We start from the raw sequence: 72089 nt of genomic DNA on the forward strand, positions 1-72089 counted from the left end.
TAACCTGGACGTTTATTGACACAATCTGCCACTAGGACTTGGAATGCAGCAGTGCATGGTACCTTGACTGGATGAACCTTGCAGTTTGTAACTGCTTCTGGCCAAATGTCTCATATTCTGACTCTTTGTGCTGTATTTTTACAATCGTACTAAAACTGTACTCATAGGGGTATAGATTTTAGTGCAAACGAAATTTTCCCTTGGAATCAACTAGCATCTAAACAACAATCATTTGTCCAAAATGAGCATCATTCACACAAGCATATATCAACAGGAGAGGAACCCAACACAATTATAGACTTACAATAAATCATATATAAACATCAAAAAGATTTTATTTTTTTCCCATCAATGTAAACATTCATTAGTGACAAAAATTGCTAAAAACACAAGTTCATAAAAAATATATATGCAATGAATCAAATCAAAACAAGAGACAACAACACCTGATATTTTTTTTAATCATCCTAAAAACATGAATTCGAGTGAATCTATTACAATAGAGTCATGACCACATAGGAAATTCCAGACTCAATAGTTCCTCGAATTTAAAACAAAAAGGGCGTTGACACGTTTCGGTGTGCTGCCAAATAATGCACCACCTTCATCAGGACTTTCCAGGGTAAGTGTCTCTTTTCAGAACTAGCATAAAACATATATATCTGTATCAAAACAAAATATATATATATATCAACCATCAATTTATTTGTGTCTCAATTTAATATTCCTACATACATGTTCTAACAAAAATCCGTTCTAACAATAAAACCATATATGTGGGAAGAGTACATTTTCATCAAACGATAAACCCACCCCACTTAAAAGGTCTCATAATTATTGTCGGGTTCTCTAAAGTTGACTCAAATTCTCTCATACTATTCAATAGACCGCAACTCACACCTTGAAAGGAGAGATTAAATTAAATTATTCTTCTCTCATGTCCCACGTGTCCTGACGACTAAATGGGTTGGTGGCATACTCGCCATTTTGTGATTTTAAGATCCACTCCAATATTACCTCCATCAATAAGTAGAGCATATGTCCATCATCTTATATAACTCATACTTTGTAGAGATGAACACGATAAAGAAGGTGTAGAAAAATCTTCCTAATGTCCACTTAAATTCTTAGAGAATGGGGGTGCTGTGTTCTATAAAAAAGAAAATGCAGGAGTATATATAAAACAACCACCCATTTAGATAAGGAATACTCACTACCTTAAATTAGATGCAGGAATAACAATATGATCCTACCTGATTTCATCTAAAAGCACGTGACATTTTGGATACACAAGTGCTAGAAGGAAAAAACTTTGTGTTCAACAGCATCTAAAATGTATAACTCGCCCCTGTGAGGGATATATAAAGGAAGAGAAGACCTATCATCGTCACCTTCCTGAAATTTATAATCACAGCGTAATGCATGATAACAGCGATAGTCGTAAAGGGCATGCGAGTACCTTAATCGAGGAGAAAACAAAAGTGCGCTTTCCAAATAAGGACTTCGTGAGAACGCGATCCCATCGATTGCATCAAACCTCTGCATACGGGATATATAAAAAAAAATTATGTATATATATATTCACTGAAAAAACCATAGGTTTCACACATGTTATAGTTAGCTGGACATTTTACTGATAACAAACCAATGAAATTCCCCCGTTATAGTTACTGTAGGCAACTATAACTCACGCGACCGCAATCCTCTGCTGATGCTAATACTGTATTTAGACACTTATTTGCCCATGTCTTCTTCCATTAAATTTTAGCTATACATATATTACAAATATTTTTTTTTCATAAAGACACATATGTCATCAGCAGAGGATTACGGTCGCGTGAGTTATAGTTGCCTACAGTAACTATAACGGGGGAATTTCATTGGTTTTTTATCAGTAAAATGTCCAGCTAACTATAACATGTGTGAAACCTATGGTTTTTTCAGTGAATTTGCAAGGTTTTTTAAATGCTAATTCCTAACTATAACGTGTGTGAAACCTATGGTTTTTTCAGTGAATTTGTACGTTTTTTTAAATGCTAAGTTACTGTACGCCATTTGTGGCGTGCGCGCCCACTCAACGCAGTTCGTTCCGTGCACGCACGGTGCGCTTCACGCACCGTGCGCGCACAGTGAGCACGCAGTGCGCTTCGCGCACCGCGTGCCCACGTCACGCTAGATGGGCCATGAACGCACGATGCGCTTCGCGCACTGTGCGCACATGGAGGACATATGATGAGCATCGTTGTGACAGGTAAAATATATGTTTGGTTTAGCTCTATTAAGCAATGCAGAAAAGGTGCCCTTCGGGCACCTTTTGCACACGGGGTGGGGAGAATGTGGATATTGTTTTTTTTTTTTTATTATTTATTACTGTACGCGTACCGTAAGCGTAATCGGCGAAATTTTCGAACAAATTAAAATTGCCTTTTTTAACTTGGGGGATCGTTGGGGACTCCCTCGACATGGCTAGGTGCTTGGGAGCTGTGTAAACAGCCCCTTTACATGTTTTTCCCCTTTGTTTTTCAACCCCCTGTCAGAGTGCGAGAGAGAAAATGGCGGCCGCCGCTTCCTGGTTTTGACCGATTCTAATGTTTACTAAGATCTAAGGGCCAATCAGAATCGCGCTCGCGCACGTCACCGTACGCGTACGGTAAGCGCACCGTAAGCTGCCACAGATATATATATTGATTTAAAGGCTATTTTCTCAGAATCTACTGAACAGATTTACACCAAACCTACAAAAGGCACTTCCTTGACCTGAGGACTACCTCTCTGCCACATTTCAAGTAATTCTGTTCAGCCGTTCGGGCTGTAGCTGTGTCTAAAGGACCTATGGAAAAATGCATGGGAAAAACGCGTTTTGGGACCCCCCTTTTATCTCAGCCCCCGCTTGACGAATCCCCCCGAGACTTTCAGGGTAGGAGCGGAGCGGAGCGCCCCACCTATTTTGAAAAATTCGCGAGGATTCGTCAACCGGCGCCAAAGTTATTCAAAATAGAATGTTGCGGATTTCCTATGGAAACGTGGTCCTAACTATAACTACCTACTGGCGACCGCCAGTAGGTAATATATATATATATATTCACTGAAAAAACCATAGGTTTCACACATGTTATAGTTAGCTGGACATTTTACTGATAAAAAACCAATGAAATTCCCCCGTTATAGTTACTGTAGGCAACTATAACTCACGCGACCGCAATCCTCTGCTGATGCTAATACTGTATTTAGACACTTATTTGCCCATATCTTCTTCCATTAAATTTTAGCTATACATATATTACAAATATTTTTTTTTCATAAAGACACATATGTCATCAGCAGAGGATTACGGTTGCGTGAGTTATAGTTGCCTACAGTAACTATAACGGGGGAATTTCATTGGTTTTTTATCAGTAAAATGTCCAGCTAACTATAACATGTGTGAAACCTATGGTTTTTTCAGTGAATTAGCAAGGTTTTTTAAATGCTATTTCCTAACTATAACGTGTGTGAAACCTATGGTTTTTTCAGTGAATTTGTACGGTTTTTTAAATGCTAAGTTACTTTACGCCATTTGTGGCGTGCGCGCCCACTTAATGCAGTTCGTTCCGTGCACGGTTTTTATCAACTTTAATAAGCCCTGTACATTTGGTGGCCTTCGGCCACCAAAAGCACAGGGGGTGAGGTCAATGTGGATAGTGTTTTTTTTATTTCGATTTTATAATTTCATGTTGCCAAAATTACGTTTTTTTTCTCTATTAATAAGCCCTGCACATTTGGTGGCCTGCGGCCACCAAAAGCACAGGGGGTGGGGTAAGTGTGGATAGTGTTTTTTTTATTTTTATTTTTTTACCGTAAGCGTACGGTAAGCTTACGGTAAGCGTACGGTAAGCGTACGGTAAGCGTACCCTGCGAAATTGCCGAAAAAAAAATAAAACCGTTTTTGCTCTTGGGGGATGTTTGGGGACTCCCTCAACATGACTATGTGGGAGGGAGTTGTCAAAACAGCCCCGTAACATGTTTTTGGCCATCATGTTTGATAAACAACACTCAGTGCGAGAGACAAAATGGCGGACGCCGCTTCCTGGTTTCGGCCGATTCGAATGTTTACTAAGATCTAAGAGCCAATCAGAATCGCGCTCGCGCACGCCACCGTAAGCTTACGGTAAGCGTACGGTAAGCGTACGGTAAGCGTACCGTAAGCGGGCTCAGATATATATATTGATTTAAAGGCTATTTTCTCAGAATCTACTGAACAGATTTACACCAAACCTACAAAAGGCACTTCCTTGACCTAGGGACTACCTCTCTGCCAAATTTCTAGTAATTCTGTTCAGCCGTTCGGGCTGTAGCTCGTTCTAAAGGTCCTATGGAAAAATGCATGGGAAAAACGCGTTTTGGGACCCCCCTTTTATCTCAGCCCCCGCTTGACGAATCCCCCCGAGACTTTCAGGGTAGGAGCGGAGCGTAGCGCCCCACCTATTTTGAGAAATTCGCGAGGATTCGTCGACCGGCGCCAAAGTTATTCAAAATAGAATGTTGAGGTTTTCCTATGGAAACGTGGTCCTAACTATAACTACCTACTGGCGACCGCCAGTAGGTAATATATATATATAAATATATTGTAAGAGTTCAAGGACTCGCTCCAAATTATGCTATAATGTACAGGTTTTCGCAAAATAATACTTGCGATCTAATAATATACTCAGTCGCATACCTGTCAGTGCTTGTGGCAGGTACAGGCAACAATCCTTTCTTTAAGATATACGTTGTCCGGACAGTTAAAAACACCACGGTTCCCAGTTACGGAAAACCTGAGAAATATAAGCAAAACAACCGGAGGAAATTGTACATGGATTATAGGTCCATACGTATACATTGAGGAGACTAAACTGCCATCGGCCCCATGACGGGACCGTGACAATAAAAGACAGCAGTATGGTATCCTAAATAATCGTTTAATACTGTCTAATATAAAGAAAAGAGCGTATGAGCCACGTCAAGTACAGGCTTACCTCAAAAAGGTGTGTGTCTAATCAGATATCCAGCGAAGGTCCTCAATAAGCAAAGTTCTAGATCATCTCATGTTGATGCTTAAATATTAGCCCAGTCAAGGGACAACAAATAGCACCTGTGACGCACGCTAACTCGGCGTCTGATGTCATCAAAATGTGCTACATTGATAGACCAATGTGCTTATACTATGGTCATCGGTTCCCACAGACATAGAAGAAATTTCTTGGGGAAACCTACATACCTACATGATCGAAAAAACGAGTTAGCATGTTACTTTATGTTTTTATTTTTATTTATTGATTTTTGTAAACCCCCAAATTAAATAAGACTCAATAATGAGCGTATTTAGAATGTTCTATTATTAAATGATTATCGGTTGCCACCGAGCCCTTTCAGAGAGCTGCGTTATGGGACATGTAGTCCCTCTGGCTATCGAGTGGGCAGGTCAAGCAATGGCAGCGCGGCCTGCCGGCCGGTACAACATCCGCGTTGCCATGGCGAGGCCAACACCCACCTATATTGTGATAGAGGACCGCTAAACTATTACAGCTAGTATCAACCACTATCCCAGATGGATATAGTATCAACCTATCAAGTGCTCCCAGTCTTCTTTCAAATTTGAACCATTCCTGACTGTATCCAAAATGGATATATACCACTGTTCGCGGAATTTACGCTTGATAGTGATCTCACCACCTCTTCTGCTCCCTGTTATTCTCTCAATGATACAACATTTAAAATCAGTGCACACATGATCTACGTTGATAGCATGATCCACTAGTGGGGCATTCTCCTTATGATTCCTTATTGCTAACTTATGTTCGGACAGGCGTGTTCTCAATTCCCATCCTGTCTCACCTACATAGCCCATATTGCAGGGGCAAATAAGAAGGTAAACTATATTTTTGATCTTACAATTATTCAAATTTTAGCCCATATTATCTTATTATTATAAACTACTGATTTCCCTTCTATGCACTGGTCACAAATAGCGCAACTACCGCATTTGTGATTGCCTATTCTCTCGTGCCCCCAATCGTGTGTTGTCTCATTTCACCTGTCTCTCTATATGTGTGTACTAATTCCTTCCGGAGATTGTTACTGCGTTTAAACGCAAAAATCGGGCGATCTAAAACGGTCTGCTCCTTGTCATTTAGAATAGCCCAATTAGAGTTAATGATGTTTGTTATCTTGTTACTAATGCTGGACTACTGACTTACAAATATTATCTTATTAGTCATCTACTTCTTTTGTTTCTGCATATTGGGATTAATAAACATGCTTTCCGATTGTAATATCTCTCAAGTTTAAAAGAATGATTTATTAATTTCTTTGGGTAGCCCCTATCTTTCAGTTTTAATTTCAAATTCTCCGAATGTTTGTAAAAGTCTGTTAAAGAGGAACAGTTCCTTCGAAGATGAAGGAACTGACCAAAAGGTATATTGTCTTTTTGGGCTTTTGGGTGGTAGCTAGTATAGTGCAATAAGGTGTTTTTATCCGACGGTTTCGTAAAAATTTCCACTTCCAACTAGCCACCTACGTTCTTGATGTTCAGATCCAAAAAGCTAATCGAACTCCTACTGAAATGGGCTGTGAACTTTAAATTAACAATGCACACTAACCCCAGGTTCGCTGGGGAAGGGAACTAGAGGCTTGTTAGGGTAATAGGAGACGGCCTGCCTCCAACACAACTTGATATACACAAATGGGGCCGCTCCTATCAGAATGACCTAAAAAACAACTGAGTAGTGTTATGTGACTGTGGACATCTCACAAAAAATTACGGACTGGCCTCACACACCACCTGGTGTCATGCTTCATCATCGGTCAGTCCTCGCCCTCTAAAACCTTGGTTTGATAGAGGGCGGGCATACACCTGACGACAGGGATGCACTTCTAACTAAGTGGGACCCAAAGTGAATAAGTGAAATTAAAAGCCATTATAGTAACCTCATTCTCTATTTAATGGTTAAGGAAACTATAAGGTTTATAAAAACAAGTGTACGGCGCAATTGGGAAAAATTATTATCCCCTCGCCGTGTAGTCATTGGTCTGAAAGTGGGTCGACATGTTTCTGCCTAATGTCAACAGAGGTACTCGGCATTCATCAGGACCTTAGTTTAATACCAAGAAACGGGCTCCACTCTTACCAAAATAATGGTTAAATGGAATCAGCGGTGGAGAGACCATGGTCACTCTCTGCTGTATGTATATGGCTCAGAAAAGTACCCTACAGCCTAAACTCCATATACTCCATGGGAGGGGGAGTAAAGGAGAACCCCTGTAGTCAAACTTTCATCAAGGTGCGTTCTCCGCGGGATCACCTAGCTGTGTACCGCACTCCTCCCTGGTGCAGCAGAGAGTGACCATGGTCTCTCCACCGCTGAATCCATTTAACCATTATTTTGGTAAGAGTGGAGCCCGTTTCTTGGTATTAAACTAAGGTCCTGATGAATGCTGAGTACCTCTGTTGACATTAGGCAGAAACTTGTCGACCCACTTTCAGACCAATGACTACACGGCGAGGGGATAATAATTTTTCCCAATTGCGCCGTACACTTGTTTTTATAAACCTTATAGTTTCCTTAACCATTAAATAGAGAATGAGGTTACTATAATGGCTTTTAATTTCACTTATTCACTTTGGGTCCCACTTAGTTAGAAGTGCATCCGTGTCGTCAGGTGTATGCCCGCCCTCTATCAAACCAAGTTTTTAGAGGGCGAGGACTGGCCGATGATGAAGCATGACACCAGGTGGTGTGTGAGGCCAGTCCGTAATTTTTAGTGAGATGTCCACAGTCACATAACACTACTCAGTTGTTTTTTAGGTCATTCTGATAGGAGCGGCCCCATTTGTGTATATCAACTTTAAATTAACATCTCCCAAATTGAGCCAGATTAAAAATTCATTTAAAAGCTCCTCTGGGCCTTCCCAAATAAACAAAATGTCATCAATGAACCTATGCCAGTTGGTGACATTCTCGAAGAAGGAGGCAGCTTCTTTAAAAATATGTTTTTCCTCAAACTGGCCGACATATGAGCAGGCCAGACTTGGGGCACAGGTGGGCCCCATGCTGGTCCCCTTCCTCTGGATATATAGGCCATCCTCAAACAGGAACATATTGTCCTTGAGCACCAATCTTGTGCATTCAATAATGAAGTCTACATTGGCTCCTCTATTCACTCCAACATCCCACAGGATGTGCCCAACAATGGCTATGGTATCATCCTGGGGGATGTTGGTGTAGAGGGCTTCAATATCAAGGGTGACCAGTATTTGGATTCAGTCATTGAAAATAAGCCCCTCTATGATGCTGATCATGTGGACAGAGTCCTTAATGTAAGACCACTGGTGTTGCACTACAGGCTTTAAAAATCTATCCACATATTTGCTGAGTGGTTCAAGGGGTGATCTAATGCAACTAACAATAGGTCTAAGAGGAGGGTTACCCTGACTCTTATGTATTTTTGGTAGGCCATATATGGCCGGTATCTTAGCATCATTCAGGGTTAAAAATGTATATTTACTCTCTGTAATAAATTCATTATCCTTGACTGACACTAGTAAATCAGTAATGTTATCTTTTAATGCTGTCCAACATCGCATGGGGACCCTGGAGTAATGCTCTTCTACCCTAAGAAGGTCCAGAATTCTATGTTCATGGTCCAGAGTATTAAAAATGACAACTCCACCCCCCTTATCTGCTGGTTTAATTGTAATTTTTACATCATCTCTAAGAGATGTGATGGCTTCTCTATGTGGTTTACCTATAGGGGTATACCCATTGTTTGTATCTGAGTGCAACACACCAACATGGTAGGGAACATTGCTTCTTGTTCCAATTGTATCTTTGCCTAGTGGGGCAAGTGTTGCTGCATTGATACGAGGTAGGTGCCCTTCCAGTGGCCCAGTTGAGTATTTAGCCTTTATTTGTGTGATATAAGATGTCCCAATGGATATAATATGTGTCTGTAGAAATTGAGGTAGCATATGTAGACTGTCGTCAATCACTCAATCAGTCATTTGTAAAGCGCACTACATACCCGCGAGTGTCTCAAGGCACTGGGGGGGCGCTACTGAATGAACAGCCAGGTCTTGAGTGTCCTCCTGAAGGTCAGCAGGTCCTGGGTCTGTCGTAGGCTCAGTGGGAGGGTGTTCCATGTCTTGGCGGCGAGGTGGGAGAAGGATCTCCCGACGGTGGTTGTTCTTCGGATGCGCGGGACGGTGGCTGGTGAGAGGTCGGTGGATCGTAGCTGGCGGTTGGGGATGTAGAAGGAGATTCGTCTGTTGAGGTAGGCTGGGCCGGTCTTGTGGAGTGCCTTTTGTGCGTGGATGAGGAGCTTGAAGGATATCCTCTTGTTGACGGGGAGCCAGTGCAGGTTTCTCAGGTGGGGTGATGTGGCCGTGGCGTGGTACGTCGAGGATCAGTCCTGCTGAGGCGTTTTGGATGCATTGCAGTCGTTTGATGAGCTTGGTCGGGGCTCCCGCCTAGAGGGCGTTTCCGTAGTCGAGTCTGCTGCTGACGAGGGCCTGGGTGACTGTCTTTCTTGTATCTGTCGGGATCCATCTTTAGATCTTGCGGAGCATGCGGAGGGTGTTGAAGCAGGAGGAGGAGACGGCGTTGACTTGCTTGGTCATTGAGAGCGTTGAGTCGAGGATGATTCCCAGGTTGCGTGCGTGGTCGGTGGGTGTTGGGGCTGCCCCCAGTGCCGTCGGCCACCAGGAGTCATCCCAGGCTGAAGGGCTGGAGCCGAGGATGAGGACCTCTGTCTTGTCCGAGTTCAGCTTCAGACGGCTGATCTTCATCCAGTCGGCGATGGCCTTCATTCCTTCGTGGAGGTTGGCTTTGGCGGTTGTGGGGTCCTTGGTGAGGGAGAGGATAAGTTGGGTGTCATCGGCATAGGAGATTATGTTGAGGTCGTGCTGTCGGGCGACATGTGCGAGCGGGGCCATGTAAATGTTGAACAGTGTCGGGCTGAGGGAGAATCCCTGGGGTACGCTGCAGATGATCTCGGAGGCTTCGGATCAGAATGGGGGGAGGCGGACTCACCGTTGTCCAGCAGGGTCCTGATGTCATTGGTGGTGGCGATGAGGGCGGTTTCGGTGCTGTGGTTGCTGCGGAACACTGACTGGGAAGGGTCCAGGATTCTGTTTTCTTTAAGGGGTTGGATTGTGTTCTCATGCACATATTATGTGCCTCACTTCACAGTCATCAGACGAAGAGTAAACTCCACTATCTTCCACACGTATGAGGCTGTACAAATGGCTAGCTGTATGACAAACACACACACAGTCGTTGCACACTATTTACTTTAGCACACCATTTTGATTATGGTTGGATGTCTGACAGTCATCACTCTGCAACAGAACACATTATCATAACCTGTCTAAACTGTTCTAAACTGCTATCTTTATTAGGTTTCTGTCTTCCCAATGTACAAGCATTTGGCACAGGTTGTTGACATGCACACATTTTTTTATTTACAAGATGTAGTCCAGCGCTGTTTTTTACACATTGCTGCATTCCTTTGTTGAATGCCAATTACTAGCATGTGTGATGTGAGGGTTTTGATATGTACAGTAACTATAAAGAAAGATTGCTTACACATTGGTAGTGTTTATATATTATTTGTGTTTTTAATACACATTTTTTCATTTAGACCATATATTTGTCATTCCTTGATGTGGCTCATGTATCTGCAAAGAAATGCTGCACAATTCGGTCTCTCTGCCGTGTCCCAGAAAGTGAAGGCACATGTTGCTCTTGGTCCTCATCTTCCTCATCATCATCTCCTGGGTCTTCATGGCCCTCAATTCCCTTGTGCCATGGGGCACAGGTCCACACACATATGTTATGCAAAATGCAGCACACTATCATGACTTTACATACCATAGGGGGAGAGTACAACAAACTCTCCCTGGACATGTCGAGACAGTGAAAGCGTGAATTAAGGATTCCAAAAGTCCGCTCCACTGTGGACCTGGTCCTGCTACAAGCCTGGTTGTACTTCCGCTGGGCATCCGTCTGGGGATGTGCATGTGGGGTCATGACCCATGGCTGCAGACCATATTCTTGGTCAACTGAAAAGACAGGAGGGGAAGAATCAGTCAATGGTCATGATAGTTGATGTGCCCACATTCATGTACATTCTGTTGTGTTCTGAATGACTCATACAAACAGTATGGTATGTGTCCTGATATTGTTTGGCAAACATGCACTTTCATTTTTGGTATGACTGACACTGTACTACACATACAAGTATACTGGCCTGTGTGATACACTTCCCATATCTAATACTTGGGATTACCAATGCCATGAATTTGGTGAATCTTTTCTAGTATGGACAGTCAGTTGTCTATTAAGGCAACACTTCTCTCACACTCCTGAAGTAAAACATGTCAGACTTTACCAAATGTAGGCAGGGAAGATTGGTGTTCTCACAATCATTCACACATATTTAATTGTGACAGTAGTAGTCACGGTTGTTCTTTGGCTACTGCCATGGAGAGATTAGTGAGTGCATGTCATTGTGGGATGATATTTTACACATGGCAGTGAACTGTGTCCACTGTGCTGACAGTACACACGGGGGGAGATATGTGGGTTTCTTGCATTGCAGAGTGCAACTGGTCAACTCTCAGAACTGCCCTTCCTCACTGATTGAGGACAGTGTAAGACATATATTTCAACATGATGCAGTGTCCTGAGTTTGCAGCCTGCAATGACAGACAATGGGCAGCATTGCAACAAGACAGGCACATTATATGTATGGTGGATGTGTGGCTGCATGTCCTGTGAGGTGTAAATGTGCATCAGGTTCTACCTTGCTGCATAGTCAGTACCCTTGGAGGACTGATGGAGTACGTTTGTGTGGCACAAAATGGAGCGCACATTGTATGGCAGGGGAGTATATATGATTACTATTGTAATTTTCCATTGCAAAAATGACCTTGTGAGGGCAAAATGTTTGAAACATTTTTCATTTTCACAGGTATTGGGTACATGATATTCCTCATGAACAGAGGAGTTACCTGTGGACATTCAAAGGAAAGATTTCCCTTTTGTGTTGTTAACTGCTCCTATAGTGAGATTATATATATGCTACAGTGAACCAAAGAAAAAGGAAATAAATTTTTGATGTATAAATTTTAGATTTAGCAACACGTAATCTGAATGTATATTCTTATTATTTTATTATTTGTACCTTTATCAAAATTTAAGCCGTATGATATCTGTTTAAAAACACTTTACATTACAAATCATTGTATAATTTTTTATAAACACACATTTGAAGATATCTTCTACAGTGATTCTTTAAGCAATTGTTGACATTAATCAAATGAATTTTTCATAAAGCTCAAAACATATCATCATATTAAAAACATAATTCTATTAAAACAAATTCATTGTGTCCTCTTGTCGACGTATTTCGATGTATCTTGTAATTAAAGACACCTTCTTCAGGACTCACAACATAAAAACAAAATGCTCTTTAAATCAGACCAATAGACATAAATTGTATGGCTTCATTTTCTTAAATTTTTAAAAGACCAAAGGAGTATAGATTTACTTCATCCCATGAAAGGCCAATATTTTCCTTAGATTTTCTAGGTCGTTGTCTTTATTTGGTTAAAAGCAGATATTAAGAAATGACGGTGGGTACAGATTTCCTTCACCCCGAGAAACTTTGATATTTTCAAATGATTAAAAAAAAAAAAGCCGCAGCCTTATTGATTAGATCCGGTGCGATATCCCACTTTGGAAGGTACTACTGCCTTTATTCAAATGGGTCAGAAGTAGACTCCGTGTTGGATGCATAGCGTCTCTGCTAGCGGGATTCTGGTTGATACATGGACATACAGACAACAAGATATGGAGGCCCTCCATTCAAAACGGTATTGTGACACAGCATTTTACATAGTGTTGCATTGCTAAGGATCTTTCCACCATTTAGAAACACACAGAGGGCCTAATTTACTGGCTGTTGCCACAGGCCATCACAGGGAGTCACTTAGTTGTGGTGCCTTGCACCAAAAGAAAAGGGCAAGAATGTGCCATATTAATTACATACTGTGTATTGGATTTCCTTCTGCAAGTGCAAGATCCCAGATTGGTGACTAGCGCCAACACTTGTACCCTTGCACCATGGTTCAGGTGTATCTCCGTTGTGGACTCAATTGCTTTTATGCAGTAAGGGACACCTTCCTACCCAAAAACAAACAATGAAGCCTTCTTCCCTCTTTGTATGTGTATTGCAGAATGCAGCACACATAGAAGGAGTTAATGAGCATAAATGAAGTTATTTCTCCGTCGTTACACATCGATTTGGGAGGCACACATGTTTGACATATTTCCAGTTTCCCAGGTCCTATTAATTAAGGGAATGGGTCAAAAACGTTGGTGTGGCATTGAGAAACCCACCATAAGACTTATGAAACAACATCTTTGATGTGGAGTAAGGCAACACAGCACTTTGCACTTCCTTGCCATAGTCAATATCTATGAGGCAATGCAAGGGCACACAGGGTGACTATGCGTTGCCTCATAGATATGATTGAGAGAACTGCTCCACCAGAGCATCATGTAAATGTATGCTACAGCAGCACAGGCCTCTTGTACATGATGCTCACAGTGGCCTAACAGGTCTGAACATGTGTGACTTGGAGGGCTGTATTGCACCTGTGTTCCATGTAGTATGGTGTAAGTATGAGGCCCACACCTGCTACGTATGCACATGTCTTACTATCCCAACACAAAATTTGACTATATTATCTGACTAATTTATTGTCATGAGGTCCGTCATTTGCTTGAGCTGTATTTAGAAACCAGTAGGCCATTCCCATATGTCCCATTCTGCAAGAGCTCTTTTATGATGGAATATCTGAAGATGTATGCATCATGAGGACTTCCTCACATTGATAAACATCCCCAGATGGTCCACTATTCCCTGCATGTCGATGGCCTGTGTGCTTCCTATTGCGGTACAGGTGGGATTTAGTTGCAGGAGGCACAGGTTGCACATGTATGTAGTCCATTGCCCCCAACACATGAAGGAATCCATCAATGACATGGAATCCTTGCTTGTTTTCAAGTTGTTTCTGCTGTGTGCTGGGGAACAAGAGGTACTGGGGTGTGAGGCTTGTGATGGCATCTAGTACAGAGGGTAGGAATGCCGAGAAGGATGGTTGGGATATTCCAGTCACTCTGGCTGAGGTGGGTTGGAATGATCCAGATGCCAGCATGTGTAGTACTCCAATCAGCTTGGCCTGCAGAGGGATGTTGCTGCACCTCTGGAATGTTTTCTGCAGCTTTGGTGCAATCTGGTACAGGAGCAGGGCAATGGACTCCCTCCTGAGCCTGTAATGAGTGATGACCTCCTCCTACCAGAGGTCAATGAGGGGAATCCTGTGATAGTTTGTTCTCTCCCTTCTCCTGCGCTGCCTCTGTGGTGATGGTGGAGGTGGTGGTGGTGGGGGTCGTTGTTGTCTTCGTCCTGCTCCAAGCTGCAGTATGAGTAGCTGAGCTTATCAAAGTGTTCTGGGTATGTTCTGCTTATGTACCAATGCCGATGCATCATTTTAACACCGGGTTTGCCAATGCGCAGGGATTTCGATGCATTTTTGACTCGGCGCATCATTTGCCCACGTTGCGTCACTTTCCCAAATACTTGTAATTATAGATGTGGCAGTTCTGCGTTGGATCTTATGGGGGTACTCCTACCTTGCATATGATTAATATAACCTGATGCAGCCAGTTGTGGTGCACGAAAAAAATGTTGCAGGACTGAGAAAAGTGGCTTATTGGGCCTAATGTGTCACTTAGCAAATATAAAGCAGATAGTGCGCTGCAACTGCGGCTAAAATGTGATGCATCGGCAGCACAAGCATCTTGGTAATATGCCCCATAATGTCCAAGTGGTCTTACATCATGCACAAACCTTGTGCAGTCTTTGCATTTTCGGATTTTTAGCCTCCACTTACAATATTTGAAAAAACTACAAACCTTGTACGTCACCCTGTAGGACAGGCCTGGCTGAAGGTTCACACAAAACAATTAGCCGCTTTGCAGCTATATCAAGGTTTAAAAAATGAAGTTTCAGTTTGTGATTGTTGCCGTTTATTATTGAAGGTAATCAAAGGTTAAGCAGTACATTAGTGAAAGGGAGGAGTTTTCATTTCATGTACAGAAGTTAGAATTCTAATGCTAATGGGCAAACCTTCAAACTGATTTAAAACAATGGGGCTGCTAAAAACCTTTACTGCCAACCACGATAAGAGCCAGCATGGCACGTTGGCCCTATGTCTTAACACCAGCTGTAACAACCACCCCTCCATTGGTTTCACAGTCAATCAGCAGCAGAAGCACCTGAACATGTCTGAAATTGCAATATGAATACAAAGCATCAATGTTGCTACCTCTGTTCCTTTGCAGAGTCTAGGCGTTAGAGAACCTTAGCTGAAATCACTGAAATATTGCTGGTGCTCAAGCCCCAGTCTCCCACAAAAGTTGGCACCCATGCTTTGGTGGTAGTTGTGAGTTGCAAAGCCTATTAAGAAAAGAAGAAGGATCTTTGAAAGGGAAAGGTTTCGCACATACTAAACATTGTGAATAGAGCATGTTTAGGGCAAGACCAAACCAGGTGTAGGGTGATTGTAAGAGATACATTAAAGTTAAGTTCATCTGCAGCCTTGAGTTTCATTGGGAATGGAATGCCCACTCCAGGATATACAGCTATATAACCCTGCTCAGATAGCCCTAATTGCAAACGAAACTGGTACCCTGACTTTTTGATGCCTCTGCTAATACACATTGTGTGTGCTACTGTCTAGGCCTGTTCATGATAATGTCAAAGTCATGAGTCTGTTCTCTGAACTAGATGGGTCTCACCAAGCCAGGGTTGTACTGGCCAATTGGGCAATCTGGCAGTATCAGAAGTGCTGGTCCAAAAGATCTGTGTCTAGGATAGTTTTTTGGCTATTTGTCAGCATGTTCTATGTTCTGGTGGGCCAGTTTTTACTGTTGATTTTTCAGATATTACCAACATCATTGGCTGCAGAAATCACTAAGGCATACATTCTATCATACCTTGCAAAACAATATACAGCTTGTCTTTGCAAGTTCAGAACTGCCTTGATTTCCAAAGGTGGGTCACTTTTTTTTAGCTATCTCATTCACTAATAGGAGCCACTTTTATTTTGGTACCTGAGCCTGTGTTCTTTCCCATTCTTACCCTGCACTTAGTGTGCCCTCAGAACTGACATGTCCTGGGTTGATAACCTAAAGAGGTTTTGGCATCGTGAATAGTTTTCTGTGTCAGAAAGTACTGTCTTCGACTGACCCTGAAAATTGTACCGTTCTACTTTGTTGTTAAGTCTTCAGACATTTCGTATGACATTCCATGTGCTTGCTGACTGTGTGTATGAAGGGTGATTATGTAGAAAATTCATTGTGACCATTCTCTGTGTATGGTGAGTGTTAGAAATGGGAGTCTCTTGTTGGCAGAGGTAGGTACCTTTGTCCAAGTAGGGACCCTTCTTCCTGGTCAGGGTAAGGGAGATACACTTCTAAAATAACCCCTGCACCCCTGCTCACCCCTTTGGGAGCTTGGCACGAGCAGACAGGCTTATCTCAGAGGCAGTGTGTAAAGCATTTGTGAACACATACAGTAATACAGTGAAAACACTACAAATGGACGCCACACCATTTTAGAAAAATAAGTCATCTTTATCTAAACCAATCAAGACCAAAATGACAAAAATTCATAATACAGTAATAAAAATATGATTTTCAAATGGTAGAAATAGTTCAGTTCAAAGCAAATTTCAGATGCAACAATGTTCACACAAAGCACCTTGGATGCGTCACGCACAAAACAAAAAAGGCATATATAGTTGTATGTATAATTGTATATGTTAACTTTGTATTTTTTGTTGTAAAGAATTTATATAAATTATATAATGTCAAAAATATATTTTTATAGGTTTATGGAAATATATTTTAGGTTTATTTGTAATCTATTTGTAATTTATCTGGTAGTAATATAGGTTAGGCAAAATTAGGTATGAAGTTTCAAACGTTTTACTTTTTCTATACTTTTGCTTACTCTGGAGTAGGAATACTTGTGTTTACCCCTTCAAAATCCAACACTTTACCATATTGTTGTTTATGAAGGAGTTGGAATAGCAAACCTGACCAATTTATAGTCCAACACTTTGCCTACTGTTGCTCAGGTTGGAGTAGGAATAGTAACTATGAGGTAAAACACAAAGGGGGATATTCTCAAGAACGTGTGATAACCATCGCAAAAGTTACTTAACGCAACCTTCAACATCGCAGTCCATCGCGGAAAACTTACGCCGTGTTAACCAAGTATTCACAAAATGGCGGTACCATGCGATAGTCACCACATAATTCGTCAAATGGCCGCGTTAAAACCAACGCCATGCCGCAAAAATGCAAAACACGAACGCAAAAAAAGCTGCGATGAGGCCAAGCGCGATACAAAAAGCAGCAAAAAACAGCGGCAGGCCTGCAAATCCCACGCGTCTGGCGGGAAAATGCACTATAAAGGCAGAACAAGAAAAACACACCAGAAACAATCCAAAGTGCGCAGCAGCATGGATGCACCCTGACCGAGCGCAGAGGTCAACGTGAACCCCACAAGCCCCACAGACCACCAGCAAGGTACAAGGGGGTCGGGGATGGCCAGGGAGAAGAGGTAGAGGAAGACGGGGTGCAGTCTGCAGAAAAATAAGACCGGCGTCACGGAGATAACAGAACACTACCATCAACTGACCCACAATCAGACTACCTTGAATGCAGCCGGAGTGTCGAGGAGGCCAATGGAGGAGGCCAAGAGGCGCTGGCATGATGTGAAAACCTAAACCAGGCACAAAGACGCCGCCAACAGGAAGGCAGCAATGGTGACAGGAGGTGGGAGTCCTGCGCCACAGGAGAAGCTGGAGGAAATGGAGGCCAGTCATCAGGGTGGAGACGGTGCAAGGAGGTGGGAGTACGGACACAGCTCGAGAGGACCTGACACAACAACAACAGGGTGAGTAAAGAGCAGGGACTGGGGGACGGGCACAATGGCACACATGCACAGGTAAGTATAGCACACTGCACACCCACAATGACCCAGCATCATGTCCCTCATCCCCGTGGCACACTGCAGCACACACACATAGCAATCACAGCACATCCCATGACAATGTAGCACAAAGTGCAACACCAACACTGCAGAACAGGGGACACAACTGGGTCCGCTCATGAACAGAAACAAGCCAATAACATCTAACACAGCAGGGAACTGTGAGATGCATATGTACAAGTACAACCTCACATCCGTCATGTAGTCCAAATGTCCACTCTCCCCCTCAAATTGCCAGCACCGCCCAAACAATCACAATGTACATTGTCACACAGTCTGCATGTCAACAAGAACAATGCGCCAACATACATGTCAACACAATGTCAACATGCATCTTCCCTTCACATTGCAGAGGGAAAATAAACACCTCCAGCAGGTCCGACCAGACAACCCATCACAGATGCCGGAGACGACCTCCACACCTTCGACACCGACGCCCTACAACAGCTCATGGACCTCTCAGGCAACCCACCCCCGGGAGCAGGGCAGTCAAGTTACATAGAGGAGACCCCAGTCCCTGTACAGACCACACAGCAGGAAGCACCTGCCACCATGGCTGGCTCCCAACACTTCACCGAGGCACACATCGCATTCCAATGCCAGGTGTCAGAATGCCAAAAGGAGGTGTCTGAACATGTGCGGGTGGGCTCAGAGCTCATGGAAGCCAAACTACATCACATACGGGGTGTTTAAATCCCATCACAGACCACCTACACCCCACAAAGGAGACCCACACTACGACAGAGACACATGTAGATGTACATTCCCAGTACAGAACCACACCCAGGGGCACGCACATATCAGTTACACAGCCACGGTGACTCTGCGTACGAGGGCCCAGTCAGTCCACTCCCCTTACAAATTGAGTGGGTGACAACAAAGCTACATGTCGATGCTCTTACCCGCTGCCTGTGGTGACATATCTGCATCCGCTGTACAAAGCACAATATACTGTCGTAGGGCCCAGGGCCCTCATGCATACAAGACCACAGGGACACATGCATATTTCATGTTGAACTGGCTACAGGCACGTGCGCCCGGCCCCTTTATTGGCAGGGCCACATGTACAGTGACGCCTGTGCTGGATGTGTGTGGGGTGAGTATAAAAAAAAAAAAAAAAAAGAATATCACAGAAGCAACTGCTGATGCCTATATCCCCGGTGTCGGTTCAATAGGTATCTTGGGTCAATTGTGAATTGGCCCGGATCGACCTGTATAACAGATGTTCTCGTTAGACATAACCATGGCAAAAGATGGGATATCCAAAGATATTGGAAGAGACGCCTCACTCACTGAATAGTGACATGCTTCATCATTGGCGTCTTTCCACACCCAGGTAAGGTGGTACTACCTGGGCGGACTCAACCAAAAGATGAAATGGGAGTTCTTATATACATTTTTATCTGGTTATGCAGGGAACCAGTTCAGTTATGAATACTAAAAATACCTCCAGGTATACCCCTGTTCCGAAACTTTATTCTTGGGGTACCTGGGGTACAAGATAAAAATGATATTATAATGGGGTTATTTTGAAATTATTGTTTCAAATGTACCCGCTTCATATGCCAACATGTTTCGGCCCGCGCATCGAGCCCACACGGGTCTGGGGCCTTCTTCAGGGCTGTCTATTGTAGTAGATGGTTTCCCTGACTCAAGTTTGAACATGTGCTGCATGCAAACCCAGACATGCAATGAGGCCTATTGCACTCACCTACGAATTAGAATCCAGTAGATTGTCTGGAAAAAGAAAATTAATAATCATGTCAAAATCGTGTTGGAACTCAATTTGGAACTCACACCCATCGTGAGTATAAGCCAGCGATTGGTCCTTGCAACAACTTGAATGGTGGACACCAGTGCAATGGAAACAGAAAACACATGCATAACAGAGTCAACCGCTGAGCAACATGGAGGGGGCGGGAGCAAGTACAGAGGTCACCCAACATACAAACAGAAGTGTCCGTGAGTTGCAGTGCAATGAGGTTGGGGTACTAGAGATGAGCGCGCTCATGTGAAGAAAATGTCTAGGATTGTGTCCCTTCGGGTCATTCCTGCTGCAGCTGCAGTGGGATGTGTTAGACTTGCATCAACTTCCTCATCAACGTCCCAGGTCTCCCACACTGCCTGAGGTGACATTGCTGTGCAACCTCTCCACAGCACAAAACTCAATCAGTAACGGTCCATGGGTTGCAGTGCACTGAGTCAGTGGCACCTGGAGTGCTGAGCAGGGGATCAGGCAGATGATGGCATCCACGACAGGTCTGAGCAACTCCGTTAGTCTGCCAGTACCACTGTTTCGGACTTTGAAGAGTTCAGATTTACTATTCTATTTACTATTTTCACTCCAACCTGAGCAACAGTAGGTAAAGTACCACTGTTTCGACTCTGGCAGATGGTGGTTTGAGTTGGCCCTGGCGATGGTGGCGTGTGCCTCCTGGGGTGATACGACTTCCGGGCCGGTCAGAACTCGAGTTGATGTGTGAGCCCTGGTGGTCCGCAGTTGAGGCTGGAGGCAGCGGACAGCGCCGGGCCACATGCACATGGCGTCGATGACCTCAAGAGCACCGTCACAGAGGTCATCCAATATTCATTCAGACAGGGTCCCTGACTTGAGCTGCACAGAGTTAGTGGCCCCGGATGCACATCAAAGTGTTTAAAAAAGGCAATAGAGAAGACGGATGCTGTTACAGGCACATTTCTTTGTAGACTCAGTGGTCAAAGTGGTTTGCCAGGTTGTCTTGCATAGTGTTACGAAATGGGCGGAAGCAATTAACTTTGTATCTGTAGTACAATATGGGATTAGAACTGCATTAGGCACCCATGAACAATGTCTTAAACTCTACCTATTAACCAGCAAATATACGTTGGCTAAACGGCTATACGGGGCAACTGTTTTTTATCATTTAAGGACCTCAGTCAGAGACATTTTAAGGGATGGGCAAAGTGGGCTGTGGCCCAGGGCACCAGCCTTTCATGCCCCCTCCCCCCCCATAGATAGGCTCTATTGTCCAGTCAGTCTTGTGCTGATGACCTTGAATGATACTTAAATATAGCTTGTTTTAAATATCATTTTGCTTTGCATTAATTTAAATTTAATACGAGTGATGTGTGGGAGCCAATTATAGACATTGTGCAGACAAATGTTTGTTTTTCAACTCCATGCAACAATCATAGAAAAGTTCCTTTTAGATCTAAACAGGACATCACATATGAGAAATGGCAGTGGGTGGCAGTGATTATTTGCAATAGTAGGTGAGCAGCTGCTATTAGAATATTGAAAACACACATCACTAGTCCTGAACATTAGAGGAAAACACATTTAGAATGTGGAGCAGTGTGGCTGTGCGGTGTCGGTGACCTGGTCAAAGAGGACATGAAAAAGCTGAAACTGAATCATAAATTTAAAGTTCTTCCGAACAGGGGCCCACAAAATACGTTTGGCCCGGCGCCCACAAAATCCATAAGATGTACCTGACCTCAGTAGCACCTACGACTGAATTAACAGGTTAATGCTTTGAGGTAGTTTATCCAACATGGGTTTGGGTCAGATTTTAATTGATTTTCAATGCAAATTACATAGTGGGGTTACGCTGTCAGCATGATGTGGAGAAGGGGGGAATGTGCTATTTAATTTGAGTTAGAGCATAGGGTCCCCCAGAGCTGTGTTCTTGCACGAATTTTGTTTTATTGTACATAAATCTTAATTCTTTCTTAATTTTGCAATCCAACAATATGCTAATGGTGCACTCAAAACCAGTTCCAGTTGTAATGGGTGCAGATGATGATGTTTTAATGTGGAGAATGCCCGGCGGTGTTAATGCCCTATTTGACAGTACGGTATTATTTATGGACCGTCTAAACCTTTGGAAACCAATTTTATCAAGACATGTTATATATTATATGTAGAGTTAATAGCAAGCCCAGACCTATCTTTGTTTAGGGTCAAAATATTGCAAAGGTAGTCGATTTTTCTGATTTAGGAACCACCTTTTATTCTTCCAGCTCATGATCGAATTTCCTATTAATTAGGTGCCTGAGATTTAACCAAGTAATCGCCACACTTTGTACTTTGCCCAGAGGATCAGGAAGAAACAATTTGTGCCCCTTATAGTAGTCTACAATCAAAAATGTCTCCTAGCCATAACATATTTGGGGATACCTTAGGTGACACAGCCTCGAGACAGAAGAAAATTGTTTTTATAGATGACTATTGGGGCTACCACCTAATTGTGTCCATTGCTTCTTACATGAAGAATTAGGACTGAGTTATGTGGAGGACTGTTTGAAATTAGCCTTGATGCTATCATGGACGTTCATTTGATCCAATGCCCATACCTCCTTAAATCGCCACACAATAGAGGACTGCAACCATGGACTAAAAATACCCTGGCTAGAGTATAGAAAATTGGTGACTGATGCATGGAAAGGCCAGACTTATTTGCCAGCACCCAACAGATAACATGGAGAAAAATAGCATGGGTAAAGGAGAAGCTTAGTGTCCCCGCACCTGTTAGACCTATCAGTTTTAGGGTGAACATTCCCCAAACATTTTGCATTCGCCTCCAATTTCTGATCTCGTTCTTGCTGGCCTTAGCATTCTGCACACTTTACCACTGCTAACCAGTGCTAAAGTGCATGTGCTCACTCCTTATAAGATGGTAACATTGGCTTATCCCCCACTGGCATATTTTATTTACGTACAAGTCCCTACTAAAGTGGTACTACATGTGGCTAGGGCCTGTAAATTAAATGCTACTAGTGTGTCTGCAGACTGAGTGTATCATCCACTTAGGTAGCCCTTTAAACATATCTTAGGCCTAACATTGCAGCCTGTTCAAGTGCAGTTTGAAACTGTCATTTCAACCTGACAAAATAAACACAACACTCAATCAATCAATCATTATTCTTTCTTTGCTCATCTAATGACCATAAAAGAAGAAAAAAAAATATTAAAATACCCAGTTCATAAACAAATGGCATAAATTAAAAAATTAATTTACAGAACAGTTGCAGACCTTAAGCGTATGTCATGCTGTTAGCACTGATTGTAAAAATTCCATTGCAGCCCTACATTGCCTAAAATTAGCCTGCTTTAAAAAAGGCCGTATTAACATTTTCCTTAACAAAGAATAATACTTGCAGAAAAGGATAAGGTGCAACGTGCTTTGTGGTGAACAACCATAACAGGGACAGGGAGGTAAATTCGCAGTCTACACGTCCTGCTTGTGTAAAGGAACAAGAAAATGTGTGTGTTGAGTCTCAGCCTAGTTAGCAGAAACCTGTGATGTGTGTTATTAACCCAGGTTTGATAGGGCTCAGTACCGAGGGATGTACTTATATGGGAGTTACAATTGGGGGTCACTAGTGGGCAGAAGTATGCACCCTGTTCAAGTGGGGACCCTTCCTTCTAGTCAGGCTAAGGGAGTTAAACACTCAAGATAACCCCTGCTCACCCCCTTGGTAGCTTGGTATGAGCAGCCATGCCTATCTCAGAGGCAATGTGTAAAGCATTTGTATATAAAACACACAGTAACATGGTAAAAAAAAGTATAAATGGACACCACACCAGTTTAGAAAAATAACCAATCTTTATCTAAACCAAACAAGACCAAAACGACAAAAATCCAACATGCAAAAGCAAAGATATCACTTTTTAAAGGTTTATGCAAGTTTGTCCATTGAACTCTATGGATGCGTCAATTTTAGCACTAATTACCTTTGATGCAGCAATATTTGAGATGAAAAACATCGGAAAACACCAGTGAAGCGTTGATGATTCTTGAGTCCCAGGGGAATGGATGCGTCAGTTTTGCTGCATGCAAAAGGGTTGTGGTGATTCCTTACTGCGAGGAGAAGCGTTGAATTCTGAACATGCAGCCTAGGCTCCTTACGGCATTGCTGGAAACAGTGCACAGGTGTGATGCGTTTAAAATGCAGGCACGCTGGTTCGATGTGGAGGCAACACAGGTACTGTGTCAATTTTCACAGCCACAAACAGGTGATGCATCGATTCCTTCAGCCGCACAGCAGGGCCTGCGTCAAAATCGGAGCGGGGGACCCAGATGTCGGAACACGGTGCTCCGGACTTGGGCTGAAGTGATCTTGGAGCTGTCTGAACAGGGGCTGTGTCGATTCTTCGGCCACACCGTGGCAATACATTATTTTTTTAACTGCATGGCAGACTTGCGGCGGGAAATAAGGGCACTGAAGGGCAATGCAAGTATTTTCAGTCACTGACGCAGCAAATCCACCTCCAAAGGTCAAGAACTGGAATCAGCACCACTTGGCAGATTGTAGCTTAACTATCTCATTTATGTACCCTAACCCAACTTTGGTATGACATATAAAGTTACTAGTGGATTTGGGTACAGTTAGCATTCTCTTTTGGAAACCATTTTCCACCCTCTCCAGCCTAGGTTGGTCACAGATGGCCCATACACCAAGCTTGATTCAACACTCTACTGGGAGGAGGATTAGTTGAATGAAATAACCGTATGTGACTATGTTATAATTCAAACCACAGTGGAACTTGTTTCATATATGAGCCTTGTCATAAACCCATGTGAGAGATTGTGTTTTACAAGATTTGGTCACAGCACTATCCGTGGCTCCTACGTTTTTCTTTGATACTATTTAAGTGAGCTGCTATTTAATATGCCTATGTCATGAAACCACCCCAAACACTTTTGCACTTTGCATTTTTCTGTATGTTCTCTAAACATGTTAACAGAGAATTCTTAATTCCTGTTCTTATGAGTAACTGGTTCTTTAAATGTGAACTTGCACTCTACTTTTTAAGATATTGAGTACCCCACTTATATGTAAAGCTGTTACCGTTACAGTAATGTGGACAGATGTAACCGTTTTTAAACTATGTTTTTATGATTATTTTGGCAATCGAATATAGATATTATGCCTGTCTGTCTGTCTACTCTATATTTAGTAGGCTTTGAATGTTCCTTAGCAGTATCCTCAAGGCACTTGTACAAAGAATCCTATAATAAAGTGTGGTTTCTGGGGAAATTGCTGTTTAAAATTAATGGAATATACTCCAGGCAGTCAAACAAATAGAGAAATGGCACTGGTACTCACTATTGATTGTAGGACAAAAAATGTCCATCTCTCTTAGTAATCCGCACTATTTGCACATCAACACTTGCTCCACCACACTGCACAGTAAAGACTCTCTGAGTTCTGTACCGGCAGAAGCAGCTGAAGCAAGCACAAACGATTCTCCAAATGCTGCCAATCAGAGGCATAACGCGAAATGATGTCGCGCCGCCACAGAATGTAATTAGGAGCCCCTGTGCAGGGCTGGACTGGGAACCCAAAGCAGGCCAGGCAAGTTTTATGGGGCAGCCCCCTGGTGGCTGCTTTTGTTACTGGTAGCCGATGTTGCAGCACTGCTCCAAAACTGACCCCCACCATTGCAAAACAGGCTCTCATCCTTCCACCCTCCCTGTGGAAACAGTCGATGACTGCTACAGCCAGTTCAGCCTCGCCCCTGAATTATTTATATCTCACAAATACTTACTGGCTTTGGGCTAAATGGGGGCCCCCTGAAACACTTCGTGCTTCCTGAAGTGTTGGGGAAATCCCTGTCACAAGAGGGGCTTCAGGGGCCTGTGGCATGCTATGGAAAACAACCATTACAACGCAGTCATTACAATGCACTACCTTTACAACACAACTGTCTTAACATCGCATGCCATTACAATGCATGTCACTACAATGCATGCCTTTACAACGCATACCATTGCAACACATGCCATTACAACGCATTATAAGGTAAGTAATGGGGATTTTTTAGTTTTAGGGTGGGTATGGGTTTTGGGATAAATGGGGATAGTATTTTTACCCCTACACTATCCAACATTTACCCTACTGTTGCACTCACTGGAGTGAGAATAGTAAGTTTGACCCCTTACACTATCCAACACTTACCCTGCTGTTGCACTAACTGGAGTGGGAATAGTACTTTTTACCCCTACACTATCAAACACTTACCCCACTGTTGCTTGAAAAGTATTATGCGCTGTAATGGTATGCATTGTAATGGCATGCATTGTAATGGCGTGGGTTGTAATGACAGTTTCTATAAATGCTTTGTAATGGCATTAGTTGTAAAATCGTGCGTTGTAATGGTAGTTGCGATGTAAAAACCGCATTGTAAAGGCATGTGTTGTATTTGTTTGCGTTGTAACATCATATATTCTATGCTACTGCTGCCGATCCTTATTCCAGTGTCTTGTTGTGGTTGTCTTGTAGTTTTGTTATTGACCAACCCTTTGATGGAAACTGAACAAAGCAAATATAAATAATGACTTTCTGTTATTGTTCGACTTTGACCTTACATTTGATACTGCCTTAATATTGATCTTCTTTTTTGCAACCCTTCAAATTGTGATGTTTCGGTAAATATGTGGAACCAAACTCGCAAGCCTGATTTCCTAAAGTTGACTTCTCATGCTCTAAGGCTTCCTGATTCCCTATCATTTTAGTTGTCTTGCATTTTATTCTCATCCTCCTTAATGCTCACAGTAAAAGCCCAGAGGATCGCCAAGTACAGACTCAGCATTGTAAACTTGAATCGCTGGTTGGGCTCGAGGCGTACATTGGGTGTGAGGGCTCAACAGCTCGTTTTACTTTATTGTGCTGCCTAGGATAGCTCCAGATGGACCTCTTGGATGCAGCAATGTTTTTTCTAAACTTGTTGAAGAAGACAAAGAAAGAGAAACGCAAGGCCAGGTCTGGGAATAAATTAAAAAACAAATTAAAAAAAGAGATGCATGAAAAGGTCCAGCAGCAGATTAGGCTGAAGTGAATTTTCTCCTCTCATTGAGAATACCAGCCTGACTCAGCAGCCACTTTGCCTCTCCGTCTCTCGTCCGTATTCTTCCACACCAACGTGGCACATTGTCCTGTAGGACCACATCAAGCAAAGGAAAAATGTCCTAAGTTTCAGTCACAGAGATCTATGATAATACAGCAGTTCAGGCGCCAAGGTGTCACAGAATCTTATCCTATTGGAGTTCTCTTCATTTTACCCAGACTGATCCATTAGCGGGGGGTTCCAGTGCCATTCATTCCCGATAACCTGCACACACAAGCATTCCTAACTCTGCGGCTTGCCTACGTTTTCTAATAACAACGTCCACCTTGTCAGAGACTAAGGGGCATATTAACAAGGGCTTTATCTCCACTTTTTTGGCTTTAAAAGCCAAAGAAGCGGAGATAAAAATATCGCCCTATCAACAACAGGGTGCTAACATGCAAAATCGCATGTTAGCACCCTTTTTCACTACGCCTCCCTTTGCACCTCTAATGAGATGCAAAGTGGGCGTTCCAGAGCAAAATATTATCAAGCTTCACGCTAACCCTGTTAGAGACAAAAAAAGCAGCGCTAACCACGGTTAACGCTGCTTTTTTATGTCTGCTAATTTTCAGACTTAGCCATGTAATCCAATGGGAGGTGGATTACATGGCTAAGTCGACCATGGGCTATCAACAAGGATATCCCTATCCTTGTAGTTTTATCGCTGCATTACCAGCGATAACCTCCCAAAATGCCGCTATCGCTGGATTTTTTATCGCCTAGGCGGTTAGAGTTGTTAATAACGCGATAACCAGGCGATATAATCCAGCGATAGCGGGCGTTAAAAAAATTAACGCTAAGCGCCCTTAGCGTTAATTTTCCCTGTTCCTTGGTAATATGCCCCTAAGTTTACTGCAGCACCAATTGGCCTGGTTACTTGGAATGTGAGAGAACTATCGTCGTTATTTACTCTCATCTTCTGTTGTGAGGAATCACCTACAGTGTTAAATGGTTCATTATTTTGAAACATTTTTATAGTTATTTATTTTATTTTTTTGTAGAATGCTATTTGAAAACCTACTGAAAACACAGCGAGCCAACCATATACTGACTGTGGTGACCGGATAAACAAACATTTGAATATTGTTTCCAACATAAATTTACAATGTCCCCATGGAGGTTTATCACTCCAAAGGAAATCTCTTAAAACTCTTTTTAGATTGACTGCAAACAGATTAGCTGTCTGAAAAGACCTTTTGTTGGAACATGCCACACCACACTTGATATATAGAAAGGGCCTTTGGGTAACTCCTATTTAACCATTGCCTCATTTAGGTACTCTCCCTACAGGGACTAACTGCCCAGTGTGTCATTTTGTGAATTAGCCCACAGCATTTTTCAGATGTTTACTGTTTTTAGCCTGCTTTGGACTGTTGATGGTAACAGAAGTGAATCATTCTCTTATAACAGAAAAACACAATTGAAGTGACCACCAGCGAGTGCTCATCTCAGAGTGTGGCGCCAAGCCAGCACAACGGAGCCTCATGGTTTGCAAGCCGCGTGTCTCTTATTAATCGCAATATGGCAACAACATCCAGCTAACTCAGAAGTGACATGATTAAGGGCTAGTGACAGGTTTATTAGTGTGTATTTAGCCATGTGCACTTGGGACTGCCTGAACAAAATGGAGTGCTTGTCTTCTGTGAGCACGCAAGAGGGCAGTTCCTTCAGAAACCCCTTCGCTTCCAGGAGCACTTTTGCCCATTCCTACAGCTTATTTTACATATGAGCACAATGAAAGAAGATGAGGGAGTGGCAAACTATTTCTCAAACCTAATTCTGCTTCTAGTTTTTCTGTAGTTTGGTAAAGTATGAATCATCTAGTACATATTCCGCAAGCACATTAAGACAGTGTTAGAAATGAGATTCCTGGTTGAGCTGCAGTATTCCCCCAGGCAAGGCAGGAATTACCACTCTAGTCTGGGTGAGCTAGATACACACTAAAAGAAAACCTGTGCTCAGCCTCTCTAGCTTGGCACAGAGCAGCCAGGCTTATCTAAAGAGGCAAAGTGTAAAGTATTTGTGCAATATACACAAAGTAACACAATGAATACACCACAAAAATACTCCACACAGGTGTAGGAAAATAGATTATTATAGTCTGAACAAAACAATACCAAAACGACAAAAATCCAATGTATAGAAGTTGAGATATTGAATGTTAAAGGAATATATTCAGTAAAGCACTTAAAATCAAGTAGCGCTATAAAGGTTCCTTTAGGTCACCCTGGACTGGGCAAAGTCAAAGTTCAGGCTGACCAAGATGGAGCGCCACCTGGCTACAGGACCCATGCAGTGGTGGTGATACGCTGTCTGATGCATGGATTTCTGGAGGCATAGCTCTGGTTCTGAGGTGATGTGTCGATTTTACTGCCGCAATCCATGTTGCAAGTATCTGGGACACTTCCAGTGAGCCAGGCACAGGCGCTGGAGTAGAGACTTTGAGATGCCTAAGTCTCAAGAAACAGGAGGCAAACCAAAAAGCCCTTGGAGATCATTTGGATGGAAGGTAGGGTTCAGCTCTCCTTCAGCAGAGTCAGAGAGCAGCAGACATCCGGGCAACAAAAACAAAACCAGGTCTTCCAGATCCGCAGTCCAGTTGAGTCTTTTAAGCAGCACAGTAGTTCTTCTGGCAGAGCTTCAGTTACAAGATTTTAGGGGTGAAGGACCCACTTCTTATACCCCAAAGTGTCTTTGATGTGGGGGGTGACTTCAAAGGAGCTCTCTGAAGTGCACATGTATCCCTTTCAACCCAGTCCTGTCTGCCAGGCTATCTGTTGGGGGGTAATCAGTCCTTTGTGTGGGGACAGGGCACTGCCTATTCAAGTGAAGTGTTAGCCTCTCCATTCTATCTTGTCCAGTCAAGGCCATCAGAATGCAAATGTATGTAGATGGGCACTCAGGCACACCTATCCTCACAGTGTTGGGGCTGTCTAAAGGGAAAGCACAGATTGTAGGTGTCACACAGCCCAGACGTGTACAGGAGACAGGCTGCAACGCACACAGAGTTATAAGCACAAATAAATGGCCACTTTCTAAAATTGGCATTTCTACAATAGTAATGCTAAATCTAACTTACAGGTTAAAGTTGATTAAGGAATTTAAGGTTAAAAGTATATTAAAAGGAATTCCCAATGCTAACCTATGAGAGGATTAGGCCACATTGTAGTGAAAAAGTGAAATAGCTGTTTGTCACTACCAGAACATGCAAAACATCCCAGTACATATCCTACCTTTCATTTACACAGCAAACATGTGACATGTTTATTAGAAGGAGAGTTTCAAGCTTGACAAGTAGTTTTGAATTCCAAATCAAAGTGGCCGTAAACTGCACACACAGGCCCTGCAGTGGCAGGTCTAAGACAGGTTTAAAAGTCTACTTCTGTGGGTGGCACAATCAGTGCTGCTGGCCCAATAGTAGCATTTAGTTTACAGGCCCTGGGTATATGGTATACCACTTTACAGGGGACTTACAGGTAAATCAAATATGCCAAACAGGTGTAAACCAATTATTCCATGTTTAGAGAAGAGAGCACATGCACTTTAGCACTGGTCAGCAGTGATAAAGTGTCTAGCGTCCTAAAGCCAACAAAAGGGCCAGAAAAAGAGGTGGAGGAAGGCACAAAGTTTGGGATGACCCTCCAGAGAGGGCCATTTTCCAAAAGAATGCCTATGTGCTTTATCTGTGCCTGTTTTTGCTGGTAGACATGTTCTACACCTGTCACGCACTGTCATCTGTTACTTATGAAGTTGTGTCCCTTGGTGGCCCGGCCTGACGGACCATCCCCATCTGCACAATACCTGTTCTGTCCATGAAGGGGACGGGGGGCCACACCTGTGTCCAGCACCAGCTTACACCTTGGTCCATCACAGGCATGCATCTCAGCCGCCTGCAGGAACTTGATGACTATTGATTTTTCTTTTAACCCAGATGTGGCTTTCTTTTGCCTTTCAGTCCTGTATTGAATCCCAGCACACTCAATAAATATAGGTTCAAGTTTGATGATGGCACATCTATAGAGGTTGGATTATTTTCATACTTGTCCTCTTTGGTACTTCATTTTCCCCAATAGTGAAGACATTAGCTAGTACCCCACGAGGGAACTTACTAAGTTAAACACAAGGCTTTAAATGGGATGAAAAAAGTGTGGTGGCCTTGAAAGGGGTGGGGCCTATATAATTAAGCATGTGGCTTTAACATATAGACTAAAATTCCTATAGAGTGCCACCTGACCCACACGTTTCCATAGAATCACAACCGCACCTGGCATACCATTGCTCTTTGTGCATTGCAGAGAGGCCAAGGAATGGATGACCACGTATTCTGTACCCCTTTTGCCCCACTGACAGGCACTGAGAGAAACTCACACTGCCGTCTGCCACCACTCAAATGTGCTCCGTTATAAATTATGCACTAGACAAGAGTAATATGCTGCCTTGAAAAAAAAACGTAACACAACATCCTGGAAAAAGCTACTACTCATAGGGAATGCAACATCAAATAAAGCATGTGAAATATAAACTGGAAAGACATGGATCAATGAGCGCAACGACTTTTACACTTATTGTTCAGAAATCGAACAGCATTTTTGCATGAACACTTAAAGGACATGAATACAGGGCCTGAAAGTGAGCGTTTTCAATGTACGTTTCTAAATACGACAGGCTGTGATACCCGGCCCACTGAAAGCCCTGGTTCTTCATTGAAACAAAGTATTGATCGGCAGATCAGAAGGTCAAAGTTAAGGCTTATTCTGCCTCCTCTCCTTCCCGAGTCCCGAAAATGTAGTACTATATTTTCTATGCAGTTCTGTATAAAAAAGTTATAATTGTAATATACAGATGGTTAAGCACTGGAGCCGGATCTTTCCCATCTGAGGATGCTTCGTGACTCTATGATATTACTCTGCTACTGCTTGTGTGCACCTGTCACCATTCGAGGATATGTCAGTTCCCCTTACTACTTGAAGTTCCCGTTTCAAAGCTGCTTTTCACTTGTGGTTCCTAGAAATTCTCCACAGGTGGTGCTTCTCCTGTGGACTTGAAGAGCCTGTGTACTAGTGTTTTTTTTTCTTCTACCTTTGAAATGCCTGCCGGCAGATTATGTTTTGGTGTGGCTTCTATAGGAGTGGTTGCTTCCCCAAACCGCGGTCTTTAAAGTGGTGCTAACGCCCGCTGCTGGCAGCCCTTGCCTGGCTATGGCAGGGCGGGGGTCGCCATCTGTCTCCAGAGATCACTGTAATATGTATAGGATAAGTCAAAGCCTAATGTCTGGAAAAATGAATGCGACACACTATAGCGTGCATGAACACATCTAATTGGTTCTCCCCTTCTTGCAAACATTAGCCACTCACCAGTGCAATACATTTGCAACCAAACCAGGTACACTGGCTGATTAAGCCCCTGAAGGAAGTTAACAGTGAGACTGGGCACTGAATGATTGAACATTCTCTCACCTATGATAAGTGACTGGCTGCATTACAACTTTTAATGGCCCCCAGGCAGGGCGAAGCTTTGGGGGGGGTTTGTTTGGGGTGTTACACCCCCCCCCCCAATAAATGTAGTTTCTGTTAAATAGTTGGGTGCAGGTGCTTTCAGTTGGATACGGCGAGGTGTCTGTCGGATTTCACCAGGATTTTTTACATTCACACAGACAATCTGTTTCCAAATTTTTTGACAATGTTTTTTTTTACGAAATATTGTGTTTCTTTAACTTAGCCCCCCTCACATGCATCTTGTTTGTCCTATAATGTGTTTTAACATTATATGCCAAAGTGATTGTTGGAAAATCTGAAGTTCACCCCCCCCCCCCCTCGATCTTTCTGACCAAGCAACGCACCTGCTCCCAGGGGCAGTCAGACAGCCAACATCGCTCCAACACACCTCACAGAACTAACCTCACACTACCCACTGCACTCTTTACGTAAAATAAACAAGAATGGCAAAGCCAGTAGGTCTTGCCTGTAACTGGAAACGCCTGTCTGACTGATGTAAGGACACCTCTCAACTAATTAGCACAAGTACTATTTGATGATAGTTTTATCCATGACATTGTTCTGGCGTTTGACGATCTAACTATGGGGCATATTAACAAGCCAGGCGATAAAATTATCGCTGCTTTAGCGGCAGAAAACTGCCGCTAAAACGGCGATAATGGGCTTGATAATATGCTCTATGGAATTCCAATTGAAGCCCATGTTAAATGTGAAGGACGTCTACCATGGGCTTCAATTGGAATTCCATAGAGCATATTATCAAGCCCATTATCGCCGTTTTAGCGGCAGTTTTCTGCCGCTAAAGCGGCGATAATTTTATCGCCTGGCTTGTTCATATGCCCCCTGGTCTGTGCGCAGCAACTTCTGTTTTCAAGATGTTCATTCTCTCGTTTCTTCTTCTCTAACAAATCTCTGCCTATTAGAAATTCTAAAGTGTCTGAGAGTGACCTTTAACTGAAAGAATGCTGCTCTTCCCAGCTCGCCCCTAAATTACAATTTGGCTCAAGATGTCAAGTGATGGGACAATCTGGGCATGCATGAATTTCCGACTACTGATGCAAATATAAACAAACACTGAGAACTATTGAGTGATGGTGCAAATCTAAACATGTACTAAGAGTCCCTGAGTATTGAGGTTAATCTGAAAACGCTCTGAGGTTAGTGAGTGATGGTGCAAATCTAAATATGCGCAAATATTTACTGAGCGATAAGAAGAATCCGAATATGTTCTACAATTACCGAGTGATGGGGCAAATCTTAGCATGTATTAAAGATTAACAAATTGTCTTTTAGGTAATGCTGTCAATCCGAACCATGAATGGTACTTTCGCAGACAGAGGTATTGCCTTTGACAAAGCTGGTGGAAAGGTACATTTAGTTCCTTCTCGATAATGTGAAGATGCAATCAATCAATCAGTAATTGTTAAGCGCATCTACATACCCATGAAGGTCTGAAGGCGCTGGGTGTATGCAGGTCCGATTGGGTATTATGGTTCGTTCGAAGTGCCAGGTATTGAGATCCTTCCTGAATTGGGTCAGCGACGGGGATAGCCAGAGGTGGAGAGGCAGGGTGTTCAAGGTTTTGGCAGCGAGGTAGAAAAATAATCTTTCTCTGGTCCTGGTCTTGCGGATCTGAGGGACGATGGCAAGGGCCAGTTGTGCTGATCGGAGGTGTCTGGTGGGTACGTGGAATGAGAGGCGATGATTCAGGTATGATGGTCTGGCATCGTGGAGGGTTATGTTCTCATAATTCAAATTGTTCCGAAATATAGGAGACTCAGGGGCAGAACATCTGCGGTACTAGTAATATAGGCCTGAAGACTCTGCAGTTGGAACTAAGGCAAACCATGCATCATTCGGAATCTTTTTTTTTAAACTGATGATATATCTATTTCTGATTGAAGAATCTAATTCTCCAAGAAGCACCTTTATGTTATGATATTGTAGAAGGCATGGGGGTGCTTTCCTAGAAATGTACAGTAATATACAATTTCACTGCCCCATTTGGTCTTAATTTCAGGACTCAGTCAAGGAAATACGTTAACAATATCTTTCATAGGGTTGTGCACTAAAAGTCCTTTAATGCATACCAGAAGGTAAATTCAGGCTGCATCATCATGCACACCTGCCTACTCTAACAGTGCTGGAAGGAAATAGAGATGTTATGAACAAGAGGAACGTTCCTCAGTGTCTTACTGAGTCACAAAATATTATGCTGTGGTGGTGAGAACTGCAAGTGTACTCACAAACATATTGCATGCATTGTTGCATACGTTTTTAAATTGACTTTTACGAAATAAATGTATTTTTGTTCTAAAATTACTTCAATATTTTTGCACAGTCAGAATTATGTTTAAGGAAACGGCTTAACTGAGCAATGTTTATGGGCAGAGAACAGCAGTAAAATTGTCCAGAAAGTGCAATATGCTTGTATTGAGACATGCATGTTGGAAAAAAAATCATTGACGAAATTCATGGAAAAAGTGTTCACTATTGTGACCAATGTGGTCTCGGAATTTATGTCCTTTTTGTTAAAATGAGACAACAGCATATTTGCCAAGTCCAGTGCTAAATTTCAGCCAGTGGTTTCCGGTACTCAGCACCAGCACTTAATTCTCAATACTGGCAATAATGACAGTCACCACATGGTGGCACTGTCTGTCTAATTTTTAAATTAGAACATCAACAGTGTTTAATAATTCAGAATACATTAAAAATGTATACTATTTGTCACCGACGCTGTTCTTATAGCTCTTGGTAACCTGGAATAGTCTGAATTGTGACACAATGGTTAGAAGGGGTGTTAGTACTGTCATTGGCAGCGCGGACAGGGGCAATAGGTGGTGCAAGCTGCAATGGCCTCCTGAGAAAGGCCCCGGCACTTACATTTTTTACAAATTAAGCACTGTCAAAGCCAAGCTGGCCTTCAGGTCGAGTTACACAGCAACTCCAAACTAATACCAACTTCAAAATGAAGACTGAATAAGGATGAGAAGCAAGTAAGTACATCGGGTCACACAAGAACTAAATTAAGCCAGATTCTCATGATGTCCGCAAAATACTCATTTAAATTAAGGTGTTACAAATACCGTTATTTTACTTTTGAAATGTGGCAGAAATCAGGAACTGCGTGCTCTGCGTGTACACCAGTCAACTGAGAGAAACGTTCAAAACGTGCGACTGACTACCCTGTCCCTTCTGGTACCCAAATGAACCAGCAGCCGGCTGTAATGCTCCCTTAATGTTTGAAAACAGTGCTGCCCTTTGAGAACATACATTCTATTAAGGCATGCCACCTTTTATTGAGCCAGTACAAATATTAGACAGATAGTGCAAACATATGCGGTCCCCAGAAAGGCCTGCTTCCTGATTTGCACAGAGCAGCCGTGTGCTGTCCCCTGACACAGGCCATGTTTTCTCAACAGAGGGAATGTTTTGTGGTGAGGAGCGCAATAGATGCAGAAGCAGGGGGAGTTCATCGGACATCTGGTGCAAGCAAAGCCTCTGTTTGTTTGTCAGGGTGAATAAATATTAGTCAGTTCAACGGGGGGACTCAATGTTAGTCTAGATGGCAACAGTGTGAGGGCTAAGGGCACTCTCAAGACTGACAGAGAGTCTCCCGCACATCAGTAGGAAATCTAAACGGCGGCTGCGGGTGTAAATTCTGAACAGCTATCATTATGTTCTTTGATTATGAGCTATGTGATTGGATTCTAATCATAAAAACAGACATTATCAGGAAAGAAGTGGAGGGGTAGAGCTGTGCGTGTGGCTCTCGGTACTGGCACAGAACAAGTTGCTGCAGCTCAGGACTGATTCAGAGCTGTGCGTGTCCGAAGAGGGGAACAGCAAGGGGTGCTTTAAATCGGGGTTCAGATACTCTAGCAACCAGCACTCTCCTTTGTGGGCCTCTGAGTTGGTTATGTTCATTTGAGGAGGTGTTTAAATGAATTGCATTAAGTACGTAGGGGCAGATTTATGAGCCCCTTGCGCCACTTTTGCGTCACTTTTAACATGGGAAAAGTGACGCAAAAGTGGCGCAAGGGGCTCATAAATCTGCCCCGTAGATTGTAAATGTAATTCTTTTTTGAATGTCACTTTTTAACTTATCAACATAGGAAACCTCATAAAAACCAGTCCTGTAGGTAGGTGCGGTGGGAGGGGAATGGGAGTCGACAGACAATGGAATAGGGAAAATGTAATAAATCATTAAAAAATAAATAAATAAATAAATCATATTCCGTGTCTGTCAACATCTCTGCTCCCGCCCCACCCTTCTCCCACCCCGCACCACTGCGCTTACCTGCAGGAGCCGCGACTGATCAAAACACTGATTCATGATAGATTATTTTTTTATCTTATCAATGCATTTCGAATAATTTTGCTTCTACATTTGGATCTACCCTTGTTTGTCCTTAAATTTTATTTGAGGCACAATACAGACATCTGTGCTATATCCATTAAATTATACTTTGAAACCCTGTGTTTAGTTAGAGTAATTCCAAACCTACATTGGACTCATAAACCTTTCGACGTCACCTGTTAAGATTCAATAAGATAGGTCACACCATCTTTAAACGTCTACTAATTGGTAATAGTGAATAAAGGGAATATATTTCACCAGGGGTTTCTGAATGTTAGAGACTAAACACTACAGGAAGAGGAAATCAAGAAAACAAGTCTTCTCAGCTTAAACGCTAGGATCTGGAATAGCATCTTCATCATCAAAACAACACCATTCATCCTGCAATTTAAGAATAACTGTAAACTCACCTTTTTCAAGAACACTACCTCAGAAGAGATAACATCACACCCACACCACTAGCTCTACCACCTCCTTCTCTTCCTGTCCTCCCGTCTTGTAGTTCTTACCAAACCATTCGGCCTGCGCATTGTTTGGACAACATAAACTATGGGCTTGCTGTCAAGACTGATTCCGGACACCCCCGCAGGATATGTTGGCCTATAGACTAGCTATCTCACAGGGCCACTGTAAGCCCCCCTAATCTACCAGGGAGAAAATAGTTTCTGGCAACCACTGAACATGACAACCCTGGCCCTTCAGAGATCGTGGAAACAGTACAGAGCCTTTCTCTCAGTCACTCGTGCTTACTTATTCTCAGAGAAATATACAGAGAATACACAGTGAAACATTTCCAATAATATTTATAGAACCAAAGTTATTCTTGCACAAAATACATGTGCTGCAATGATTGGTAGACAGAAGCAGCGTAAATAGTAGATATAGTTCTTTCATGGTGCTAAGCAATGTACATATGCAGGCATATAAACAAGGCAGTAATCTAGCGTACTCCGACTATGCGAACCCTACTCTAAATTAACCTAGAATGTGTGTAGGTGTAGAGCCAAGATTCCCCCAAGGGACAATCCAACCCCATTACCTAATGGGATGGAGTGAAGGACCCCGCCTTTGTCACAAACTGGACACCCCTCACGAGAATTCAGACCGCTGCATGGTGACGTTTCAGCATGCAAGGACCCTCGGTGTCAGTGGAAGTACCTCTTCTACTAATCTATCCATTCGGCATGCTCATCCCTTACAATAGAAAGCAGCCTTGCGATGTACGTATAGATTAGTGATGTTATGGATATGCAGATGGCCCCGTCGCCCTATGGATGAAGATAGTGATGGCATTTATACGTAGATCGAAACAAGACCATGTACATGATGTTCCGGGCATTGTGATAATGTTGTGTGAAGCTAAATGTAAAAACAAGCTTAGTTTCAGAGAAACTAATCTACCATTGTCATGTTTGCAAATGTGTGCAAAAGGTTACAGCTGGAAATGTTATTTGTGAGGACAATGTAAGCAATAAGCTACTTCACTACATGGGCCTAACCCGGGAATATAACATTCCTCATCATATCCCTACTGGGACATAAACCATGGAGTGTGCATTGTTGCTAGCCAGCTAGGTCTGCCTTTTAGAAATACTAAAACATGCATCCAAACATACATCAATAATGAGAGCAAATCTTGAGTAGTCTATTATGTCATTCATAACCCTGAGGTGAAAAACATTCTCATTAATCACTGTTCATCATCTACAATTTTATGTTATATATGGTGCATCCCAATCATCTGCTCCTGCCTACTTTTAACCTGTGTACAGAGGTAGCGGAGTCATGATGGAGCTGTATACAACATGGCCTAACCTGCACCATTTCCCTACCTGTATAATGTCTAGTATCCTTCCATCCACCCCATCACAATTTGGCCGTTATGCCCCTCCCAATAACGCCTAGTATTCTGCGTCCGTCCTACCCCGCCTCAATTTTATTTCCCAGCCGTCTCTATTTACCACTTCATCCCCACCCAAATATACAATAAACACCGTTGAGCTGTCACTCACCCACCCCACCCTTTCTTCAATCAATCCTCTGCCTGAGCATATAAAAAATACCTGATCTTCTGGCACTAACCCCCATCATCTTCTTTACATTACCTCCACCTTCCTGCCCACAGTTGAGGTCTCTGCTTTCCATCAGAGCAGAAAACCAGCAGCACACTTAAAGGCTGCCTGACAGCTGTGTCCACATGGCCATATATAATAAATTAGAACACTGGAAAGTTGAGCGCTCCTTTGGAGTCAATGGAGTGGCTCGCTCCAGGCTTATAAAGGCTGTTGTAAGCCTTCTGCTCCAACATTCCATTGTTTGTCTTTCTGCTTTTCCCTTTTTTAATTTAGAACATTCTACCCTTAGTGGGTGGACAGTTATAATAACCTTATAGCCCTTCTGCCTCATGCTATATCGGTTGTTCATTGCCCTCACCCTTGTAATAGGCCCTCCCCTGCAGCTCAGGCCTATATCTCAGATTCAGGGCTTTAACAACTGGTATAGCCCTGTGCAGAGCGGTATAAGGCTATAATATACATCTTCCTCTATATGACTGCTATTCAAAGGTTCTGAAGTTCCAAATAGGTCTGTGTGGGTTTGCAATTTTCAGTTCCTCGTGCTAGCAGAAAGCACTCTTCGGTGTCATATCCATGTCAGCGTTTTCTTTGTACTGAGGTGCTTTCTTTGCACAACTGAACCTGGAAGCAATTAAATAATTTTTACCTACTTTGGACCAGATCTTTTCTTTCTTTCCTTCTTTGACTTTCACCTTTGAACGACTGTGTTGTTAAATCCTCCAATGGGAATATTTGATTACCAATTTATTCCACAGTTCTTTATATATAATATTTCCATATTTCTTTATTTATCCCCGGTAGAGCCAGTCATTATATCGTACAGCAGATCCACCATCCTTAAAAAATCATTCCCATTTTTCTACATGTAATTGGACTCATGCTCTATTAAACAGCTCCAGATATGGAGAACATTCCTGCACTTTATTTAGAGTCCTCTGGGATATGTTGCAAGTTCATTCTGCAGAACACATCTCTTTTGTATTTTTCAGCTCCCCTCACTAGGACTGCTTCCTGTTTTAGTACTTGGAAACACATTTGAGTGATTGTATAATGCAGTTCCATCTAGTCTCGTGCTATGGGTATGGCGTTTTTTTAATATTGATTTCTGAATTGTGCATTTGCCAGCATTACTTTGCTTTGCACATTAGCTGACTCATTGTTAGCGAACCACATGGACCTAATCTCGAATAGATGTCATTGTGGGAGTTGAAAGAAAACAGAGCTCTTGTCTTTGATTTTCTGTCTCAGTATGGGTACATCACTATTTAACTCCTTATTACATTATCACAATTGCAAATAAAGAAAAAACCCTTTTTAGGTCTCGCTTACGCAGCGCCCATGCGTTGCATAGGAGGGGACCTTTTGGAATCAATCAGCATTTTGACCAAAAACGTGCACGTTTTGCATTGCTTTCTATTGCAACCCGTGCACGTTTGGCGTTTCCTTTGGGGAGTGAGCAGTGGTGCCATCTGTCAGCAATTATCACACCTTGCTGCTCGCACCCGCAAGGGAAACACCCTCCCCCTGCCCGCACTCCGCTGTCCGTGCCTTTCCGCCCCCCATCTCACCCGCCATTGCTAATGCTTGTTAGGGTTTGTGATCGCACCACAGCATCTAGTTTTGAGAATCTGGTCATCCTAATTTTGCAAATAGAGCTATATTATTTGGAAAGCACATTGGAACTTGAGTTTCATCCTTCCACGCAGTATTAATGTGTTTCAGTGACTCAGTCAGGCATCAAAACAGGCCAGGTTCTAGCGGGTGGGCCGGGTGGCACAGGCCCATCCAAACATGAGCCTGGGCCACCCAAACATGAACCTTGGCCCTCGCGCCTCCTCCCCCTCGTGTGTGTCAGCCGGCTGAGACAGCTTCCCGGGTACACACACAGCCGCACCGAGTACTTCACAGGTCCTTAAAAGACCATTTACGTGCTAATGAGGCTTTGTTGTTTTTCTCACCCCTTCTTAGAGCCCCTGCATATTGCTGGAAGAATCAGCCCCACTCCGAAATTTTTGGTAGCCGCCCCCCACCCCCGAAATTTGTCTCTTGTTGCGCCCGGGGAGGGGAAGGGAGGATTATTTGCCATTTTTGTCCTTCGTCAGCCAGGATCCATTCCTATCTTCCACTTAAAACTCCGAAGCTCTCCAGTGAGAGGAAGTCGTGCATGTGCAATGCCCGGTCTCCCAACGATTTCTGTCAGGCTTTGCTGAAGTGAGGTATTCTGCCATTTTAGATTTAATGCCATATTGATGTTATCGGGCAGAGTTTACTCTGCTGTTTAAAATGCGGGAGGCAGTTATTTACCCACATTCGGTAAGGAAATTTTCCTCAAGGTGGGAGGTGGCGTATTTTCAGAAGATGCTTAAGATCTTCACGAAGATTTTCTTTAACTTAAGAACCGTGGTGTGTGCCCACTCTGCTATAGCAAATGCTCAGCTCTTAATGATGTTAAACAGACGCTTTATTTAATTACAGCCAATCACTCGGTGAAAAGTGGTATAGTCTGTGATCTGCGTGTGGAAACCAACACTGAATGTGTTCTCCTTGTGTAATGTACCTGGTGCTCAGGCAAAGTACTCCAATAATATGGCAACATTAAACGTGAAATGTGGCAGACAGCGCCTTATAAATCAGATAACTCAAGATTCCAGGCACCTGTCCTTTGGATCGAGTCGCACCAGCTGCGCTGTGTATTTATGCCACAATTGAGAGCTCTGGAGCGGAGACCGAGGCCACTGCACTTTTCTCATAGTGCCTGCAGTCAGTCAAAAATGTGTTCAAAATACATGGCCATCCATTCTTGGCCTCTCGGCAGGGAGCACATAGTGGTCACATACTTCTGTTGTAATTGTGATTCTGTTGAAATGGGTGTGATGGGACCCATTTGATGGTGCTACACAGCCTTCAAAATAATAAGGCTAAAGTAGAGTAAAAGAAAATGCAGTGCTCGCTTGCTACTTAAGTCATCCCTAATTTTACGCCTTACCACTTTTAAATGTCACTAGCCGCCACTGGCAGCGACATTAAGAAGGCCAACAGAAACTGGCCACAGAAATTTAAAACGTTCCTCTGAACGTTATTTTTCTTCTTCTAGGAGTTGAGTGATTGGGCCTGGGCTCTTTCTCACAGCCCCTTCCCCCCAATCACGTATCTCGTTTAAGAAAGGTGGGCTGTGCCCCCATCCACTCGTGCAGCTAGAATAGGGGCATGGCGAAAGGGACAAATCCTTTCTTTGACACGAATGCAAGACAACACTAAAAATGTCCAGATAACTCTGGTGATTAATTATCCTGCTGGAGAGCAATCCTTTGTCTGTTGGTAGTTTTGAAATGCAGATAAACTGTAGTTTATGTGGACAGCTCAGTGGGTTACTGCCTTGCTTACAGAGATTTTTTTGTTACTTGCAGTTCAAAAGTTACAATCCTAACAGGACAGTGACCTATGAACTGTCATAAAAGAGCCGCATACAAACCTGAAATGTATATTTAGAACTTATTTTTTTGTGTACTTAATATTTCCCCAGTCTTTCACTATTCTAATGCTGCTATAAAGAGTTTGTTAGGGCAGACATACTTTTTAATCAGTAAAGCCCCCCCCACCGTTACTGGGGTATGCTTTAAATCCTGTGTTTGTGCTTCTCCAGACCAAACTCTCTTAAAACATGCCCACCAGTATGGATGACATGTGATTCCTACTCCTGGTAATCCTCATTGGCTTATGTGACAATCCCTATAGGCTGATTTACATACTTCAATGATTCATTGTCTCGGCATAATGTGGGCACGATGTAAAGTACTGTAATATCCTACACTATGAGTAGCGCTATACAACCAATGAAGTGCATATGAGAGAGGGGCTACGGAGATATGAGGGACACTGGTGGAGGGTGGTAGTGAGGGAGTCTGAGTAGGAGGTCATGACAGGTAGAGGCTATGGAGAGATGAGGGGCACTGGTGGAGGGTGGTAGTGAGGGAGTCTGAGGAGTAGGTCATGAGTTGGAGGGGCAATAGAGAGATGATGGGCACTGGTGGAGGGTGGCAATGACAGAATCCAAGGAGGTGGTCATGGGGTGTAGGGAGGCTACAGAGAAATATGGGGCACTGGTGGAGGGTGGTAATGAGGAAGTCTGAGGAGGAGGTCATGAGGGTTAGAGGCTACATAAACATATGGGGCACTATTGGAGGGTGGCAGTGAGGACATCCGAGGAGGAGGGCATGAGGGGGAGGGGCTATGGAGAGATGAAGGGCACTGATAGAGGGTGGTAGTAAAGGTATCTACAGAGAAAGAGGTCAGTGGTGGGGCGCCAATAAAGACTTGTGCACCAACGCTAAAGCCGGTCATGTTATGGCCTTTCTGTTTTTGTTTATTTAATTAGCAGTCGGGTCATTAGGACTACTATGGAATATATTTTAAAGTGTGTGCTAATTTTCTTTACTGTTATATTCAATGATTTAAGTTTGAGGGTAATTTTCCTAATGTTTTTTATCGGAAAAAATGAAAATGGAGTCGGATGGTGGCTGATATGGGGCTGGGGCCCAAGGTCAGCTGTGAGCTAGGGTGCACGGGAGATAGATGGTAGAAAATGGATAATCAGACCGGGACGGGAGTGTGCTGCAGAGTACGGGGTCTCTGCAGGTAGTAATGAAGAGAGACTCTCTCTGAAGACTGGCAATGGTGGAAGATGAGTTGTGTTACTTGCATTATACTCCCACCTCAGAAACCACCTCTTCCCATCAAAGGGACCTTACATGGGATACATTTCAAAAAGAAAAATGAAACGTTTGTTTCATTGTTTAAGAGCAGGCAGTGGTCTGTGGGACCACTGCCTGCTCTTAAAAAATATTTTTGCATCCATTCACAAAGAGGAAGGCATCCCCTGGCGACTTCTTCCTCTTTCCGAGTGGGTTACTGCCTACTTGAAGTAGGTGGCAAACTGCGAGTGTTTTGCAACTGCAATTGTGGTTGCAAAACCATGATACATACAAAAGCGGATCACTATTAGGGAGAAACACCCTTGGAACGCCCCTTCCTAATATAGTCTTGCACAATAGCGTTTCTACATGCCAACACCCTCTTTTGCAGTTGCAAACGGGCCAATTGCCCGTTCACGACTGCAAAAAATGGTTGTATATCTGGCCCTTAGTAAGCTAAAAGGCAGGTCTGTTGTTATGTGCGCCTTACTTGTGGCTTAGATTCTTAGTGCAGATGAAGCACTATTATAGTAGACTAAATCAAACAGAAAATATGTTTTTTAAATAAACTCTGTGTTGGGTGATAGGACCCCGTATGGTGTTGGTGCTCTCTCTTAGTGGTATTATCCTAATTCGTAAATAGTTGCTATGGTGCTCAAGGGAGGGGTAAATGACCCACACCCCCGATATGTGACCCCTAGGGATCTACCTTACAAGTGAGAACAAGTCCGAGCATTCATACATCAAATGATGTATGAGTGCTCGGGCATGTTCTCACAGAAAATGTGTTTTGTACAGTGCACATCTAGAACACATGTATTTGAAGGTGCCCTTTAAGTGATGATGAATAAAGGAGTCTTAGGGAAATAAAGGTTTGGCTAGGATCACACAATTTGATCAAGCATGGAAGCCAGGATTGATCCCAGGATTTCTAGTTTCATATTGTGCAATTCAGCAACTAGATGGGCGTCTCATTCTCCTGCATTGCATTACATATTAATGCTTTATCTTTCATAATTTGACTGTTTTTGCACACAAGAAAGGAGCTCACGGAAACCTATGTATGGATGAGTTTATAAGGGAGTTTCCAAAGAATAATAGAAGGTTACCTCTATGACTGGACTGCTAGTTTTGAAATGGTCGGTGTGAAAACTGCTGGCAGTGCTCAAAAATACTCCTTCTCTTTTTTCAAATGCGTCACTGTTTTTCAAGAATTTGTATCTTTGAAAGTACATCGCAAAAGAATGACAAGAAAGTAAAATGTATCAAGTTAAATTTGTGCAGAGAAATAAGTGTTGGACAAATTGCAACAAGTAAATAGCCAGCCTTTCTAATACAATGGTGTTGAAGGCTTTCGTGTGGTAATAGGGACTTTCTTATTCTTGAACTATTATAATATGCTTGGAATTCAAGTACCTGTATTGAAGCCTGGCCTGCTGGAATTCGAGGGTTTGCCATTAGGTCCAGACATTGCTCTTACTTTCAAATAGCTCTCCACATGCTCTGTATACACTCAGAAGCAATCCGTTGTATCATGGTGACTGTTTGCAAGTAGATATGATGTAATCTAGGGCTTGTAGGCTACCTCCAGAAGCAACAAATTGGGCCCGCAGTGCAGGGGCGGCTCCTACACTAGGATGGAGGAGCGTCGCCCCACTGCTTCTCGCAGTGCGAGAAGCAATAACATAAAATGGTGATAACTTTCAGTTATTACCATTTTATGTTTGGTTACGGGTGGGCGGGGCTGCTCTGCGAGAAGGGCAGGGGAGGAGTGGTTTGCCCACTCCTGAATGCGTAAAGACTGTTTGGTCGGCCCTCTGGGGTCGTCCAAACCAGTCATGCACACTCTGTCCTCCATGCTGATTAATTACAATTAATATTATTAAATTAAACCCCAGCTCGACACCCCCCTAGCCCCCCCAACCCACCCCCCCGCCAGTCATACCGGCCGTAACTGCTGCAGTGGCCCATCTGAAAGGACCCTTGGCCCACCCAAATAAAAATTCCTAGAGCCTGGCCTGCATCAAAATAGCGAATTAATTGGTTGTATGCATTCTGTACGTCGAACTTTACATTGCGTCACGGTATCTGATTGGCTGTTAATCTAAGGGCGTTTGCGATTGGTGCCCTTGATACATATAGCATACATATATACATGCATAGTAGTTATGTAGCGCGCTACTGCATGTGATTGCCGCCCACCTCCATGGAAACAAAAAAACAGATTGGTGGGTTAATGTTTTCATGCTGCGTGCGGGCGACAGTCAGAACGTTGTGACGTCTGGCAATGCTCGGTGCCAAACGGGCTGCTTTTCACATGTTTTTGCGGAGTGGCGTTCAAGGATTTCACCAGTCCCTATCGCATTCAGTCGCCCACCAGAGTCCAGGCGGCACCTCAGCCATGGAATTCCAATCTATGAGAAAGGCTTACTTAGGAGCAGGGCAGATGAGTCTGTCCACTACTGTGGCGTATAAGCATTTTTTTTGCATTAGTCTACAGGCTTAGGCTAGAAAGACTACGTGCAAGGTAAGAAATAAAATTACGCATGTCTTTCATGCCTTCTTTTATAACTTATTTCATATAGTGCTTCATAATGTATTTTGGTTGTTTCTTAGCGCTGTAACTAGCCGATGAATCCAACTCTTTACCATTCGCCCATTCGTTCATTAATTCACTGATACTCGAATGCGTTTTCCCAGATGACTCGATGTCATTGAGGATGCAACCGGCCTTTAGGTTTTGATTTAGCAACCAGGTGCATTCTCTGAATTACAGCCTGGTTCACTATAATTGTTTTAATTGCAATAAAACATCTGAAAGCAATAATTTGTGAAAGAAAAACAACAGGACTGGATATTACGTCCTTGGGTGCATAAGAGTTGTGTGTAACCTTATCATCCTCTGATTCTGGACAAATCCCTTAATATCCCCTTGTTTAATGTAACTAGGGCACATGTAAATCCCGCCAATACGCTCTTTAAAATGGCAACACATAAGATTGTTCTAGTCTTAGTTCTTTCTCCCTTAAATTTCTTTAGTCCTTTCCCTATGGTTCTAGTTTTGTCGTAGTTTTTACTTCTCCTTCTGTCGGTACGTCTCTCCCGTTTGTTTGCTATTTTTTAAGACATTTTTTCACTGATTAAACGGGCATTCTCTTTTTATCAGCAAGGTGGCTCAGTTATTTACGCAGTGTGGACTGGCACAGTGGCACCTGGTTGTGAACTGTAGGTCACAAGTTCGAATCTTGGTAGGACCACTGTAGGACAGTAGGAGTGGGTCACAATAACTAAAATTAGGGCAGCAATCACATTATGGCAGGTTGTTTGTGCGTGTGACATTTATAAAAGTAGAGCAACTCTGCACAGTGGTGCCTATAACATCTGACTGCAGTGCACTGGTTGTTCATATGACATAACAGAGAGAAGTGAGCGATGGCACCTATAACACGTCTAATTGCAGTTCACTGGTGGCACATGTAAGATCTCAATGTGCAGTACGTTGGTGCTGAGTATGGTGTTACGCTACAAAACATTGTTTTTAAAGTGCTGAGCTGATTAAGGGAACTTCCTTTCCAGCGGCGCTATGTGACTCGCTAAGCAATAAGCATTCTGTGCAAAGTGCTACAAAAAAGACACACAACACAGTTCTTTGTTTTATTAAGGTGGGAAGGGCATATCCTTACTAAGTGCAATAATGTTTACCTTCATTATTTATAGGTGTCTCTGTACTATGGAAGGCAGCCATTAACAGCACACCACATCATTAAACTCCACTACATACCACTCCACAACACAAAATATAGGTCTCGCCTTATAAGTGTTTAGCCATGCAACGGTTGATGTTGTTGCACCAAGGATATTGAGCTACATAACTAAATACTTATAAGGTCCCAAAAGTGAGACCTATTGGCTATGCCAATGCTCGTTGTTTTTATCAGAGTACCTTTTGTTTCACTTTCTTTTTTCTGTACTGCTTTGTTTGGTTTGTCTTTTATGTTTTTACCTCTTTCTTGAACAAACAACTGTTTTATTGTATTCAACACCATTAACTCCCAATGTTTTGCTATAGTCTTCTTGAATTATATACACCTGTTGAAAATATATATATATATGTTATCTTCTTCTTGCGAGACTGTCTTTGGTGCTAGTAGAGCATTGCTTTTTTGTGCTGCCTTGAATTGGGTTAATATGTATTTGCAGTTTGAATTATAAATGCAGTCATCACTAACAGAGGAAGTGCAGATTGCAGTGAAAGAACAGCGTGCGGCTCTCAGTACTGGAAAAGAACAAGTTTGACAAGGCAGGATTAAGGTTTATGGGAAGAGCTGTGTGTGGTCAGAGTCACCCACTAAGGGATGCTGCAGATCAGGGATCTGACTCTTGATATGAGTGCACTCACCCTCAGCCATTCGTCTCTCTGGGATTGTTGTGCTCATTGGACGAGGAGGCAGATGCAGAGGGAATGCCTTCAAGGGGTGAGTCGGTTCACCAAGAGGTTACCCACGGCCATCCAAGGCCTGATGCAAGATATCGGTGTTTCTTTCCCAATGAATCACAGTCCTCCGTAAGCCCAGGACATAAAGGTATAGTGGTTAGAAATGTTTTTTAGATTATTCTCCTTCCTTCTGGATAAAACACTTTTAAATGTGTTCATCGTAAGAAGTATTCATTGGATCTTGGTGGTTGGGAATCGCTTCAGTGAGTTGCATGGTCATCCCAACATCTTGCTGGTTGGTGTGAGATCTGTTTATTGTCCATCAAGAGGTTTCATATGGGTTCATGTGGCCATACCTCTGGTGGCTATTTTGAATGATTGGGCTGATGGATCACGGACTGTGCTTTCTTATGAGATGGCCATGTCAGCAAGTTGAGAAGGGTGGCTTGTGATGGCTAAGGTAGGAGAGAAATCTGAGTCCGGTCAGAGCGTCTGGGTAAGAGGTTATTTTTTAGTAGTGTGAGATTTATCTATGGAAAATAATGTTTTTATTAAACTTAAAAAAGCAATGAAGAAGTTATAAAAGGCAACAAGTAGACGCTTTGGAGTAGCTTGAAAGTAAACTCGTTGAGTTTGTCAACATGGGGATGGAAATCCATGCCCAATTGGAGAATCAACCTGAAATAAAAACAGATAGTATGTTTTCTTTCCTAGCATAGCAGAAGTCGGCAACCTGTGGAAAATGTTGATGATGAGAGGTTTTGGTCAGCTGGAGAACGAAGAGTTGGTCAGATTTTGGAGTCCCCGAGTTGTGGGTACGCGGTTCCTTGGCAGAGAAAACATTTAGATTCAGATGAGAAATTATCTTAGAGATGCAGTTTATATATGATTGTTACATGACATCTGGATCTCATCAATCGGAGGCGAAAGAGAGTGCAGAGCAAAATAAAGGGCAAGAGTGGTTTGGGTTGAGACAAGGAACTGAAGAAAATAAATAATCATTTTTATTTTGTTATGAATACGTGGTTATGTTCAATTAATCTGCCCATTTGACTCGGAGGAAGCTATAGCCCTTGAAAATAAAAGCAAATATGAACAGGAAACTTGGGCTGTAGAAACCCCCCATATGCTAGGGTATAAATCATTTAGCCTGAATGCAACCCCTTCAGTAAGAGGTAGAGCATCAGGGGGACTGGTCACATGGGTGAAAGCAAAATTGGATATAGTTGTTACCCGATTGACCATTCCCTCTCCAGACATATTAGGCTTAAAGATTGTGACGAGGGGAAATGCAACTATGTATTTAATAAATATATATAACAGACCGTACCCAGCAAATAAGGAATCCAAGGTGGTAGAACTCCTGGACTCCTTTTTAGATTCATTGGGCACGTCTGCCCACGTAGTAATTGGCGGGGATTTTAATTGTAAGTTCGAACCTGTTTTGGGGTTGGAAACTTTATTTGACGAACAAGATGTTGCCAATGGAATTTTGCCTTTAGATTCTATGGGGCCAGTTAAAAATACTGTAGCTGCCATTCAGATTCTTCAGTTTACTGTGGCTCATGATCTGAGGGCTTGTAATGGTCGTTTTAGATCTGACAGACCTTCGGCCCCTACTTTTTCGAAAGGCAATTGTAGATCACATATAGATTTTGTTTTGGTCTCAATGTATCTATGATACTTAATTATTGATTTCAAGATAGACCTTAGATCAGAGAGTGACCATTTCCCTCTTCAACTATAGCTATCTCCTCACCCCTTCTCATCCAGATTAGCTGGAGAAACATTATTAAGTGCTATTGATGAGGAGCCGCAGATAGCGAATAATAGGCGTGCCCTGAAATGGCCATCTATTCTGGGAAAAGAAAAATCACTACAAGATATTTATACTACATTCTCTGATACTATTGAAGCTTCGCAGAAGCCAATAATGGACTCTAAGGAAGTCCTAGTTCTCCACACCAATTTAGTAGATGCGCTATCTCCCTTTTTAAGTAAATTGTATAATAAGGGTGCAAAGTCAAAAGGGAACCACCATGAACAAACGAACCCATGGTATAATAAAGAGTGTCGGATAGCAAAGTCCAGGTTGATACAGGCAGTAAAATCTGAAAATCAACAGGACATAAAAAATGGTAGACAGGTATATAATAAAACCATGATAAAAGCAAAAAGTGATTGGGACAGTATACTCTGGGATGATCTCCTAAGTGCGGCAAAACTAAGAGACCAGAGTACATTCTGGAATTTAATTGTAAAGGGAAATAAAAAAGGTAGATCACCAAAGGACATCTTTTTAGACGAGAAAACTTGGTGTGATCACTTTTCTAAGCTCTATTCTAGTGATGAGGAGGGATTAATCCCAGGGTATCCGGAGATTACCCCAGAACCGAGTATTGTTCCCTTACGATTTAGTCTAGATGAAACAATTCTGGCACTACAGGCAGTCAAAAATGCAAAAGCGCCTGGTCTTGATAAAATTCCTGGAGACCTTCTAAAGCATGATGAAGAAGTGTGGGGGCCGTACATTAATTTTCTATGCAACTCAATAGTGGTAGGAACTCCAATCGCCGATTCTTGGAAAGGGGCGGAAATCATAACAGTTTTTAAAAAAGGTGATCGTTACGATCCAAGTAATTATCGCCCAATAAGTTTAATTGATATTTTACAAAAAAAAAATTCCAGACATATTTTAAATAGACTATTAGATTGGATCGAGGACACGAAGGTTTTAACTAAATTTCAAGCAGGGTTTAGACCTAAAATGAGTACGGTTGACCAGGTATTTAGGTTTATGTGTATCTGTTGGAAATACATAAACATAAGGAGGGGTAGCCTGTACGTAGCATTCGTTGATTTGAGAGCCGCCTTCGACCTTGTTCCCCGCAAATTGCTGTGGAACACACTTAAGAATACGGCGGTTCCGGGCGAGCTTCTCAAGGAACTTATCAAACTACACACAGGGAACTTTGCGCAAATAAGATGGGGAAAGGGTGGAGAAATTTCAAGGCCCATACCCGTGGAACGTGGCGTGCGGCAAGGGTGTGTGTTAGCACCCACATTATTTTCGCTGTATGTAAATGACATTCCCAGTTATCTAAGTAATTGTGACCATGACTCCCCAAAGCTAGGTGGTGAGGCGATTACGTCTTTATTGTTCGCTGATGACACCATTCTTATTTCACAGACCCCGAGGGGGTTGCAAAAATTGATGGATTCATTCCAAAAATATTGTGTGGAGAAGGGTCTTGAAATAAATCCAACAAAAACTAAATATATGTCCATAAAACCCCAAAAGTCATTCAGGAAAAATCTGTTCCTAGAAAAGCAAAAATTGGAACATGTGGACAGTTTCAATTACTTAGGACTGATGCTGGATAACAATCTTACATGGAAAGGCCCGTTAGAAAAGAGTAATTTGACCCTTAAGCAGAACTCACTGCCCATATTAAAAGTGCACGGTGCAAGCCACTCCAAAGCAATTTCGCCGGCAATTGAGGTCTTTAAAGCTAAGGCCCAATCGGCGGCCCTATATGGAGCCGAGCTCTGGGGATGCAGCTGTAAAAACAACTTTGATAAGGTTGAAAATCATTTTATACGTAGGCTGCTTAAAATTCCGATTAGAACCCCATTAGTGCCTGTGTTCCTTGACATTAATTTAAAGAGGACAGCTAATCATGCCATACTAAGACCCTTGTTGTATTGGGTCAGGTTATGGACCACCCCGGAGTTGGGAGATTATAAGAGTGGGTTGATTGAAATACTCCGATTTGATGGATATATGAAAATACCGTGGCTAAAACACATTTTCAAGTGGTAAGAGAGGTTAGGACTCTCACATTTGTGGGATGCTCCTCATAACATGACTTGCTCCGCCAAAAAACTTGTAAAGGACTCATTTTGGTCTTATGTCAATTTTGATGTACTAAATAGTTCTTCAATTGGCCCAATGACCCAGAAATTCCTGAACATAAAAGATACCCCTTCCTTTGAGCAATTCATGGATGAAATAGGTCCACCTTTAGCAAAAACACTGTACTTGCAATTTAGATATGGGATCCTACAGATCTCTGCAACCACATGTAGATGGAGGGAGGCAAACGGCACTGATCTATGCACTCTTTGCGCCCTGGGGGCAAAGGAAGATGATGTTCATCTACTCTTCTTTTGCCCGGCATATACGAAACCGAGAGCCTGCTGGATCAGACCTCTATGTAAAAATATGGGGGTTAGATCCTATAAAGAGGCAGAGCGCATAATCAAGTCTAATACCTCGCAACTTGTGGTATTTGGTACAAGCAGATTTTTATTTAATGTATACCGTATTAGGAAACGGGCTGGTTACAAACTGTGAATGTTAGATTGTATACTGTTGCCCAGTCTTACCCTGTATAGAATGTTGGTGCCATTGATCCTCTTAATTTTAAGTAATACTTTTATTTGTCTGGATTTTAGCTAATTTAATAATTGTATTTATGATCTTAAATGCGATAAAAACTTGTATATGATTATATTTAATGTTTTTTTTCGCCCCGTAACACGGAATGTATTTAACTGCTGGATTATGGCTATGTATGAAAAGGAAAAAGATGTGATTGTGTTTTATTTCTGTATTCTGCTTTTAAGGCTAAATAGCCGAAATAAAGTTAAACGAACGAACGAATGAAAGATAATTAAAGGATCAGCTGCTGTATTATTTGCGGGAATATATGTGTGACCTTTTGTTAATAAAATATTTGTTATCCTTGAGTGGTTCCAAGTTTGCTGAATACTGGATTCAGAATAGGGAACCAAAGGATATAAGAAACTTGGTTTGATGTTCTCCAGTCCTGCCACCTCAGCCTTTCTATTGTGAGTGCTCTCAGGTGTATGTTGTTTGTTCCAGTGGTAGTGACTACCCCTGCGGATGGGATGAGAATGGTTCAGGCTCTGAGCTCTCGGGGAGGCTAGTGAGAAAGTTGAGCAACTTCTGCATTCTGAGTGCAGTCTGAGTGCTAGGATCACAGCAGATCTTGATGGCGGACCCAGGAGTGGACGGTCTGCAGATAGAGTCGAAGGACAGTAGACCTGAGGGCGTTCCCTGATGGGCTAGAATGATCATGCCTAGTTACTGCCTGGTCCCAGTGTGCTGCGACACTTGAAGGACCTGATTGGCTGGAGGAGCATACTCAGTTAAGGTCCTGCTCTTCCTTTGTGCCACATAAGATTGGATATGCATCAGGCGCTGCTTGAAATCTTCACTTTTCACAAAATGCTTGCATTAGTTGCCCATAACACAGATGTGTTTCGATGGATACACTCTTAGTCTTCTTTCCCTGTAGAATTTTATTTTGTGGTTATTGTTACAGGTTACCTCCATTACCTGAGTGTAATGGCCTCCAAGTGTGGTTTGATTTGCCTTAGGCTGGCAGATGCTCTGGAGTTACAGTACATCTGTCCTAAGCTGGATATGAAACGATTCTAAGGTACATTCATGGTTTTGTGATTCACCCTTCTGTTCAGTACAACAGAGAACAAAGTGGTAGAAGGAATTCTTGGAATAATCTCGGCTCCTGGCAGTCACTCAGAGCTACTTTTCAGTCAGCTGGCATACTCCTGTTAAGTTCACAACTTGGGCCACTGATGGGTTTGTGACAAGCACTGTGTGATTGAAACTGTGGGAGATGTTAGAACTGTGTTCGCAAGTTTTTAGAAATACAAAAGGTAAATTATACAGGCCCTTACAGAGTAGGTTTGTTTTTTCTCTATGGGGATTGACAGATTGAGCACTTGGGTCGTGTCAGTTTGTTGGCTATAACAGCTAGAATTTTCTCCTGGCACTGTGCCTCATTTCGACCAGCAAGCTGTGCTTTGGCGGACATTTTTGTTAGTTTTCCAGCCCTTACAATTGGACCATCAGAGGAGATGGGTATAAAATGAGCCCGGGAGCGGGTAAGCATATAACGTTTGATTGCATCACTTTCCTTAATCTCTTTTCTCCACTTCATAAAATTAATGCTGAGATTATGAATACCTTAGTTAACAATGAAATCCTTTAGACACCCTGTTCCCTCTTTCACTGTTCTCAGCTTCGACTCCAAAATCTCTTTACGGTGTCCTTGCACGCTCAGCCGTGAGTAATGACCAAGTTAGAGTTTTTATAAATGTTTTTTAAATTGGACTTGATTGCTATTGCTGAGACATGGTTCACCGTACATTCTTCTGTTATTATTTCTGATTTTCCACCTTCTGAGACCCATCTGGACTGAAACGAGGTGAGGGTTTTGCCCTCTTATTCAATAACTATTGTATATGTGTTAAGTTAGGTTCTCGTTGCGATCTTTGTTTGCAAAGTCTGTCGGTCAAAGTGTCATATGTATGGCTGTTCTAGGGCGACTGTCCTGGCTTATCATCCTCCCCCTTCTCCATGACGTCTTCAAACTTTGACTGCTATCCTTGCTGATATCTGCTCAACCCAATCTATAGCTATTTTATTGGCTGATTTATACCGCCCTATTTTACCCCGACCAACAAATTTATGACTAACTTGCTCCTTTTGATTTTGTTTCCAATCCTTGTTTACCCACTCACACCAAATGCTATGCACTTGATAATAATTGCTCCAATTCTCATTTTTACCAGTGTTTTCCCTGTGGCCTACCTTGGTTAGGCCACTGTGCTATTCCATTTTCCTGTGAGTTTGATAGATATGAAAGATTTTTAAAGAAGATATTTCTAAAAACTAACTGTCTCATTTATAATATGACGTATTAAAGAGGGAAATTCTTGTGCATGGGCAAAAGGCACTAAAATGGAGTCTTAAAGACTCGCGTGCATGGCACCTGCTTAGCTGAAACAAAGTTGAGCTATTTTACTAATGCTAATGCGGGGAAAGTATTAATTAGTAAAGGGGGTTAGAGTAGAGACGGGTGGTATACAGTGAAACCATTTATTTGTGAAAGTAACATTTGTTTTTTCTGACTTTATCACTAGTGCACATTTGGGCCTCTAGTGTGCGTCTGAAGTGAGCCAAGTCATGTGTTTTTTGCGCATGACAACTGAAAGTCAGCCCAGAGGAATGACAGGTGGGTCGGGAAGAGGACAAGGTCGCAGTATGCCTGAGCCTGAGAACCGGCAGTGAAAATCCTAAATGAATGAGACTTCGTGTTTAATTTAAAACATTTGTTACAGATGAAATGTGAATGCGGGTTGGAATATAAAAACATGAATACAAATGGGTTTGTTAACAATGGGCTAACTGAAAAAGTGATAAGCATGGTGTGATGGTCTTTCCCCCCCTTGCCTGACCAATCAGATTTAGTATTTTTTACGATATTGAAACTTTAGTGGGTGGTATATGAAAAGCGAAAGGTATAACTGAGGTAGCCTTTAGTTAGTTAGTTAGAGACATCGATGCTGAGATGCTGTGAGCCGTGGGTGTTGTCGGAGTTGCGAGAGATGCTGATGAAGAACCCTAATGCAGAGCCCTCTATTCTAATTTAATTAGGTTACAAAGAAGATCGCGGTAGAATCTTGAGGAGGAAGAGAGTAACAGAGAGGGGTGCGATGTGACCGTCGGTGTTAGAGAGGTCATCTATCCTGTCCTGATTCCTGTCCTGAAGTCTTTGTCTCCTGAACTATCCCAGGGGACCCTTACCAGCCCTTTGGCCAGGGGGTTGGTCTTCACACCATCCTTGGTAACTATAATTTCGTCCATTAGCAGATGTTCTCTTCTCTCTGTCCTCTCCTTTCTGAGCATGAGTCATTGCAACGTTTAAAGTATGTGTTTGATGATTTGAATAATTGGAAACTTCTCTCTTATGATTGACGGTGACTGCACTGTGTATTTGAAATGGTTCACATGAATTTAATTTAGATAAAGATTCAAACCTCTCCAGAGTCTGTGATAATTTCATTATAATAAAGAAAAGGTTAGCTTATGTCTTTTCACCATAAACTAGTTTAACCAATGGGCTATCGACCAGAGGAAAGAACTTTTTGTTCAGTGAAAGGTTAGTTAGGAATAAGAGGTAAACTAATCTTGAATTCCGAAAAATCATAAACTTTGACTCCAGCGGTTTACTCAATTGTAAGTGTGTGTTTATGGGCCCAGGTGAGTATATGGTATTGGAGTATCTGTTGTTGGTATGCCTCTAGGTCAGTTTTCTGGTAGCAGAGATATGGTTATTATTGGCTAGTTTGCTGATATTGATTATTGATTAATGATTTATGTCTAACAAAAAGAGTTCACGTCTTGTTTTATGTTGTCCGGAAAATTCCAGGGGAATGAATAGTGGATGGTGACAGAAGCCACACTGAAGTGAGATTGCTCGTCTGTTGGAATAGCGCTGAGAAGCTACGCAGGGCTGGCAGTGTTAAATTAGGGATTATTTTGTGTAAAAGTGAGCGTGAGTGAAAGCAAAAGGTTTGCTGGTGAAACTTTGTTCTTATATCACCTAGTAAGGTTAACACTGAAGGAGTAACAGGTTATCTTGAGCTTGAATGAAGGGTAAACAGAGGTTTTTACTCGCAGTAGAGGAGGAGCAATTCTGAGACTCCAGAATAAGTCGGAAATCTATTCTTTGTTAAGCGGAACAGGCAGAGTAACGAATGTTTTTATTTTGTTATTAACAAAGAATTTAATAAAAAGTATTAAGTACGTTTTTTGTATTACCTTATGAAGGGAGGGTCCGTCGACAGAGTACTGCTGATGTCACAGAGAGCCGCGCTGGGATTGGTTGAAACAGCGGGCGTGAGACAGAAACCGATTGTAAAGGAGGGGTCAGTATTAAGGAGCAGAACTGATGACATCGAAAAGACCGCACTGGCATGAGCCAGACCACGAGCGTGAGCCTGAGTCTGTGGGTTGAAAATATATAAGCTGCGCTAGCATTGGTTGAAAGAGAAATTGTATGTTGAATTCTGATTTGACTAATAATGTGAGTCGCGCAGATAGAAGATTTTCAGGGTTTGCGGAATACAATTTTATATATCGTTCATCCAGAATGTATGGAGAAAAGAGAAAAATGTCGCTAATAAAGAGAATTAAGAATTTCTTTAAGAAAGATAAACCTGTGGTGACTAGAGAGAGAATATTCCGCCACAAAAGACAGCTGCTTCATTTATGATGATGGAAAGAGGATATCATACTTGTGTATGGTTGGACAATTGGATAGAATATACGAAAGGAGATGGAGTGCTAGCTTTTCCAGAAAATGGTACATTTATGGAAGAATTCTTCAGAATTTGAGGATGCAAATGAATGATTTGGAACCAAGACCTAGGTTAACTCAGTATGAGGCATTAGAAGAGTGGGAGACTGAATCATATGAATGAGAAAAATGCAGAGGTGGTAGATATAAAGGATTTTTCCCCAGATATTTGCATGAGTCACTTGAAGGTCAAATGAAGCAATGGAGAAGAGCTATGGTATCAGAAGGTTTATATCCAGTATTAATGGCAGAGGAGCAGTCTGGAGGCAAGTGTAAGGAGAAAACGAAACATTTGAATGTGACAGGGTATGGTGAGTCAGACAATGAACTAATAGAGGATATTTTAACTAAAAACACTCCACCGTACTAAGAAGGACCCAGTGGAATCACCCCAAGTGCACCGGTAATGGGAACACCCTTAATACCCCAAATTTTACATGATACATCAGTCAATAGAGTACTGCAAGACAAAGAAAGAGAAGCATTATATAAAAATAGGGATGAATTAATACAGAAAATAAGTAAATTGAATATTAGCCCTGAAGCATTGACAGTACCGGTGACCATAGGTCCTGTTATCCCATTATATGGAAATAAAATGAATTGCCCAAAACCTCAAGCTGTAACAACTCCTTTGAATAATCCAAGAAAAGAGATATTAATATCTGATGATCAAGTCAGTGAGTGCGATTCAGTCATTTCATTAATGGACCTTCCAATAAGAGAAAATTTAACTGAGACCCCTAAAAGAATCACAGCAGGAGGTTCGAGAAAAAGAAGGTCTATGGTACCTTTAGGAACTAGAAATTCAACAGCAGTCACTGCAGAAGACTTAGAAAGATTGGCACGGGGAATAGAAAAACAAAGTTCAGCACCCAAGATTTTAGATATTTACAAATTGAAAGTAGAATTGGAAGAGATGATACCTGGAAATGTGGGAATAGAAAGATTGAACCATTACAATGAAGAAGAGTTGTTGTTTATATGTAGGAGCATAACCAGAACTGCGAGATTGTTTCATGAGAAATTGACAGAGCTTGCTGCAAAGGAGTGGATATAGGGAGATCAAAATGATTGCAGAAACTATATTGAGTGGAGTTTACGGATAAGGATTCGGTGAATATGAATGTGTCTGGTAAGAAACTACAGGTTAAGGAGTTAATGAATATTTTGCAAAAATGGGCAGACATTGACATGTGGAGAACTAGGTGGACAAGAAAGAAGGAGGAAGCTCAGGCAAAGGAAGCGTCATCTGCATTCTTGTTAAAAGAACATGGGCTTCTATTGGAATTCTCAACTGCATATTATCAAGCCCATTATCGCCGCTTTAGCTGCAGTTTCCTGCCGCTAAAGCGGCAATAATTTTAACGCCATTCTTGATAATATGCCCCTGTGTCCCATGAGAGAGGTACCTGGTGGTGGATATGTTAATGTTCCATGGAGCCGACAGGATATTTTGTCATATACAAATGACTTCCCTAGATTAAGAGAGAAAACAGTTGACTGGTACAAACAAGTTGAAAGATTTGTGAAAGTTTCAAAGGTTCTGTTAAAGGATCTTGATGGTTTGTTTGACAAAGTGGTACTTACTGATTTGTGGACGGAAAGTAAGATTACAGTTGATTGGCCAAGCGAAGAGTATTCAAGGAACTCGGAAACAGGAGCACCCTCAGATGAGGTGATGAAGAAATATCATCAAGTAATTACTTTTCTGAAAGGGAAAATCCCTCCCAAAGAAACAGATTGGGTAAAGATAGATAGTACAACTCAAGATGAATCTGTACATGCATATTATGAGCAGTATAGTGGCTTTGAGTACATTGGAGATAAGGACATTTTGTGTATCGGTTTGTGTATGGTCTGAAAACGGAGATTACTCAGATGATTCAGCAGCACATATTGTGTTGGCAGAGCAAGCCAATTGACGACATTTTAAAGTACGCAAAGTACTGTGGGGACGATATTGAGGCGAGGCGTAGAAAATTAAAAGAGAAAATGATGTGGGCTCAGGTCAAATTGGCAGAACAACAGGAGAGTGAAATAAATAGTCAGACTGATAATCAGGTGCAAGAGCAGAATCAGAATGATCATGCGGTGAATGATGGTAAATAAAGAGGACGAATGATTAGAGAGGAAGCAAAGAAGAAGTTTCCTTGTCATGCGTGTGGAAAGCTTGGACATTGGAAGAATGAGTGTAAGAGTATACAGAATAATAATGGGTCAAACCAAAATTTAAATCCACAGAGGTGCTTATGAATCAGTCGCAACAGGTGTCAGGTGCCACCAGCTCCTATGCCAAATTTTGTGAACCAGCCAAAGTACAGTGCGGACACCGGATTTCAAGGAAGAAGTGGTAAGACAAATTCTGTGGTTTCACAATATCTTTTACAGAATAATGATAATTATTTGCAATGACGGTTCCTGAGGGGGGGAGGAAGAGGAGTGCGTACTTGGCGAATCCTTGCCGGTAGATCAGTCAGGTCCATTTATTGATGGGAATGTGGAAGGAAATTATATCACTTTTCTATTTGATACTGGTACTACACGTTCTACAGTGAGAACAGCAGACATCCCAAACCTACCCCTCTCGGGAGATTCCATCCAAGTCGTGGAGTTTCAAATCAACAGATTAGAACACCAATCACAGAACCAATGGAAGTCCACATTGAAAATTTCAAAGATAGGCATAGATTCATAGTTTGTGATTCTAGTCCAGTAAATCTTTTAGGAAGGGATCTGTTGTGCAGAATGAATTGCACAATCTACTGTACACCGGATGGTGCTGCTTTTCAAACCCCGATGAAGATATTGTATATAAAATCATGCTTGCTAAACAAGGCACAGAGATAGATGAAATGTATTCTTTGATGACAGTAAATGATTTACCAGAAGAACTAAAAGCGACAGTAAACCCAGAAGTGTGGGGTTTCACGGGAAAAGAAATTGGGCTAATGTCAAACATAGATCCAGTGAAGGTGACTGTGAAAGAAGGTGCAGTTTATCCCACCACCCGACAATACAAAATGAGACCAGAAGTGAAAGCAGGAGTTGCTTCAGAAATTGACCAAATGATTAGACAATGCATATTAAAGGAAATAATGAGTAGTCCTTATAATTCGCCTATAATGGGACATAAAAAGCCTACTGGAAAATACAGGATAGTGCAGGATCTTAGAAAGATCAATAAAATTCTAGTGCCTTGTTGTCCCGTAGAGCCAAATCCAGCAGTGATTCTTTATCAGATACCCTGGAATGCAGGCTGGTTTACGGTAATTGATTTATGCTAAAGCCTCTTTCTCTATTCCTTTACACCCAGACAGCCAGTATATTTTTACATTTAAGTTCGAAGACCATTATCTTGGCATAACGCCGAGTTCCTCAAGGGTATACAAAGAGTCTCTTGATTTTTAATCAAATCCTGAAAAAGTGTCTGGAGAAATTAGTTATGCCCAGAAATTCAGTCCTGGTACAATACATTGATGACCTACTAGTAGCATCAAAATCACGAGAACATTGTGTTACTGATTCAATTGCATTACTGAATCATTTGGGTGACAGAGGACACAAGGTGTCTCCAGAAAAATAGCAATTTTGTCGTCAAGAATTTAGATATTTAGGCCACAAAATAGAAAGAGGCATGAGAAAAGTGACCCCAGATAGAATTAAGATAATCAAGCAAATGCAGTTACCGCAGACGCAAAGGTAGATAAGAATGTTTCTCGGAGTGGTTGGGTGCTGTCGGCAGTGGATTGTTGGGTTTTCCATGCTGGCAAAGCCATTGATTTAGTTAACACGAAAAAGAACGAAAGAACCAATTGTCTGGAACGATGAATGTGTGGAAGCATTTGTGAAATTGCAAAATATTCCCCTGCTTTAGGCATGCCTGATTATACGAAAGAATTTGCACTGTTCTGTTGCGAGAGAGAGAGTTGTGCGCTTTCAGTTCTGACTCAAGGGCATGGTTTTAGTCAACGTCCAGTGGCATCTTTTTCTGCTACTTTGGATCCTGTGGTTTCAGCTTTACCTGGCTGCTTAAAAGCAGTAGCTGCTACTTGTATGAGTCTGGAGCAAAGTGAGTCAATTGTGATGGGACATCCAGTCAAGGTTTATGTCCCACATTCAGTCGAGATTCTTTTAACAAGAACTCGGAAACAGCACCTTACCCCTAGTCGGATGACTAAGTATGAAAGATTGATTCTTGGAGCAGAAAATGTGACAGTGATTAGGTGTACAATGGTAAATCCTGCCCCATTATTGCCAGATCCACGTTGTGAAGAAGTGAAAGATGAAGTGGATCATGATTGCTGTGACTGCGATGTGTACCAAGGCCCGATCTGACATAAAAGAAGAGCCCCTGAAAGAGCCTGATCATGAATTATTTGTAGATGGCTCATGCCTGAGAACAGAGGGAGGAGGACTCAGTGCAGCGGAAGCGCTGTATGCAAAGTGTCTGGGGTTGTTGAAGCATTCTGTTTACCGGGAGTCAAGTAGCTGAATTGGTAGCCTTAACGAAGGCATGCACAATTGGGAGAAATTTGAGAATAACCATATTTACGGACAGTCAATATGGTTTCGGGGTTGTGAATGACTTTGGCCGGCTATGGATGCAGAGGGGATTTCTGACCTCTTCAGGATCCCCCATCAGAAATGGCAAAAATGTGAAAGAATTTTTGGAAGCAACACAATTGCCAAAGGAAATAGCAGTGGTCAATAATGGCGTTAAACAGAAAAATTGAAACAAGTGAAATCAGCTGCCAACTTATGTTCTTCTCAGTTTTAGAAACATGGGATGAGGGGAGACAGTTGCAGGATGAAGTTGAGGTAAGCAAAAAGGGAAACTGGATAAAATCAGGTTGTGAAAGGACAGAGGATGATGTATCGGTGTACACTGATGGCAGACCAGTCATGCCAGACTGCCTACTGTCTCAAATGGCGAGAATGTATCATGGGGACACACATGTAGGCAGGGACGACATGATCAGACTATTCAGACAAAATTGGTACAATCCAAAGTTTAGGGTAGTTGCAGAGAGTCTTTGCCAAAGATGCTTAATTTATCAGCAGCAAAATCCAGGCAGAAAGACAATGGTCAGCTGGGGAAAGATTGGAAAGGCAGAAGGACCATTCACAAAATTACAGCTTGACTTCATAGAGTTGCCTCCAAGCAACGGAATTAAGTATGTCCTTGTCATAGTGTGCTTGTTTTCACGATGGGTGGAAGCATACCCCACGAGAAGAAATTATAGTCTTACAGTTGCCAAACTATTGTTGAGGAAGTTGATACCTCGTTTTGGTTTTCCAGTCACTTTGGAATCAGATAGAGGACCTCATTTTAATAATGAAATAATTAGTTTAATCTTTGAAGCATTGGAAATTAAGCAAAAATTGCACTGTGCATACCACCCAGAGGCTTCTGTAGTAGTTGAACAATTAAATTGCACAATCATGTCAAGGTTAAGTAAAGTGTGTGCAGCCACATCTCTGAAATGGCCAGATGCATTGCCTCTTGTGTTGATGGGACTCCGAAGTATTCCTGACAGAAAAACAGGATTGAGTCCACATGAGATACTCATGGGAAGGGCAATGAGACAAGCATTTATTCCTGGTCACAAATTGATGAATATAACTGATGATCTGGTGTGGGATTATTGCAAAGGATTGGCTGACCTAGTGCATTGTGTCTCTCACCAGGTTGGAGAAGACGCAGTTGCCAGGCAGCCTACACAGGTTCATGATTTGAATCCGGGAGACTGGGTGGTAGTGAAGAAATACGCCAGAAAGTCGTGCTTAGCACCCAGGTAGGATGAACCACGACAAGTCATAGTGGTCACTACTACAGCAGTGAAGTGTGCAGGTTTACCCAATTGGATACATTCAAGTCATACCAAAAGATTTCCAGACCCCACTGAGAGAGAACAGCAATTGATTGAACAAGTTGAGACAGCTGAAGGTTATGAAGTCGAAGAATCTTGAGTGATAGATTCTGAAGTAATACCTGACGAACAACCGAGCACAAGTCAAGGGGGATGGATATCCGTGATTGATATACCTGAGGTTGTTATTCAAACAAGGAGAAGAACAAGATTAGAGAGACAGGAAAGTAGTGAGGACCAGATAGGTGTAGAAGAACACGCTCAGGAAGAAGTGAACAAGGTTATTCGAGACTCTGAGCAGGACCAGACAGGGGAAGAAGAACATACACAAGCAAACAGACCTACCAAAGGACCTGAGCAGGGACAGACAGGAATAGAAGAACACATTCAGGCAGCGGAAGAATCAATTGTAGTAACACCTGAACAGGACCAGTTAGGAAAAGAAGAACAAGTTTGGGCAGAAGAAGATCAATATGAAATAAGACCCGAACAGGAACAGATAGAGAAAGAAGAACACGTTCAGGTGAATGAATCAACAATAATAAGACCTGAACAGGAACAGGTAGAGAGTGATTCAGAAGAAGAAGAAGAAGAACGGATTGTGCCTAGTCACCCTGAAAATAAAAGAACTTTAGAAAAAGACACTGGTATCCATCCCCCTTGAAAGTGCAGTACAAGTTAAGAGGGTCAGAAAAGGTGATAACTGGCCACATGGGATGAAAAGACTGAGATACTATCTGAGAAAAATAAACAAAAGACCAGAGCAAGTGAATGAGATTACTATTCAAACTCAGTTTAAACAGTCACTTGTGAAAAACACTCAGAGAAGTCCAAGACTGAGAATTCTGAACAATAAATTAAAGGGTCCTGAGTGGACCTACGTAATATTGGAAGAATTTGAAAATTTGGATTTGAGTGAAGAGACAGAAGAAGGAAATGCTGCACAGATTGATGAAGAGAAAGTGAGGCCTCCTTGAAAAACAAGAGTTTGAGCTTATACGCGAACAAAAGAAAAGAAGAGAAATCTTCTTAGACTAAAATGGCTAGAAATGAAGCTACTGAGAGACCAAAACGAAATTTTAAACGAAGATGCTGTAGAGCTTGCACATGTAGCATTTTATTAGTGGTTTCAGTATGGCTATTTTTATAAGAAGCAGTTCCTTATTTCATGATAACAGACAAAAAGAATGATACAGATACTAATGAGAAAAGAGCTACCATGAAAAGAGATAGAGTAGAATTACAAGCAGCAGATCAGATAGATTTACATCACACAGTATCAGATAATGACACATCTTTAAATGTCTTCACAAAGTGGTATTTCAGTATGTAGCTACAATGGAGATCAGCGATTGTTACATTTGTATTACCAGCTTCAGTGTCAGAGGGAGTTACATATCATCATTTACCTTTAACATATGGTATTTCATGTAGTGTACTAACAAGTTTGTTCTATAGAACAGGAAGACTTCAGTATTATTATTCAAACTTAGATGTAGTATTTTCAGAAATTCCTATTCGAAAGAATATGTATCCAGTGCTTAGTAGTCCGGATGCACAGTTTATGGGTGAATTTTTCCTAACCATGAAGTCAATAGATATGGTAAAAGCACACAAAAATTACGTAACATGTACATTACATGAAGAAAAGAAAGTGTTTTTGAATTTAGTTGAAGAAAGGAGACAGGATTTTCAAAGAAAAGCTGCTGAACAGAAAACCCATGTCCCTCCATGGGCTGAGAAAGGGGGAATTAATACAACTGGCAAAGCTCATGCTGCAATGTGCATAGACTTTGTGAAGAAAGGGAAAACCTGACTCCATATATTAAATATAGATTATAATAACGTATTTATTGGTTCCAGTAAATGTGAACATAACTTCCTGATTTTGGGAGGTTGGGGACTAAAAGGGGGAACTGATCCAGTATGTCCTGGGGTTTACTAAGTGTGTGGGAATAATGTTTACTATAAGTTACCTGTACGGTGGTACAGAAGTTGCTACTTTGGGATAGTATTTCCAAAAATATATCATATAAAAAAAATCACTGGAAACAATGAAAACACCAATGGACTAACACGAAGAAAAAGAGCTAGTTTTTCAGAAATAATAGGTGACATATTTAGTGCATTGATAACTTCAGTGGAAGTAATTCTAAATTCACATAGAATTTGTCAATTGTCAATTGTCAACAGTAGTTGATCGTCTCTCGACTGATACTGCTGGGGGTTTCTTGATGATTAATACGGAAATGGTTGCGATTAGGTCTATGGTTTTACAAAAAATGACTTGTGCTTGATATCTTATTGGCAAAAGAAGGCGGAGTCTGTAAAATGCTCAAAGTGCAACATAGTTGCACTTACATACCAGATAAAAGTAAGGAAATCAGAGGGTATTTTAAGAGTATTACACGACTTCATGACAATTTGAAACCGCTGGAGGTGGACAGTGTATGGGAGAGACTAACATAGAGTATTTCTTCAATAGGGACTTGGTTTACTGATTTAGGGAAAGGTGTTTTAGGTCAAATAATTCTTCCAGTACTTGGAATAACAATAATAGTTTTCTTAATAATGATATGGTGTAAGTGTTGTAGAAACAAAGGAAAAGGAAGGAAATATGAAGTAAATAGAAAGGGAAAGAAAAGAATGTATGAAGAAATCAAAATGAAGGAAATGAAAGGCAGAATTTAGAAAAAGATGAACGATTTAGAAGACAAAGATGTGACCAAGAGAGAAAAAGGAGAAAATGAAATTTAAAGATACTGAAAGTTGGCATCTGGTTTGGGATGGGTAATTTTGTGATGGCTCAAAATGCCATCAGAGAGGGGATTGATGGAGCAAGGACTCGTAGAAAAGAGACTTGCTCGGAAGCACTCCTCTCATTTAACTCACTAACATGTTAATAATTACGTATTGTGTAAAACTAATGCGCACCACATAAACTCATGATTTAGTGAAGCTTGTATATTTGTTTGCTAACGCTAACCAACTCGAATCAATTACTAAAACCGCTTTAACAGGGAAATCTTTACTGTGCATGCGTCAACGGCATCTACGTAATATGACGTATTAAAGCTTGGTGGGAAATTCTTGTGCATGAGCAGAAGGCACTAAAATGGAGTCTTAAAGACTTGCGTGCATGGCACCTACTTAGCGGAAACAAAATCGAGCTAATGCTAATGCGGCGAAAGAATTAATAAGTAAAGTGGGTAGAGTAGAGACAGGTGGTATACAGTGAAACCATTTATTTGTGAAAGTATCATTTTTCTTTTCTGACTTTATCACTAGTGCACATTTAGGCCTCTCGTGTATGTCTGAAGTGAGCCAAGTCATGTGGTTTTTGCGCATACAACCGAAAGTCAGCCCGGAAGAATGAGAGGCGGGTCGGGAAGAGGACAAAGTCGCTGTATGCCTGAGCCTGACAACCAGCAGTGAAAATCCTAAATGAATGAGACTATGTGTTCATTTTAAAAACATTTGTTACAGATGAAATGTGAATGCGGGTGGGAAAATAAAAACATGAATACAAATTAAGGGGATGGGTTTGTTAACAATGAGCAAACCGAAAAAGTGATATGTAAGCATGGTATGATGATCTTTCCCCCCTTGCCTGACCAATCAGATTTTGTATTTTAGTGCGTGGTACATGAAGAGCAAAAGGTATAACTGAGGTAGCCTTTAGTTAGTTAGTTAGAGACATCGATGCTGAGATGCTGTCAGCCGTGGGTGTTGTCGGAGTAGCGAGAAATGCTGATGAAGAACCCAAATGCAGAGCCCTCTATCCTAATTTAATTAGGTTAGAAAGAAGATTGCGGAAGAATCACGAGGAGGAAGAGAGTGTCAGAGAGGGGTGCGACGCGACCGCCGGTGTTAGACAGGTCATCTATCCTGTCCTGAATCCTGTCCTGAAGTCTTTATCTCCTGAACTATCCTGGGGGACCCTTACCAGCCCTTTGGCCAGGGGGTTGGTCTTCACACCATCCTTGGTAACTATAATTTTGTGCATTAGTAGAGGTTCTCTTCTCCCTGTCCTCTCCTTTCTGAGCAGGAGTCATTGCAAAGTTTAAAGTATGTGTTTGATGATTTGATTAATTGGAAAATTCTGTCCTGTGATTGACGGTGACTGCACTGTGCATTTGAAATGGTTCACATGAATTTAATATAGTTAAAGATTTAAACCTTTCCCGAGTCTGTGATAATTTCATTATAATAAAGAAAAGGTTAGTTTATGTCTTTTCACCATCAACTAGTTCAACTAATGGACATCGACCAGAGGAAAGAACTTTTTGATCAGTGAAAGGTTAGTTAGGAATAAGGGGTAAACTAATCTAGAATTCCGAAAAATCATAAACTTTGACTCCAGTGGTTCGACTCAATTGTAAGTGTGTGTTTATGGGCCCAGGTGAGTATATGGTATTGGAGTATATGTTGTTGGTACACCGCTGTATCACCTATCTCTACTTCTGGTGATCTCAAATCATCAGTAGGAATGGTAACATTTTCAGTAAGAATGACAGACACGGTTGAAGATTTTAAGGAGTTTATATAAAGAATTATTAATCAAAATACATGAAATATAGTAAAACATGGTTCGCAATAAAGAATACAGACTAGGGGCCAGATGTATGAAGAAACCATTTTGTGATTCCCTAATTGCTAATCCTTGTGATTCGCAATTAGGAAATCACAGAACGGCATGTATGAATGTGTTTTGAACACTTTCTGCGATTCCCAATGGGCAGCAAATGACCTTCCTCATGGATATTATTGAGGTAGGTCACAATTTGCGACCCATTAGGAATCACAAAAATCACAGGGATGGTGGCCTGCTGAGGTCAGCAGACCACCATGTCTGTGATTGCTTTTAAATAAAGCAATCTTTTATTGTAAAGCATCCCATTTTGCTTAAAGGAAAACAGGATGCTTTACAAAAAGAAAAACAGGCAGTCCGCGGGCCACTGCCTGCTCTTAAAAATGCTTTTACAAACATTTACAAAAAAGAAGGGGTCCCTTGGGGACCTCTACCCATTTGAGAATGGGTTACCACCTACTTTAAGTAAAATGCTAATGTTTTGCGACCGCATTTTGGTCGCAAAACATTCATACATACCAATGCAATTTAATATTAGGAAGGGATGCCCTAAAGACGCCCCTTCCTAATACCGAATCACAAACCCAAATTGCAATTCGGTAACAAGTTACCAAATCGCAATTTGTGTTTCAGACATATGAAAAGCCTTTTTTGCATTCGCAAACAGGTCGATTCTGTGAATCGGCCCGTTTGTGACCTTAAAAAGGCTTCATACTTGTGGCCCTAGATGTGCAAACAACTCAGTAAAGTTCAATGCAAAATCCAGCATAGATTCGCCTTACAAAGTGGGGAACAGGGATTCCTAGTTACAAAGAAAAAGTATGTTTATTTATAGGACTTTGGGAACGCTCACTGTCTATTAATGTAAAGCTTACAATTCTTTATTTAGAACCGAGAATAACAACAACAATGATCACATGGTGTGATGCAGCATCATTTCGAAATGGAAGACAGTACAACTTCAGTTATGTTAGCCCAGGTTCAATATAAAGTTCTTTTAGAAGCGAAAAGATAAAACAACATTTACACCAGTGAAGCAATGTACATTGATGAAATCCTTAGGGGCATATTTACAAGCCCCTATCGCCACCAGAACGTCACTTTGTTGATGTTGTGGTGGCGATACGGGCTTCGCCTTATTTACAAGGCAGAGTTAAGCCACTGAACATAGCTTAACGTTGCCTTGTAAATAAGGCACCCTTTCACGCCATACGTATCATAAAAGGGGTGGGCAATGCGTGTTGCAGTGGGCTTTCCGGTTCAACACTCATTGATATTGGTGTCAGGCAGCTGAAATTAGTTCCAGCTTAGAGGGAAACACAGGGCTGCACCGTATTGTTGTAAGTACGGTGCAGCCCAGCGTTTCAGAAGTGGCAAAGCATGGCATTAAGCCAAGAAGGCTAACGCTACGCTCCGTCACTTTTTTGTAAATATGCCCCTTAGTGTCCGGTTCACAGGGCAGTTTACACTCACAGAGCTCCCCATTGCGTACCAGATTTTTTTCGGTACTGCCCTAATAATTTCTGGAGTTCCCTAAATCAAAGATTAATGAATGCACATAAGAACAAAAACGCGACTGTTGGATGTAGGGCTTTTCTCTGACAAAGGTCACTGGAATTCTTTTCCATTTTCTCTCCGTTCTGAGTCTAGCCATATTTAGATTTCGTAAATGTATGAAGCTGGCTCTCTATATACTATACTGATGTTGGCTGGGTATAGTGTGCACAGAGTCCAGTGGATCCCCAAAAGTAGGCAGAGGTTAAAGTTGACAGTACCTTACTCTCTATTTGTTGTAGTGTGGGCAAGCAGTAAGGCCTTATCAGAGGGTAGTGCTAAACATTTGTTGTACAACTCAGGCAAGAAATGTTTTCACACACTCAAGGGCTGAACTCTGACCAATTGGTTTGTATAAAATATTATTTAGTTATATTTATTTTTAAGAACCAAGCCAGGCCTGGTACAGGTAAGTATAGGGAAACTTTGCAAACATATGCAGTTTAAATACAGCTTGAATGCAGTGAATTAATTACAGTAGATTTACTTTATATTTGCAGAATTAATTTGCAAAAACTTTTCTTATACAGCCAGGTATCTCTAGATACAGGGCTGGTGAATTTCCTGAGGGAAAGAAAAATGAGACAATGTATTTTGTAAACCTAATATAGGTTTACAGTACTACTCACGAGCTACATTTAGTCCTGAGAAGGCAGAATTGAGTTTTACGGCTCCGTGGGCAAGATTCGGTTAAATGGACACTCGAGTGGCACTGCTAGTGGCACAGAGGCGGCCGGGTGTAGATTTCAAAGACCACACATTAGCAAACGGGCTAAGCATGCTTGTGGGCTTGGGGGCTGCGACGAGCAGGCAATTAGATTGGGGAACAAAAGCTCCGGAGATTGAGTTCAGCACTGTAGGGTACAATGGCCAACGACAGACACCAACTACACCACCAGCGGCACAGGGGCAGCCGGGTGTGTGATGCGGTCTTGGCTGATGCTGCCGATTTGGTTGCAGTTCCCTCAGAGTTGGTCAGCTGCTGTTGAGGCAAATGGGGTCTTTGGGAGTTATCATCCTGTGACTGCAAGCGTTTGGTGACTGAGTCAGTTGGACGATCGCGGTTGCTCTTTCTGGACCGCTTCAGATACGGAGTTGGTCAGGGTATCGCCTTCGGTCGCGGTTGAGGGGGCCTTCTAGTTGTTGGCTGCAGATTTGATTTGGGAGCTTGTTGAGGTTTAGGGGCCACTGGGATCCAGATAAGGATCACTAGGAGGTCCTCCTTAGATGGTTGGCTCAGGCTCGTGGTGCCAGGAGCGGAGTGGGGGAGACTCACAGAGTCGGCCGGAGTCAGAGTCGGTTGGTTTTGAGCCAGTCCGGTGTTAACGGGAGACAAAGTCCTTTTTTAGTTGCAAAGGCAGGGCATGTTCTCTGGGTTTTTGAGGACTGCTGGCTGCAGGATGCACTGAGGTTCTGTTGGAGGAGTCTGAGATCGGGACAGGCCAGTAGGACTGGAGCCACGTCAGGTGGTATCCTCCTCTTATTCTCTCCGCACGGATCTAGTCTGAGGATGCAAGGTTCAGGGTTGCCCCGAAATACTAAATTTAGGGGCATTACAGGTAGGTACAGGTCGTGACCAAAAGGTCCCTTCCATGGGGTGGGTACGCCCTCTATCATGCCACCCTCCAGTGGAAAGGGAGCATTTGCCTCACTCTGGTTGGCTGGGTCCCCCATCTGCAAAATGGCGGGGACTGAGAGTTGTGGTTCGCCTCGCCTCCCTTACCATAGGGGTGGGGTTGACAAGGTGGGCACACCTCCCTTCCTAACTTGGTTTTCGTGCCGATTCTCCCACCTAAAATGGTGGTCAGAACCGGTGGGGACCAGTTGCTTGGAGCAAAAAATGCCTGGCTTAGCTCACAAAGGCAGCAGGACTTTGAAACTTCCCCTACTTGGGCCCTGTCCATCCTGGGGGAGGAGGATTGGCACCTCATCCCAGGATGTGCTTTGTTTCAGGACCCTGAGAGGGGCAGGCTCTCAACCCAGTGGTCCTGAAACATGTCTGGTGGTGGCAGCTGGCGAGCTAGCCACTCAGTCAGAACACTAGAGTTAGGTTGTTTTTCAGGGGACATGTCTAAGATGTCCTCTGAGTGCATTTTTCATTAAATACCACACTAGCATCAGTGTGGGTTTAATGGGCTGAGAAGTTTGATACCAAACTTCCTAGTTGTCAGTAAAACCATTATGGTGCGGTGGAGTTCCTAATGACAAACTTCCAGACCATATACTCTTTATGGTATTACTGCACTTACAATGTCTAACAATTGTAGAAGTACAGGGCTCATGTACCTGTACCCTCACCACTGGCATATTGCACCAAGCTAGAGAGATGGCTTACCTATGCCAGGTCAGTGGATTGTAGTCATAGCACACAGGGATGTGTGCCATGTCGACTCTTCCCATTGTTCTGTACCAAAACACGCAGCCTGCAATGGCAGTGTGTGTGTGTGTGTAAATGTTAAGGACCTCTAAGGGTGGCGCAATAAGTGCTGCAGCCCTAGAGGCCTTTCCTGTTCACAGTGCTCTTGGTACCTATGGTACCTTTTACAAGTGACATACATGTGGCCAGAGAGTTGCCAATTGAGTTTTGCAACAGTACAGTTTAGGGAAAGAACATGGGCCCTAGGTACCTGGTTGGCAGGAACCCAGGGCACACTCAGTCAAAGTACATCAACATTAGGCAAAACCCATGCAACACCCATGGAATTTGACTTTGCTCCAGATTTACAAAATCATGTAAAACCAGGGAAGAGCCAACTCCTTCTGCCTCCCTAGGTGAGGCGTAACGAAAATAAA

The sequence above is a fragment of the Triturus cristatus genome, chromosome 10 (assembly GCF_964204655.1).
Source record: "Triturus cristatus chromosome 10, aTriCri1.1, whole genome shotgun sequence".
Lineage (NCBI taxonomy): Eukaryota > Metazoa > Chordata > Amphibia > Caudata > Salamandridae > Triturus > Triturus cristatus.